The following is a 72,089-nucleotide window of genomic DNA, read 5'->3' as shown; positions in this document are numbered from 1 at the left end:
CTTTGAGTTGTTGTTTGGGCACCCTGTGAGGGGGCCATTGAGCCTGCTAAGAGAGTCTTCAGAGAAGCCTCTTAAAGAAGCAAAGGACAATGTGCTTGACTATGTGCTAGGCCTGAGATCTAGAATGGCAAAGTACATGTACAAGGCAAACAGGAAACTGGGGGCCAGCCAGGAGCTCATGAAGCACTGGTATGATCAGAAGGCTGCTATGCCTGAGCATACTCCAGGACAATTGGTGTGGGTGTTGGAGCGTGTGGCTCCCAGGGCCCTCCATGACAAGTGGAGTGGGCCCTATCCAATCTTAGAAAAGAAGGGTGAGGTTACCTATTTGGTTTACCTTGGCACCCCCAGGAACCCTCATGTTACTGGTCACTGATGAGGGTGCGGAGGAGGAAACTGAGACTGTGCCTGACCTCCTCTCCACTAATGTGCAAGATGGGTCAGTGAAGGGAGTTGTGCTCTCTCCACAATTGACAGACCAGCAGCACAGAGACTGTAAGCAAGTGCTGGAGCAGTTTGTTGGCCTGTTCTCTTTGACCCCATGCATCCCAGAGAGCAGAGGTGGAGTGCCATTGAGAGAGAGGCTTTTGCTGTGGTGTGTCCCTGTAAAAGCTGAGACCATATTTGTTTGGGATTCACTTTTGTGTTCAAACTGACCACAGGCCTCTCATATGGGAGAATCCCAAGCTCTTAATGTGGTCCATTTCCCTCCAGGGGATTGACTTTACAGTGGAACACAGACCTGGGGTTGCCCATGCAAATGCGGATAGACTTTCCAGGTTTTTCAACTTTGCTGATGAGGAATACCAGGTTGTAGGTTAGTAACCCATCACCTGTCGTTTGGGGGGGTTATGTTGCAAAGTCATCCTGTGCCCTGTGCACCCCCCAACCTTTTGCTGAATGGTACTGGAGGTAACTGATTTTGACTGACCCTGGGCTCTGCCTAACCAGGCCCAGGGCCAGTGCTATGCTAAAAGAGACACCTTAGAATACAGTTAAAACACCTACATACACTAGGGGACACAATGGAATGGTGGGGTACCCTGTGATTGGCATGACCTACCCTATAGGCCCCTAGTATATAATAGGGCAGGAGGATTGAAACTACCTAGAAGTCCCCAGTACCCTAGGGCATGGCAGTTCAGAGGCCAGCAGCCTTTTTCTGCACTTGCATGTGTGCACTGCTGAAGCCTGAGGTCAGTTTAAAAACAGCCCTGGGTGCCAGGACTGCTTTTAAAAAGTAAATTGTGCCCACACTCGACTTTGGTGTTTGGGGCACTTAAAATCGGATAGCCTACAATGTTTTGGCCAATTAGGGACCCCCAGGGTTTCCCCTAGGTATCCCAGGGTGGGGGGGTCAGGTATTTAGAAGGTACACCCTTATAAAATGAGTTTTTATATGCCTGGGTAAAGTGAAATTTCACATTTCACTCCCCATCCCACATTGTGGTAAAGTGCTGCTCAAATTCGACTTTGATGCTAGCGGCACTGTGGAGGGAGGATCTGCAATATTTCTACAGATTCAGAACCCCTAAAGTGTCCCCTAGTTGCACATGGGGTGGGGTCCTGTAGATATAAGACAAGCACTTAGAAAATATGTTTTTGTAAGTCCGGGTGCTGGAAAAAATGGCCCAAGTCATTTTTCCCATTGCAAATCCCCTGTTACATAGGTTAACATGGTAGGAAGTTATTAATTAATAACACTTGATAGGAAAGGCTAGAAATGCCATTCAAAGACTTCCCAGAATGGTACTAATAAATCCAACAATATCATATTGTCGAATTTCTCCTAAAGTGTACTTACAACAAGTTATAAGACGTTCTTGTTTGTAAGTCCAAATTCAGCCTTCCAGTGGTCTGTCCTGATTGGTCAGAGTTAAGTGGATTAGCCAGGCTGCCCTGTAGAGGTGATAAAGAGCCCCTGGGGTTAACCAGCTCTGCTGGCAGGGCAGTGTGCTGTTCCGTAGGAATGCCAGGCCCGGGGGAGGAGTCATAAACTATGTTCTTCAAAGAGGAGAGCAGAGAACAGTGTCATTTACAACTCTGAACTTCCCACCTTAGGCAGATGGCAGGATTAAGGAAGGTATGAGCAGATGCAGGGGGAGAGTCTAAGTAAATTAGCCATCCTAGGGGTGTGTTTAGCCAGCTCTTACTTCCTTGCTGGAAAATCAGCCATTATGGATTTGGAAGATTTGATGCACTCTGGGACAAAATAATGCAACACTCTACAGGATGTGGTCATATCTTGGAGGAGTTACCCAGCTCCCATTGGTCAGCAGTAACCTCCTGCTTGACCCAGAGAACTTGGAATAAGTATCTGAGAGGGGCAGAGCCTCTCAGATCTGCTGCTTGAAACTACTGAAGCAAGAAGTGCCCTGCTGAGAATTTTTGCTGTGCCAAGATTTCTAAGGCCTGACCTCTGAAGACTGCACCATATGAAACTACAGCCCTGTGGATTCTTTTGCTGAAAAATAAATAAAGAGTGGACTTCCTGAAAGCTACAGGTCATCTGGAACATCACCAACTAAATCTACACCTTGGAGAACTACCTGTAGATTTGTAAGGGTTTTGTACCAGTGGATTGTGGGAACTGAAGTCCTAAACTTTCAAGGACCATCTTGGAGCTTCCAGACCCTTGGAGTGAGTTTGAGACACTTTGGGACACCTTGAGGAACTTCAGAAAGAAGTTCAAAAAGTTTGGAGAACTTTGGAGCAACTTTGGAAAAAAGCTCCATAGAGGGACCGACTCAACCTGGCCAGCCAAACCGCCTGCCTTCAACCGCGAGCTGGCCAAGCAAACCAGGTTTGTCCCGCTAAAAGCTCCATCGGTCCAACTTCCAGAGTTTGACCGGGACTAGAAGAAATCTGAAGCCGGCGAACCCTCACCGGATCCGGCTACATGAAGAGCATCGAGAGACCCCGCGAGAAAAACCCCTAGAAAAGTTTCCAAGTCCGCTCGTAGAAAAGGTGACCAGGAGCAATCGCCTTCCATTGCGTGTCGGCCTGGATCCCTGGGCTGCCCCGCTGAAGCGATTTTGAAAAATGTTCTACGTCCGCTCCAGGGAAGTTGAAGGGGGCCTCGTCACAAGTCAATCCGGCGAACCCTCACCGAATCTGGAGTGGGTGGGAGCTTCAAGGGGCCTCGAGGAGAAAAGCTCCAGAAAAGTTTCTAAGTGTGAAGGTAGAAACTGAGACAGGGACCTACCGCAAGCTGTAGCCACCCAGGGCTCCATCGCGGTCGGCCTGAAACTTTGGCTTTGCCCCGGTCTATCACGAGCTGGTATCACAATATGGTGATATAATCTTCTAGGTGCTATATTTTATTAAATCTTTGAAAATTCATATCTCCAGTTCCCTAAATTGGATTTTTGTCATTGTGGTGTCATTTTAAAGATAAATATATTTCCTAATTTTATAAATTGGTATTGGATTTTTATTATGTGTTGTGTCTTAATTATTTACTGAATTGGTGTTTTTAAATGCTTTACTTGCCTGTCTTTGAAGTTAAGCCTGCCTGCTCGCAGCCAAGCTACCAAAGGTTGAGCATAGGAATAATTTTCTAAGACCTATGCTGACTCCTACCATGTGTTAGTGGCCTTATTGCCAGTGGCGGACCTACATTTGCCCCTACCAATAACCCACTTTCCAACATGGGTATAATAATCTTCAAAGTGGCAAGCAATCAGTTAGTTCATGCACCTCACTCACTTTCATAATGGGAACTATATGGAGCCCCTGCTCTCTGTTCACGAGCCAAAATAACAATTTGCCTTCCTTTTTCCCCCATCTCGTATATCCTATATTGAGTCGCCGCATGGGAGAGGTATGCTAAATCTACCAGTCACTGTCTAAGCGCCATTGCAGTGTTTCTAGTTTATGCTGCACTTGCTCCTCCGGCTCTTTCCCTCCCTCCTCCTCAGTCCTGTGGATGGCCTGCTCCAACTCTGCTATTTCACTGTACTTGCGCCTTTTGTCTCCCGTTTGATAGGAGATGACCTGCCCTCTTATGACTGACTTAAGTGCTTCCCGTAGCACCATCTGAGATTGCACAGTGCCATTGTTCGACATAGCCATCAATCTGTTGCCCAAAGAAGTCATCAAAGGCGGCATCTCGTAGCCACCAAGTGCTCAGTCACCACAGTCCAGTGGGCAGAGTGCTGTGTAGTTTTAACAAAATCGTTATTGAGGCATGGTCGGTCAGGGCGCAAGGGTGGATATGTGCATCTGTCCTCGCCTGCCTCAGCGGAAGGGAAGCAGAGGTAGTCTCTCCTGGAACAGGAGCTTTGTGAATGAGAGTAGAATGTGTATGCTCTAGTAGTAATTTAAAGGTTACAAGTTTATAGCCAATATATACAAACTCTGCTTTCCATCCTTCAAGCTCTGTAAAAAGAGTATCATTAATCTGGGTACTGGGAACTATTAGACCTGGCCTCCTTGTTGTGGGTTTCCGCTGTCTTTTTGCCTTTGCCTCCTGTGTTTTTACTGTGTGTTGGACTTTGTTTTTGCTGGTCTAGGTGCTTTGGGCACTTTGCCACTGCTGTTCAGTGCCAAAGTGAAAGCGCTCCCTATGTAAATTGTTGTCATGGATTAGTGTGTCCATAATTGGCTTATTTGGTTTACTGTTAAGTCCCTAGTACAGTGCACTGTGTGTGTTCCTCAGAGCCTGTGAACCAAATGCTGCTAGTGGGCTTGCAGCACTGATTGTGTCACCGACACAAGCGGCCTTGTAAAAGGGTCTCAGGCCTGCCATTACAGCGTCTTTGTGCAGTCTGGTACTGCCATGTCGACCTGGCAAGTGACTTGCCAGGCCCTAACTGTCCCTTTCCTTACATGTGAGTTACCCCTAAGGTAAACCCATGGTACCGCTGTGGGCAGGGTGAAGTGAATGTGAAAGGTTGGACATGCCCTGATGTGTGTGACATGTCCTTATAGTGAAATACTGCCAATTTCGTTTTTACTATTGAAAGGCAATCTATCCTATAGGATAGAATAGGGAGTTTACTTATAACATCTTAGAAGTGTAACTGCCCATGGGAACAAGATGGGAAAATAGAGTTTAGTATGCCTGAACTCAGACTCTAAAGATGCATCATTTAGTAAGGATGATTTTTACATTCTGGGTTTGAAAATAACCACTTTTAGAAAGGAGGTATTTTCTTGCTTAGCCATCCAGTATGCGTCTGCTAGGTTTGTGTATTGACTGTCTGGCTTTGGAATGATAGGGGCTGGGGATGTGCATTCTGTCCAGACAGCTACTTGGGGGGGAATCCTTCCTTTGCAGGGTGAGTCAGGGCTGGGCTGAATAGACTTGGGCTGCATTCAGAGTAGGGAAAGGAGATTTCTTCCACACCTGAATGGGCCTGGTCTGCCTGGGACAATGCTGTCTCCACCTACTTCCAGGAAGCTGCACCAGAGAGGACAGAACTGATTTTGGCTGGGCAAAGAGTTTCTCTGCCACCAGAGAACACAAGAATGTATGCAATAAAAAGTCACTTTTGGACTTCAAGAGGAACCTCTACCAAGGAGAAGAGCTGGAAGAAGCTGGAGGAGGAGTATTGCCCCTTTGCTGTGTGCTGTCTGGGGTTGGCCTGCAGTAACTGTTTCTGCCAAGGAGAGGAACTGTGTGTATATCCTGCTTGACAAACTATCTCCAAGGCATTGAGGTAGATCCTGCCCCCTGTTCAAGAAGTCTCAGGATCAGCAAAGACTTCGCCATCCTTCTGGGCACTGTCTCTGGAACTGCTGGTTTCAGTCGCTGCAGAAGGAAAGAGCAGCCAACTCTGTCACCGAGTCCGTACCTGGTTCCGTGTCCTGAAGGCACTGCAGAGGGCACCGCTGCACTTCGCACCGCATCCCTGGTCTCACAGACGCCACTGGGTGACTGTCACTGAGCTACTGCGTGCACCGCATCCTGTGAATACCGCACTCTGCACCGCCTCGCATCACTCTGCTCAGACATCACCAACGCTACCCAACCCAAACATCGACCGGCTTCGTCACCTGCACATGACTTGCCAGCACTGCATCGAGCACCGCCTCGCTCCGCATCGTAAGCCTTGGCCTCACCAACGCCGTTGGATGACCGTCACCGAGCCACTGCCTGCACCGCACCGTGAGGGCACCCCACACTGCACCACTTCCACTTCACATTGCAACTGCGACGGTTGCCCCGTACGACTCGTACCAAAGGGATCGGCCGCAATGAGAAAGGTACTGTCTATGAGTCTGTTGAAGCTTTAGCTAGCCTCTACCGATGCGGTCAGCTGGAACTGTTAGACTGTCGTTTTCAGCATCACGGTAGCCCCGGATGGAGATACCGACTCGGAAGAACTGTGTTTTTGAGAAATTTCTGCAATGTAAAGGTTATCTTGCAAAGGAACTATTTTTACAGTATTCTATGTTGGATTTTTTTGTATTTGGTCTTGTTGGTTTAGATAAAGTTTTGCTTATTTTTATAAACTAGTGTGGTGTCCATTTGTAGTGCTTTCACCGTGTTACTGTATGCATGCACAAATGCTTTAAACACTGCCTCTGAAATAAGCCTGTCTGTTCGTGCCAAGCTACCAAGGGGGTGAGCTGGGGTTATTTTAGAAGAGTATCCCCCCCTACCCCAACCAGGAAGAAGGGTTCCTACTTGGACAAAGGTGCAAACCATTGCCAACTAAAGACTCCCATTTCTAACAGGAACATATATTAAAGAGCTTATGAAAGGCAAAAGTTCCGCATGAAGTGCTACATTAAAAAAATTGCAATTAAACTGACGTTTTTAATGTATTATATCAAATTCAGTTTGGGGCTAATAAAAGAGTTGTGTGTGTTTTTCAGCGAATAACAGACTGTTGCCTACGAAGTCATGAGTTATTTCACTTTTGGTCAGAAACTTTAGTAAATACCTCGCTCAGGTGTAGCTTAGAGCAGACTTAAACATAATTTATGTCAGCCATGAGTATCACTGCTCAAGGCACACCTCTTTGTTTTAAGCAACTGCATGCCCTCTACAGATCAGACATGATTTGCCACAGAACCCACAGCCTTGCCAAGTACCACGCATCAGGAGTTAGACTAACGCAATTTAGTGCATGTGCTTGCATCACCACAATAAAATGCATGAGTCACATATTTATAGCGCCCCTTAACCATCCAAAGTGCGGTACAAGGAGCTGCAGAGAGTGCGCCGGCAGTAAGCGCAAGATCAGCATCCAAAAAAGAAAAACAGCCAGGCCTCTCAGTACAACCTACAGCACTGCCTGCAGCTCCCAATGTGTCCCCCTTGCAACCCAAGAACCCACACCAAAGGCACCCTCTGACTCAGCCTAGCACTGCAGTGAGGATGAAAACTAGCGGATTAGGTGAGTCCTGCAGAGCACTGAAGAATTGCAATTGGGGCAATGGCTTTCAGCGCGTGGACGCAGGGTCAAAGACATTATGGCGTTGACTAAAGGGCAAATATTTTTGTCTTTTATCTTATGGTACACCTTAAATGAACAATACATCATCCAAGTTAAAGAAATTGACTGGAAAATGCACTCTTTTTCTTTTTACATTTACCTTATGAAAACTCACGTATTTAATGCAACCACAGCAGACATGTTGTGTGTGTGTGTCCTCTGTATAGTGCTCCAAGGTCCAAGCCAGCAACTGCAAGCACTGTGAATATGCAAATCATTATTTTAAAATTGTATTACTCAGAATTACACAGGATAGACTGCCACAAAATGTGTAGTGATTTAAGGTTTATTAAAAAACAAGCGTTTTCAAAATGTATATATTTTGTAATTCACAGTCGCACTGTAGTTCAAACCTTTTCTAAGTTCAGTAAAAGGATATGCTCTAGAACTAAGCTTGCAATAATTTTAGATTATCTACTAAAAAGAATAAAAATGTGTCACCATGAAGCTTCACACAACACTAAAGACAAGCTCAGCTTATTCATGTGTGGTAGCAAGGCGTGTCGTATTTCTTAAGCAAGCACACAAGCCAGCTATTCATGTTTTGAAATTCTAGAAGGGGTAGTAAAGTTAGCGACCTTCCATTTTAGGTGTTTTGCAGCAAGATCTTTTTTAGAGCTTCTCATTGCTCCAAAGGGAAGTTTTTGATATGTATCTCTTCCATTGTATTTCATTGTTTGGTTTTACTCAAGAGAAAGTGTCACGCTGTGTCACACATCTGCTCATTGAGTGTCACTCATAAGTGCACTGAAACCATGGAAATGTCACACATTGCAGCTATGATCCCATGTTTGACACAAAGTTGTGTGACATAGCAGCGATGCAAATATGTGCAGTGCAGTTATCATCCAACAGTGCAGTGATGTTTACATCCAACCTCGTCTTCTGGTGGCCACAGAGAGGCCCAGAATTTTCGAATTCCGCCACTTTCTCACCTTTGAGAACTTTCAGGGATGTCTTGAAGAGCGCCCGTGGAGCCGCGCGGCATTGTGGGAAGAATCTTTCCATCTCCGAGGGTCTATGGAAAAAAAGAGGGCAGGTTGGGGTGGTGTAATTATCACATCGGCTGCTTGGGGCCTGCAAGTGCATTGGGTAATAATGAGGGGCCTATCTCAATAAACAGCAAATTAGGAGCCGCGGCAGAGATGAGCCGGCGCCGTCTTCTCACCTCTGATGGAGAGGAAATAATGCCGACAGCTGGCGTCCCACATCTGCTGCAGGAAAACGGCGTCTCCTGTGCTTGGGGGGCGGCACGCGGGGGCGTCACGCACGCGCAAGGTTCATCTAAATAATGTGCATTTCGTGCAACAGCCACCAAAAGACACCGTCGACAGAGATCCGCATTTTGAGGGGTTTTCACTGGAGGGTGATAAAACAGGCTTTTCGGTCATAATGTTTTCACCGTTTTTGTCTTCGGTCGGTTGACACTCTATCGGAATGGAACGTGTGACGTCGTTTTTATTTTTTACGCTCAATTTATTGCATGGTGTAGCGCGAACCTCGACCCGAAGGTATTGGAGGGTTTACACGAACACTAGTGACATTACACAAAAGTACACCTTCATTTTAGGCACGGGGCACGTGCAGATTAAGTGATTTGTCCAAAGTCATAGAATGATGTTGAGCCGACGCAGAAGAGACTCGAACCTGGTTGTATAGTTCCAGAAGTCGACAGCTCTGATCGTTACGCCACACCCTCTCGTTAATTCTCTTTTGCTTCTGTTTGTTGAACTGGTTGATCCTGTGCAAAGCGCAACGGGGAAATATCACAGGCTGGCTCGTTATGTATCAAAACTCTTTTAACAGGGTTGGCCATGAAAGCATGGACCTGCTTCTGCAAATGCACTGGAAAATATCAGCTGTTTTTGAACAACAATCCGATTCATCACAGTTGCAGAGACCCTTAATCCGGCAAGGTCACAAGTGGTGGCCACTTGGCCATCACCCCCATCCTTCTGCTCTAAATGAGATGCCTATGTTTTTTTACACTTTTATGCATGAGGCAGCCCTTGACTAGTTACTTGCAACTGATGCCCTAGGTGAACCAGGCAGCGAGCGTCCCCATTTCTTTCCATTTATTTATTTTTTGTTTTTTTGTCCTAAATTTGGCACCCTAGTAAACAGTTTAATTTGTGTATGTTTTAACATATCCTCTAAGCGTTGCATCCCACTCAAAATTTAAGTTGAGCACAACTCGCTATTTCAGGGTTCATCGCTAATGCATTTGTGCGCATGACTTTTCCATTCGCTGAAAAAGCTTCAGTGTGAAAGGCCTGTGAAATGAGGATGAACTGTGCGAGCATCGCAATAACTCCGAATGCACTAATCTCATAACAGTGGTAAACCAGAGCAGTCGTAAGTGCATGTACTCCATCCAGTCTGGAGCACCCACGGACTCCTGCCCCCACCACTTCTTCAACCTCAGGAGCAAGGAATCAGCTGCAAACTCGCCTCCATTCTCATCCATCACCACAGCCACCTTTCCCGATGGATGGAAACACGCAGAGGGCAGACCCCTCCTCAAGAAACCTACGCCGAACCCAGTGAACTCAAGAACTACTCCCCCATCTCTCTGCTCACCTTCCCCATCAAAGACCTCGAGAAAGACATCAATCGCCAACTTACCGAACACCTGGAGGGAAACAACCTGCTGGACACCTTCCAATCCGGTTTTCGCACCAACCACAGCATCAATCTGCCATGATTGCTGCCACAGACGACCTCAGAACCCTCCTCGGCCAGGGAGAAACAGCAGCCCTGATCCTCCTCACCCTTCCAACAGCATTCAATACCGTATCCCACCACATCCTCATCAAGAGACTCCACCACATCGGGAGCCAAGGAGACGCCCTCAGATGGATTGCATCCTTCGTCACAGGATGAACCCAGAGAATCTGCCTACCATCCTTCATCTCAGAACCCAAGAGCATCATCTGCGGTGCCCCTTAAGGCTCCTCCCTCAGCCCCACCCTGTTCAACACCTATATGACGCCCCTGGACAGCATCATCAGAACCTATGGCCTCAACATCATATCCTACGCAGACGACACCCAGGTCATCTTATCGCTCTCAGAAGACCCTCCACCACTAGGACAAACTTCCACAACTGCATGACGAGTGTCTCCAATTGGATGTAGACCAACTGCCTGAAACTCAACGCGGACAATACGGAAGTGGTGATTTTTGTCCTCAACACCTTCCTGTGGAACGACACCTGATGGCCCTCTGAACTTGGGCCCACACCTACATCCCCACCCGCAACCTTTGCATCATTGTGGACAGCGAACTCACTGTGAAATGCCAGATCAACGCAGTCTCCTCTGACTGCTTCCACACCCTCTGCATGCTCTGAAAGATCTTTAGGTGGCTCCCCGTCAACACCAGGAAAACCGTCACTCAAGCCCTAGTCAGCAGCCGGCAGGACTACGGCAATGCTCTCTACTCTGGAATCACCACCCAACTCCTGACGAAACTCTAGACGATACATAACTTTGCTGCCAGATTCGTCCTCGACCTCCCCAAATGAACCCACATCACCCCCACCTCAGGAACCTCAACGGCTCCCCAACCAGAAAAGATGCCAATTCAAGATGCTGATACACACCTACAAGGCTCTCCAAGACCAAGGACCATCATATATCAACCACCGCCTGAACTTCCAACAACCCTCCAGACACCTGCGCTCGGCCTCCCGTGCCCTCGCCCACACTCCCCGCATCCGCCAAACCTGCAGTGGAGGATGCTCCTTCTCCTACCTCGCTGCCAAGTCCTGGAACGATCTTCCCCTCCACCTTAGAACCCTCTCTCCCGGGATTCAGAAAGGGACTCAAGACCTGGCTGTTCGACTGATCCCAGCAAGAACCCAGTGCCTGGATACCCTCATGGGTGATTAGCCGCGCTTTACAAATCCCAATCGATTTATTGATTGATACGGTACCCTTTGATGTAAACTGGCAGAACCTGGGGTTGCACAGCAGCCAATGTATGTCTTCGAAACATTGAAAAGCAAAACTGATGAGTGAAATGCTTGAATTAATCTCCGCTACTGGTAAATACTCTGGATCGTATTCCAGTCATTGTGTATTTTTTTCTCATTGTCCCAGTACAGTCAGATACCATACATATGCAAATCAGCTTGGTCCTGCTCCAATAGGAATTGTCCACGCTGAACCGCTAGGCCACGTCGGTTACACAAGCAACTGAAGCTCAGATTCAGTTGTTTGTCAGAACATTGGGTATAACTAAATTGTCTGACATTAATAGCTTGTCTTAAATACGGTTTAAAAAAACACCCATTCCGATGGATGTAGATATTCTATTATTAACTCCAATCAGGTGATACTTTTGTAAACATTAGTTAGGACACAATATGTAAGTCAATCGACATACCAACTATGAGCTTTTGTTAGCAGCGACTGAAGGTGAGCAAAACGAGGAGGCCCATTGCAATTTAAAGTTATTGAAATATTTCCAAGGATACAGATCTAATGTTATTGAAGCTTGCAAGGCCATTTTAGACAGACTATACTAAGCTTAAAATACGTTATTTAATCCATTACATACAGCAAAACAAATATAAAATAATCTAGTAATAATGAATCACCAATGGACATGCTGTATTAAAAACCTAGAGAATAACCATTAAAGTCTTTGTAATTTCATGAAAGACAGACTATACTGAAGCTTGCACAATCCCAGTAGACGTTACCATGAGGATAAAGGTTATTGTATAATTGTGGGTAACAATAAGGATTAGTTTTATCCTCGAGTTTGGGGTTGGAGGTAGAGGCTGGGTTCGGATTGTGTTTAGATTTATGTGTAAGGTAAGGTTTAAAGCCTGTCGTTAGAGCTGGGTTTATGATTAGGACTTTAGGGTTTGAGTAAGGGAAGGATAAAATAGGAGTAGGGTAACTTTCATTACGCCTGGGAGGATTTTTTTTATACAGGGAAAATTTCTCAAAATGTTCAAAATTCATGCTGCACACAATTCACAAATGTTTTACATCTTTGAGTTACACAATGTTGCATACTTTAAAACATGAGGGAGACAGGATAAAGGTACATGATGCTAACACACCCATATCTACTACACATAAACCTAGGTTGCCGCTTATTTTATTTCACCATCTTTCCACCTTTCCTTGTCATCGGTTTCCCTTCCATGGGTTCTTTAAAGCCTGTCGTGCTGAAGAAAACGGTCTCCCACTGCAGGCAGCCCAAAGGGTTGGATTTGGGCTCCCTCCAGGTGACACCAACACCAGACTTTTAATCAGCCATGAACAGTCTATAGTGGAATTGTGTTACTTGAACTCCGGTAAACTTAGCTTCTCTACCATGTAGGCATCCTTACTTCCTTGTACAGAGTGCAAGCAAACAGTATTTCTTTTATTTTCATTTTGATCTATGGAAATAGAAGGTGGTTTGCTAATACACTGACTGTTGAGTGGAGCACTGTGTTGACATTCTTTCTGTTTCTTCCTCTATGGACAATTGTAAAAAAGAGAGGATTGTCCCTGCCACCTCTGCTCCTTTGGGGTGGAAATGAAGCCTATTACCATGTGGCTTCCTACAATCCTGCCATGCTGCACCCAATGGTACAACTGGCATCCAAGAGGCCCTCTTTGGAATTGGGAAACATTACACCAGTCCTCCTGCAGCGGGATCTCTTTTAGTTTTGGGAACGAGTTGGTGACAGAGCAACTGCATTTCCATGCCCACATTCAGCAGGAACTGCTGGTGCTCAACCCTGTTTCCCATGAAACCCTGGAGCTGAGCACGAGCATGAGAGAACCCCAAAACACTGCCACCCTTTGGCCTGCAGGCACCATGTCCTTCATCACCATCTCTGTACTCTTCCCTTTTATCTCCATCTTTGCACAGCACCTGAGAGACCGTCACTGGCTCCCTATCGACAAAAGAATCACCTTCAAGCTCCTCACGCACGCCTACAAGGCCCTGCACAACACCGGGTATGCATGTCTCAACCACCGACTGTCCTTCTACACACCCACTAGACATCTCCACTCCGTCCAACTGGCCCTGGCAACTATCCCACGAGTCTGCAAGAACTCGGCTGGAGGAAAATCCTTCTACCTCGCTGCGAAGACCTGGAACACTTTGCCTCTACATCTCAGGTAATCACCATCACTGCCTCAATTCAGGAAGGACCTCAAGACCTGGATCTTTGACAGAAGCTGCAGAACCACCACCCCCAGCGCCTTGAGACCCTAACGAGTGAGTAGCCACGCTGTATCACAGGATAGACTGATTGATTGAAAGTGAAGGTCAAAAGGTATGTGATGTCACTTCGGCAAACACTGGCTTTTTGGTGAATTGACATCCATGAATAAAGTAAGTCCTTTCCCCTTAATTTCACCCACAAAGTCTTGGTTAGAGTACGGTAGTTATTTCACGAGATATCCATTTACCGTACACTCGTATTTACATTATGTCAATACTTCCTCCCAACGAGACAGAGCGAGGGGTAGGTTCCCGGCACTTGTTTTCCAGGAAAACTCATGATGTTAACTTTTGTAACGATCGTTGCTATGCCTAACTATTGATGAGGCGTGACTTGAACCCCAATTGGGTTGGTCCCATGATTTGTATTATTAAGGTACCTCATTGAAAGGTCATCAGCGTGATTGGTTAATTTTCCATAACCAGCCATCCATGTAGATAGTGCATCAAGAACGGTCCTGAAGAATTGCGGAGTGATTTACACAAATAAGGCAAGAAACATGTTGAGCGTCACTACACACATATAGACACCTCGACCATTATAATCGGCGGTGTCCCTATTCTGGTTTTAATTGAGACGAGTGGGCTCGCAGATTAAAATTCATTTTGGAGCACCACCTCGCCTCATTTTATTTATCCTCACATCACCTCACATCTACACCACTAGGCCCCTCACACGCACCTCACCTATATGCAGTGCTTGAAATGGAAAAATAGAAGTGCAGGTACTCTGTACCAGAGTACCTGCTTGCTTCTGAGAAGTGCCGGTACTCTCCAATTAAAAGTGGGTACTCTCCCTCTCAAAATAAAAAAGTGCCGGCACTCAATACCGGACAGTACCGGACCATTTAAAGCACTGCCTATACGGCTTGGGAAAAAGATCTCCGACAGAGTGTCCTTCATAGGGTGCCCGTCAGGCATTGCAGCGCTGGCCTGATGAGTAGCAAGCCCTATGATGAAGCATGACACCCAAACGGGTGTGTGAGGGCCCCTCTTCCCAAATTGGGAGACACCCACACTCCACTACTGAGTAAGGGTGTTTACGAACCTAGCCTCCTTTACTTCTTTCCCCACCCTACAGAAACTACATACTCCTTCTGTGCTACATTGTATTTATTGGGGCCTGTATGGTGGACCTATATGAGCCCTCGTTTGTATTGAATACTTTGGAGTTGTCACCAAATATCATTGGCTGCAACTACAGCTCCTCCGCGCTTTAAGGCAGAAGTGTCTTGATGTAGGTGAGGCACCTGTGCTTGTAACAGATTTTAATAGTTACAAATATTGTTTAGAGTTAAAAAAACAGATCCAATTTTGAGATAATATTGTGTGAGGCCTTCTATTTATAATTCTTCATTATGTTTTTGCTATGCTAAGTTACATTTCTGTATATCTATATTTTGGAAATTACCTGAAAGTCAATACCTAATTATACTGTGTGGACAGGGACTTCTCTACTGAATGGCCAATAATGTCTGTCATTATGAATGCAAAATACAATGAATATAAACAACATGTATTATCAAGTTCATTCTTACTCACTGGACATTGCAATGACAGACTTACTCACCATTGCCCCATTAGATTCCTGAAATCTTCCCACATGTGTCCACTGAAAATATCTGAGCTGCCAGGGGGCTGCAAAGGAGGCTGCAAGGGGGCTGCAAGGGAGGCTGCCAGGGGGCTGCCAGGGGGCTGCCAGGGGGCTGCAAGGGAGGCTGCCAGGGGGCTGCCAGGGGGCTGCAAAGGAGGCTGCCAGGGGGCTGCAAGGGGGCTGCAAGGGAGGCTGCCAGGGGGCTGCCAGGGGGCTCCAAGGGAGGCTGCCAGGGGGCTGCCAGGGGGCTGCAAAGGAGGCTGCCAGGGGGCTGCCAGGGGGCTGCAAAGGAGGCTGCCAGGGGGCTGCCAGGGGGCTGCAAGGGGGCTGCAAGGGAGGCTGCCAGGGGGCTCCAAGGGAGGATGCCGGGGGCTGCCAGGGGGCTGCAAAGGAGGCTCTTCTTATGCTTTTCTTCCAGCAAAGATGTGAAACCTCCACGTGGCATTGCATCAGAAACCTGTTTTAAGAAATAGTTGGAAACTTGGTTACTTCAAGCCTTTTAATTATGAGTATATTTTAGTGGAAATCTACCCTACTAGCATAGCGCCAGAATGCCCTCACTTGGTCAGTGTTGGACAGGCCACACGAAGGGCTTGCTCCCTCCCCGCACGACAGGGCCCGAGCTCCGGCCCACCAGGCATAACCCACGAAAAGCACCTGTACCCCGTCTCCCGACGGATCTTCTGCCCTCGGACCTCTACTCATCACGGGGCCCAGCCCCACCGGCTCCCCCGGCCGGTTCAAGCCGCCATCTTGGGCCCTGCACCACGAGGCCGCGTGGCCTCGCCCCGACCCTAACCCCGGGCCTGGCCGGCCCCGACATCCCGGCACCACCATCCACCCAGGAGGTGAGCGGACCACTTGGCAGGTCAATGGGAGAACGAAGTGTCAAGAGCTCTTCCCCCGCCAGGTGCCGATCGCCTCCAGCTCCCCCAGGCGCTGGCTCCACCACCTGCTGGGTGTCTGGACACCTTCATCCCGGGCCCTCCGACCTCCAAGTGCGAGGGTCCGGACATCAAAGGGCGCCTGCCCTATAACTGGGGCAACTCCGGAGCAGGAAGGCAGTTGTATCCTGGAGTCGAGAGACACCGAGAGAACTCAGCCTTGACGGACTACTGGCGCTGCCGTAGCCCGCTCTTGTGAACCATCGTCCTGCCTGCTGGCGCTGCCGCGGCCTTCTGCAACATCCATCCTCGTCGGGACCTGCTGGCGCTGCCGCGGCCCGTTGTAACGACCATCCTCACCGGGACCTGCTGGCGCTGCCGCGGACCGTACATCGACCATCTTTCCGGGACCTGCTGGCGCTGCCGCGGACCGTGTACCGACCGTCTCGACCGGGACCTGCTGGCGCTGCCGCGGCCCGTACCAACTAAACCACCAAGCTCGAGGATTGTGAGCTAGTCATCATCTCATCCGAACTACCTGACTGGTAAACAGACTGTCCCGCTACCCCTTACCCTGCTTTGAGAGACTTGAATCGAGGGGACCCCTGAGTCCAGACCTCCTTGTACCGTTCAACCGTACCTTAAGAAGTGCTTATAAAGAACACTGAACCTTATCCGTGTGTGGTATCTGTCTGTGGGGGGGGGGAAGTTACTTGTCTGTACGATCGCTGGAGACGGCTCTCCCCGGAGACCTCTCCTCCTGACCCCGGCCGACCCTCCCGGTCCGTCTACCCTTTCTAACATTGGTGGCCAGCGGCGCGATCCGAATCAACGCGTAATCGTACAGAGAGTAGCTCACCCCACGACAAAAACGCGATGTCAGCCAAAGATAGCAGCTCCACCGAGAAATTCCAAATGGATAAGTTAGAAGAATACAACCACCGCGAACTGAGACAATTCTGCATAGAACTTGGCATTGCTACCACCGGCCTGAGTACCAAGGATGATCTAAAGCACGCCCTAGAGTCGTGGACAGAAACTGGGGTCGCCGGACCCTCCGACCAAAGCAGCATCACACCAGAGGGGAACGCCACGGCTCCCGAGGAGCGGGGAACGGGCCTCTCGCAGGAGGAGATCCGAGAAAGAGAAAGAACCAGATTGCACGAGTTGGAAATGGCACGACTCAAGATGGATGGGGAACTCAAGTTAGCTGAACAGAAACTCAACCTCGAGCATATGCGGCTCCGAGAAGAACGAGAAGAGAAGCAGAGACAGAGAGAGCTGGAGGAGAAAAAAATAACGCTCGAGCACGAGCGCCAACTAGCGGAAATAGAACTTCGGAAACAGAATAAAGAACTGGGGGTGCCTGAGCGACCACACACCCCGGGGCCAATCGAGAAAAAAGTCCACATCCCCAAGGATGTTGTCCGCGAGTATGTCCGAGAAGACGACATACAACAGTGGTTTAAAGCCTACGAGATCGCCATGACCTCCCACCGGATCGACCGGAGTGATTGGGGAGCCGGACTTTGGGGGAGGTTTATCAACGAGGGTCGCGATGCCCTACTGCAGCTCCCAGATCACCAAATGTCGTCCTACGACCACATGAAGGCTGCCCTCCTCACCCGCTACGGCCTCACACCCGAGATGTACCGCCAGAGGTTCAGAGATTGCACCCGGATCCCAGGTACAACTTGGGTAGAATACGTGAACTATTTCAGCCGTGCCTTCGAGGGTTGGATCAAGGGGAGCCATGTCACCACCTACGAACAACTCTTTAACCTTATGGTATGGGAGCACCTGTCGAACAACTGTTTCGTCGAGCTCAGGCAGCACCTCCTCGACAGTAAGCTGACTGACCCCCGGCAGCTCGCCGCCGAAGCTGACCGATGGGAAAGCACCCGAGTGGGCCGGAGGGGGCCACACGAACAGAACAGAAGCAACCAAGGCCAGCACCGTCCTCGGGGAGGAGGAGGGGGCCAGGGGCGAGGGAGAGACGCCGTGCCAGCAACACCCGTGGCCAGCACCCCGCCTCCGGCCGGCCGGGGCAACCCCCCGTGGCGTCCTGGGTTCCGAGCCAACGTCACGTGCCACCGATGCCAGCGAGTCGGCCACTACGCCAATGACCCGAGCTGCCCGCAGAACCAAACACCCAAGCCCCGCCAGGTAGCTGCCGCCGCCCTGGGGGAAGAGCGATTATCGGAGGAACCAGAAGAGTATGAGCCGGCCCAGCAAGAGTGGGAACCGGCCGCCATGGTCCTGGCGTGCTTAGGGGGAAGAGACATGGTCCCGCGGGCTCCCTTACCCGCTAACACCAGGAAATACGGTCAGTGGGTGACCATTAATGGACAGCGAGCCGAGGCCTTGCGTGACACAGGCGCCAGTGTGACGGCCGTCCGCTGTCACCTGGTGAAGCCCGAGCAGATCCTGCCGAACATTCTCTGCCCCGTCCGCTCGGCAGACAACTCTGAGAGTATGTGTCAAATGGCCTGCGTCCCATTCGAATGGGGAGGGGTCTCCGGCCTGTTGAAGGTGACGGTCCGGGACGATGCCCCCGTGGACTGCCTCCTGGGGAATGACCTTGAGAGTTCCCCGTGGGCCACCGTTGAGAGAAGAGAGCACCTGGGGATGCTGGGCCTCCCGGACTGGGCCTGCATAACCACCAGGTCCATGGCCGCCCGTGCCGTCCCCCGATCAGAAGAACCGGAAAGGCCAGCACCTCCGCCCCCGGTCGCCCCAGTAGAAGACAACGACGAGGCCAGCCTCCCAGACCCGACGACCGAAGGGGACGCGCAACCCCAGGACCTTCCTGACCTGGCTCAGTGGCGTCAAGAAGGGGGGCCCACCCAAGAACAGTTCCGCCAGGAACAAAGGACCTGTCCCTCCCTCGAGGGACTCCGCCAACAAGCCAGCGCCCAGAACGCAGGGGACTCCACCGGAACTCACTGGGTCTACTGGGATAACGACCTGCTATACAGCGAGCAAAGAATCGCCGAGCTGGGGGCCGGTCGAGTACTGGTGGTACCTCTCCGCTTCAGAGACTTTCTGCTCAACCTGGCCCATGATGTCCCCCTGGCTGGACACCTGGGCCAGGACAAAACATACAGCCGCCTAGTGACCCACTTTTTCTGGCCGAAAATGAGGAACGACGTCCTGAACCACTGCCGATCTTGCCCCACATGCCAAGCCAGCGGGAAGAGTGGTCGGAAGCTGAAAGCCCCTCTGCAACCCTTCCCTGTGGTCACCACCCCGTTCGAGAGGGTGGGGATAGACATTGTGGGGCCTCTGGACCCCCGCACGGCACAAGGACACAGGTTCATCTTAGTACTGGTGGACCATGCCACCCGCTACCCCGAGGCGGTGCCCCTACGGACCGTGACAGCTCCGGTGGTTGGCCGGGCCCTAATGGGGATCTTCTCCCGGGTAGGCTTCCCCCGAGAAGTCGTCAGCGACCGAGGCACGAACTTTATATCCAAATACATGAAGTCCCTCTGGCAACAATGCGGGGTCACCTACAGATTCACGACCCCCTATCACCCCCAAGGGAACGGACTAGTGGAGCGTTTTAACCGCACTCTCAAGGGGATGATTGGGGGATTGGAAGAGCCCCTCCGTCGCCAGTGGGATGTACTACTCCCGTGCCTCCTCTTCGCCTACCGAGAAGTTCCCCAGAAGTCCCTCGGTTTTAGCCCTTTCGAACTCCTGTACGGGCACCCTGTGCGAGGGCCCCTCAGCCTAGTAAAAGAAGGTTGGGAGATGGCCCCCCTAAAGACCCCTCCAGACGTCTTCAAATACATCCTGGCCCTACGCAATCAGACCCGGCGCTTCAGAGAGATGGCCAAGGCGAACCTCGAGGCCAGCCAGGAGGACATGAAGAGGTGGTATGATCACAATGCCTCCTCCGTTGAGTTCGAGCCTGGACAACAAGTATGGGTGATGTCCCCCACCGAACCATGTGCCTTGCAGGATAAGTGGACGGGGCCCTTCAAAGTGGTCGAGCGCAAAAGCCCCGTCACTTACCTCATCGACCTGGGGACCTCCCGGAACCCCCTTCGGGTCCTCCACACCAACCGACTCAAACAACACTTTGTGCGCTCAGAACTCAGCCTCCTGATGGCTACGGACAGTGGGGCAGAGGAAGACTCCGAACCCCTCCCGGATCTTCTGAAGACTCAGGAGAATGACGGCTCCGTGGACGGGGTCCGGCTCTCTGACGCCCTCACTTCGGAGCAACGCCAGGGCTGCCGGAACCTCCTGCTGCAGTTCGCTACCCTGTTCTCCCTCACCCCCGGGGTCACCCCTTGGTGTTTGCACGACGTGGACACCGGGGACAGTCCCCCTGTCCGACACCGGGCCTACCGCGTACCAGATCGGGTACGGGCCTGCATACAGGAGGAAGTGGCCAAGATGCTCACAATCGGGGTCATCGAGCCCTCGGACAGTCCCTGGGCCAGTCCGGTTGTATTGGTTCCCAAAGCCGCTGCCCCCGGCACCGCACCTGAACTGAGATTCTGCGTCGACTACCGGGGCTTGAACGCTGTCACCCGGACCGACGCTCATCCGATCCCCCGAGCAGACGAGCTGATCGACCGGCTGGGGGCCGCCCGCTACCTTAGTATCTTCGACCTAACAGCGGGCTACTGGCAGATCGGCCTCACACCCAGGGCTCAGGAACGGTCAGCCTTCTCTACCCCCGATGGCCACTACCAATTCAAGGTCATGCCCTTCGGCATGAAGAATGCCCCCGCCACGTTTCAGCGCCTTGTGAACCAGGTCTTGGCGGGGCTCGAAGAGTTCAGCGCTGCCTACCTGGACGATATCGCTGTATACAGCCGCCACTGGCCCGACCACCTCCGTCACCTCCAAGAGGTCCTACAGGCCCTCCAGCGGGCCGGCCTCACAATTAAGGCCGGCAAGTGCCAAATTGGCCAAGGGTCTGTGACATACCTTGGGCACCAAGTGGGAAGCGGGCTGGTGGCCCCGCTACAACTTAAGATTGCTGCCATCCAGTCCTGGCAGCCCCCCGTCACCCAGACCGAGGTCCGAGCCTTCTTGGGGCTCACCGGCTACTACCGGCGGTTCGTGAAGGACTACGGCAGCATCGTGGGGCCCCTCACGGGTCTCACGTCCAAGAACCAACCGAAGCGGATTAACTGGACCTCCGATTGTCAAGCGGCCTTCGAGAAGCTGAAGGCCGCCCTGTGCACCGCCCCTGTGCTCCAGGCCCCCGATTACAGTCGGGAATTCGTGGTACAGACCGACGCCTCCGACCACGGCATCGGAGCCGTCCTTTCTCAGCTAAACCCCGAAGGTCATGACCAGCCGGTGGCCTTCATCAGTCGACGTCTCCTGGCCCGAGAATAGCGCTGGAGCACCATCGAGAGGGAGGCCTTCGCAGTGGTGTGGGCCCTCAAAAAGCTCCGGCCCTATCTCTTCGGTACCCACTTCCGGGTACAAACCGACCATCGACCCCTGCAGTGGCTGATGCAGATGCGGGGGGAGAACCCAAAACTCTTGCGCTGGTCCATTTCCCTGCAGGGAATGGACTTCACTGTGGAGCACCGACCAGGCCAAGGCCACGCCAACGCGGATGGCCTGTCCCGCTTTTTCCGCCTCGACGAAGAGAGTCCCCAAGGAGATGGGTGACTCTCCCCGCCTTCAGCTGGGGGGGATGCATGTTGGACAGGCCACACGAAGGGCTTGCTCCCTCCCCGCACGACAGGGCCCGAGCTCCGGCCCACCAGGCATAACCCACGAAAAGCACCTGTACCCCGTCTCCCGACGGATCTTCTGCCCTCGGACCTCTACTCATCACGGGGCCCAGCCCCCGGCTCCCCCGGCCGGTTCAAGCCGCCATCTTGGGCCCTGCACCACGAGGCCGCGTGGCCTCGCCCCGACCCTAACCCCGGGCCTGGCCGGCCCCGACATCCCGGCACCACCATCCACCCAGGAGGTGAGCGGACCACTTGGCAGGTCAATGGGAGAACGAAGTGTCAAGAGCTCTTCCCCCGCCAGGTGCCGATCGCCTCCAGCTCCCCCAGGCGCTGGCTCCACCCCCTGCTGGGTGTCTGGACACCTTCATCCCGGGCCCTCCGACCTCCAAGTGCGAGGGTCCGGACATCAAAGGGCGCCTGCCCTATAACTGGGGCAACTCCGGAGCAGGAGGGCAGTTGTATCCTGGAGTCGAGAGACACCGAGAGAACTCAGCCTTGACGGACTACTGGCGCTGCCGTAGCCCGCTCTTGTGAACCATCGTCCTGCCTGCTGGCGCTGCCGCGGCCTTCTGCAACATCCATCCTCGTCGGGACCTGCTGGCACTGCCGCGGCCCGTTGTAACGACCATCCTCACCGGGACCTGCTGGCGCTGCCGCGGACCGTACATCGACCATCTTTCCGGGACCTGCTGGCGCTGCCGCGGACCGTGTACCGACCGTCTCGACCGGGACCTGCTGGCGCTGCCGCGGCCCGTACCAACTAAACCACCAAGCTCGAGGATTGTGAGCTAGTCATCATCTCATCCGAACTACCTGACTGGTAAACAGACTGTCCCGCTACCCCTTACCCTGCTTTGAGAGACTTGAATCGAGGGGACCCCTGAGTCCAGACCTCCTTGTACCGTTCAACCGTACCTTAAGAAGTGCTTATAAAGAACACTGAACCTTATCCGTGTGTGGTATCTGTCTGTGGGGGGGGGGAAGTTACTTGTCTGTACGATCGCTGGAGACGGCTCTCCCCGGAGACCTCTCCTCCTGACCCCGGCCGACCCTCCCGGTCCGTCTACCCTTTCTAACAGTCAGCTGTTGCGCTTTAGAAATCTATTGTTTATTTATTCATCCACTAGTTCATTCAATCATTCATTCATTCATATTTGTATATTCTCTACTCTTTCTTTACTAACACTGATAAGAAGACAATTGTTGAGAATCATGAGACGAACGAAATATGAACTCATGTTCGCCTGTGGAAATGAACTCATATTTACCTATGGAAAGATGTGTAATGTTTATTAGACTGTTGGATATTGAGATGTTTGGTGAAGAAGTAATAGGGCGTCTCCCTTTTTTCTGTTTCCCTTTTTGCTTCCTTTTCCTTCTATGTTCATATTATCATTTGTCAAGCTTAATAAAGCTGCCTGGACTCCGCGAAGCACGAGTTGGCAGAGAACTCATTCAAAAAAACTGTGTAATCTTATTTAAGTTATTTAAGGAAAAATTAGGCGTGCAATCAATGTGGCAAATCTCTTTAAGAACACGAAATTGTGTTTTAGGGTGTAATTATTACAATCCACAAATGCATTTTTTATGGGATCCAGGAAAGCTGTAATCATCACAGCTCATACTAAAAAACCGTAGTGTTCACCCAGTGATAACGACATCATTGATAGCATATTTTCTACTTTATTTGTCCAAAAAGTGAGTGCTTCATAACTTCGCCAGGAGGGCACTGGGGTCCCCTTGCATGTAGGTGCAGTGAGTGACTGCTCTGGCCAATAGGAGATGCCCGGGGCGTGACACCACTCTACACTCTCCTACCTCCTACAGGGAGCCTTGGGGGGCACAGTAATCGTGCACCACATCATATGTTGCACACAAGCAGTGCTCCAACTGACGCCTTCTTTGCCTTTACGCCCATGTCTGTAATATGGTGCAGGACCAAGGGCCTGGGACCGTGTCATTAACGAGAAAGCGCTCCCTTAATGTCACGACAGTGCACATTTTGAACCAGTGCAATTCACATTGCATACAGGCTGATACATCTGTGGACCCTTTTATATACCAAAGTATCCTGGGGTGTAGGATCAGACACAAATGCCCACTGTGCCCCTGAAGGCACTTTGCGTAATGCGGTCCCAGGTCTGCAAATGTGCTACCCTTCTTCAGTGCGAGTGTCGTAGACTTAGACAACATAGTGTGTCTGCTTATACCACTGTCCACAACTTAATGCACATAAAAAGTGACATTTATTTGAAATAAACCCATTACATGTATGTTCTGCTCTTCATGCTGTCTGACTACATGTTTTTTCATAAAATGGGCCATGGCCTATGAAGCAAACCATGGATGTTTTCTTTGAAACTCTGCAGAACTGTCCCTAACAAACTAGAAAAAAATCACAACACACGCTGGGCACTTCTAGCTTGACTACAGACTATTGACTGCATTGTGGGGGTAATGTCTCCTGTACCCTCCCTGAGGGGTTGCATTTCCAGTACCACAGCAATTCCACCCAGAGACGTTTTAAGGCATGGGCAAAGTGGACCCTGGCCCAGGGCCCCAGCCTTTCAGAGGGTCCCCTGTAGATAGTCTTGTCCTGATGCTCTTGAATAATTCTCAAACAGATTGTTTTGTAAATGTAATTGTAATTCGCATTCTTAGAGCGCATTATCACCTTCAGGTCTCTAAGCGCTATGAGAGAGATCCATACCCTTGCACGTGAGGAGATGTAATTGATTAGATTGCGCCCCAGGCTTCTGAAAAAAGAACTGTTTTTAACTTCTTCCTGAACGGGAGAAGGGCGTGTTCCTACATTTTTCATTTAATTTTTGTTTAGTGTGAGTGGTGTATGGGAGTCTGTTGCTGACATTTTGCAGAGAAATGTTTGTTTTTCAAAACCATGCAACATCTCTATAAAAAAGTTTGTTTTAGATCAAAAAGGACCTCACATATGAGAAATAGGAGGAGTGGGGTCACAAAGATTAATTACAATAATATGAGTGAACTGTTGCTGCATTATAATGCAGAAAAAACACGTCACTATCCCTGAATATTAGATGTAAACAGATTTACAAGTTGGACCAGTGTGCCTGTGCATTGGGCAAGGACGCTTGACTGGATGAAAAGGAGTTACGATTCATTAAATGTGGATGAAAATAAACAAAACTTTATGAGAAGATTGGATGAATTGGTGGCATTTTTGATGTGCCCATTTGAACGCTGTGCGTCCGAAGTGGGGTGGAGTTCCGCCCCACATATCTTTACTTGTTTCCCACGTGGCTGGGCAGTCCACGATTTCGGGCCAGCACGCATTTAACAATTTAAGGAAATCAATCAAGGAAAAACTTGTGAATACGAGGTGTGCACTCTGTCATTGTCTTTGATATTGCATACGGAACTGCTCGCCGACGAGTTGCACCCATGGATGAAAGATCTGAAAACAAAGGAACGCTGGATCGTTAAAATATTTTTCCTTTAATTTACATTCATTGACTACGCTTTGAAGCCATGAGGAACTTCTGTTTTATATATTGTCTATTTTGTGTAATGTTATCAATTTACAACGCTCATACATACAGTTTAATTCACGTTGAATATGGGATTGGACTAAGGGTAGAATTTCATTGACAAACAAATACTTACGGTGTATCATGGTCTCTGTAGTTTTGTAAACACATGGAAGCAGTTTGATAAAATCATATGAGCCTATTGGATGAACAAAAATAGGTGGGGTTTGTACGCAGGTGTTTTAAATAGCACAACATTGTGAGGCGTTTACAACGTCTTGAAACACGAACGAAAGCGGTAAATGAAATCTTGAAGGTATGGATTTGTGTTAAACAGCTTATGTAGATGTAATGAGGTGGTTTTCCCATTAGTAGTATGTGTTCAGGGGGTTTCAGGATAAAAACGGAAGCTATAGGAGCAAGATTAGGTATTTACAGAATTTTGTGGATATCATGTTAATCACGGGGTGATTCGTTGTCATGAACAATGTATTTTTTACCTTTTGCAAGTATGAAACGTGACAAATTAGAGATGTTTAAAAACAGTGGTTAATCGATTTGTTTTAATTTGTAGACTACCCCTGACGAAGGGCCAGACCAGGCCCGAAATGCATTGGGTAAAGGAAATATGCTTGTTAAGGGGGACCTATGTATTATTCCATGCTGCAGATCAAGGCCTGTATTGGCATGTCAACAAGCATTAAGGATCAAATGTATTACATAGCGTCAGACGCTTGACTGGATGAAAAGGAGTTACGATTCATTAAATGTGGATGAAAATAAACAAAACTTTATGAGAAGATTGGATGAATTGGTGGCATTTTTGATGTGCCCATTTGAACGCTGTGCGTCCGAAGTGGGGTGGAGTTCCGCCCCACATATCTTTACATTGGGCAAAGAAGGCATGAAAGAGCTGAAACTGGATCATCATAAATTCAAAGCTGGTTCGAACAGGTGCCCCACAAATACGTTTGGCCCAGGGTCCCCGAAATCCTTACACACCAACAGGTATAATAGAGCTACGACAGAAGTTTTTCCACTGAAGCAGGTATGGCCATGGAGGAGAAGCCCCACCTCTCTAGCGGGGAGTCATTTATCCGATCATCCTTCCTCAGCCATGCTGAGACAGGAGGACCCCCGGCGTGCCCCCCAATGAAGCAGGTTACTTCTTGCTACGTCGGTGCTAGGATACCTTTCCAAAGTCATAATTGTGAGGTCTGTTGTGTAAATGAACACATCACAGTGAAGTACTTCTGGCACGCAAGCACTAGATCAAAGACACTTCACAGAACAATAAAATAAAACACAGTGCAATTTGGACGTCATTTGGGAGTAGTCAGAGGTTGCAGCTTTGACCTCTAGCTTGCACACCGCTTCTCCTGGCACTTCATGTGCAACCCCTGGCCTAGCTTGCTCCTTGTTTCTCCTGGTGCTTCCTTTGCCACTCCTGGCCAGGGCCGGATTGGCCGTAGCAGGCACCGGGCATTTCCCCGGTGGGCCGCCAGGACGGGGGCCGGTTTTGTTACAGGGTGCTTTTGCGGCATTGCTACAATATCGGCCTCTGTAACAAAATCGGCCGAAAGTGTCCCTGGGAAACAGCTCGGCCGCACCCCCAACCCGGGGGACCGGCCGAGCACTTTGCCAGGGCCGGTTTTGGTTTCCTGTCCGGTCCTGCCCCTGGCCACAGAGGAGGCAAAGATCTTGCCCCCTCAGAGACCAGGGGTTGGAAAGGAAGTGCCAGGAGTAGCAGGGAGCAAGCTACAGGTCACAGCTGCGACCCCTGAGTGAGCGCACTTTGCAATTTGTAGCAAACATCTACTGGAGTGAGACCCCTTCAGATCAGTTTCAGTCATTTAGAAGCCCTGCTCTCACGCACTGCACTCCAGCAGCGCACAGAGCAGAGGACGCGCCATAAATGTCTCTTTATCACCTAATGACTGAATTGTCACGAAATATGACGCGCTAACCATGGCTTAATTACCTTTTTAATTGGCAGCTACGGTTCTGCTGAGGGGGCAGATCGCGGCGCTGCTTGCTTGTGCTGGCGATAGGCATTACTAGCTACTACTCAGGTGTGATAAGTTATTACACTAGCATAGTGTGCAGAGGCGATGGGTGGTCAACCTTGGTTGTCTGGTCTGCTGCAAAGCAGGGTGAGTGCAAAATAAATAAAAAAAAGATAAGGGAGGGGCACAAGGAGGGGGCCTGACAGCAGGGAGGAAGACTGGCAGAGGAGAGGTAGAAATAGTGTCTGTGGGAGGAATAAGAGACAAGCTGACAGGAAGAAGCTGGTAAAGATCATGGCTGCAAATACGAGTGACCCTTTAATGGCTGTGAGGTGCACGTTAGTTGTTTCAGTTAACTATAACTGATGAATGACAGTATTTTTCAAAATGTTACATTAAAACCGACTTTTCACCTAACTATCATCTCACTTACGTCACTTCGTCAAGTTATGTTTTGTATTTTCAGTGAAGACATGTATATACACACACACACATACACACACACATACAAACAGGCTAATATCACCATTGAGAGGGGTGGTGACCTCGTAAACAATATAACATGTTTGTTTTGGGGTGCCTAGTTTGGAAAAGCCATTTTCTTCAAAGTGCAGCTGATTGGAATTTAAATTTTTGGGTTTTATTTATCTTTCATGCATATATTGTTGCTAAAATAAGGACAATGGCGAAGGCAAGTCCATTTTAGTGAGCCTGTGGCTTCCACAGCATACTTAAGCATTTAATGCATTTGCTACACAATTTGCGATGTAGTTTTCGGACTTCACAAAAAATTGTGACGCTTATTTACAAGCGCCTTACACCACTTTTGCGTCGTTTTTAACATGGGAAAAGTGACGTACAGGTGGCTCAAGGGGCTTGGAAATAAGCCTTGGCATTTCTAGCTGAAACTGATGAAAATAATAGTGTCAGTAAAATGTGCATTTTTGTTGCATAGTTTAGATACCCTCACAGCATAATTTGGTCTTCTATGCCGCATAATCGACACCCAAATGGAGCAATATTTTTGTAAACAATAGGACACAATATTTATTTTGCATGATATCCCGACACTGGTTTCATACTTTTGTGATTACTATCAGCGGCGTTACAACAGCCCCCTCTTCCCCCACGAACCAGGGGCCCCCCTCAGGCACTGTGCACTAGTGGCAGCCGAGAGCTCCTGACTGGGTCCGGAGTGGGGAGGGTTCCCTCCATGCACTTTGCAGGGGGCCCCCTCGAGTTTCCTTACGCCACTGGTTACTATACTGTCAACCTGTTTACCATCATCATAATGTTGTAATTTTTGTAATAAAGAGCTCCCCATTTACGTCAAATGGGGGGTGGTGAATGTAGTTGCTTCTGGTGGCGCAGTGGACTTACGCATCCGCTGCATGGATCTGTCTCTGATTTTGATCCCATGGTCGCAGGTTCGAACCTTAGTTCATTGTTCACAAGTCACTTAGGGGCATATTTACAAGGGCTTTATCTCCGCTTTCTTGGCTTACAAAGCCAAAAAAGCGGAGATAAAACCAGCGCCCTATTTACAAGAGGGTACTAACACGCATTATCACATGTTGGACCCTTTTTCCCAACGCCTCACTTTGCATCTCCAATGAGATCCAAAGTGGGCGTTACTGGGCATACCCAAGATAGACTACCTTGCAAATATTGCTGATGTTTACATCGCAATATTTACAATGATTTTAGCACACATTAGATATTAGCAAAAACGGCAGTTTTCACCAAAACCTAACATCTTCTAAAATCCTGATTTAGCCATCCCTAACATAGGGGGTGGATTATGCTGATACGACCCTGTGGGTCGTATCAGCAAGGTTATCGCTGTTTTGCAGGGAACATTGCTGGAAAACCAGCGATGTTCCCTGCAAAAGGGCGATAACCTCGCTATCTCAGAAATTTTTATCGCCCTGGAGTAACGCATTGTTAATAACGCGCTACCAGGGCGATAAATACGAGAGATAGCCTGCGATAATATAATTATCGCTAAGCACGGCCAGCGATGATTATCGCTGGCCGTTGTTAATATGCCCCTAAAATGTCTACCATTGACCCAGTTGACAATAAACATAGGTTCTCTACTAGGCTTGGGCAGAATTTAATTTTCGCCAGAGTAATCGGTGTAATTTGGGTAATTCTGCACTTACACTTTGATACAGAATCACCAATTATTACGTGATTGCTTCTGCTCGCAGATTTAAGAGTATTTTGGGGGGAACAATCCAATCGTAAGAGCGCATTTAGCAAGCACGAGTGGCCACTCCCACTCGCTACTCCGCTTCTGTTGCATTTAGCGCCATTTGTTAGAGCAAAATGCATCCGTGCGTCCATTTTGAAATAGCACTGAACCCTGAATTACTCTTCTTGCTCAATCGTGCTGATTAGGCACCATGAAACTACATGAGTTATGCCCATCTCTATTTTCGACCAATAGCTACAGGAAACCCTTTTGGGTGCAGTGAAGCACACATAAGTAGCACTGTACTGTTCACCACACACACTTCCTTAAATTGGCTTGTAGATTATATTTATTAATACCACAAATATTAAATGAAAACAGAAAATATTCATTAACCTAGCAGAAGGAACATGATCATGTCACAGGCCAGATTTCTTTGTACAGTTCCACTCTGACAGCCACAAACCCTATCAGACAATATTATCGTACCATCTGGGCCAGCTCCTCCAGTGGAGTGGAGGGGCGTCACCTCACTTAAAATCCCCCCAAAACCCAGAAAAATAAAAAGGTAATATATTTACCATTTTATTTTTCATCCCTGTCCCGAGGCGAGCGTAAGGACGGGGGTAGGGCCGCTGCTAAGTTACAGCAGCACGGTGGAAGGTGGGCTGTCGAATGCACTTGTCTAAAGTGGGCATGTCTTTTTGGCCGGCCGTCTTCCAACGGCCAGCCACACACGTGCACTTTAAACAAGGACAGCTGGGTTAGAGAAAGCAAAAGCTTCCAGAGCACTGTGGAGCGCAGAGTGAGGCTGCTCCCTCCAATCAGGGCACTACTCTCATGCTGCATGAGAGCAACGCCATGATTGGTCAAGGGAGTTGCTGTATCCAGTTCCGATGGTGAGAAGAGGATGTTCCGCTCAGGTAAGTTTTTATTCATTTATATTTTATTTTGCACCCGGCGCCCCCCCTTCTCTGTAGGTGCCAGCCACCACTGCGTACCATGCAAAAGATAGGAGGACATGTAGTCTTCTGATTAGATATCTTGTTTGCAATGAAACCTTGAGAACTGGGACAAACTTTTGCCTGGCTTGCCAACTGCAAAAAATAAATATTTAGTTTCTGACTTGTACAAAATGACATTTTGCTTCAGTAGGTCCAAATATCGTTGCCAAAATGCACCAGTGTGTTGAGCATGTAATCTGCCAGCCTGGGCTCTAATCCAGACTTACCGCTTAACTGTGCGATCCTGGGCAAATTGCAGTGCTCCATAGTTCCAAGGGCGGAGTTACAGGATAGTATGCGTAGGACCCTGAGGGTTGCCCCAAAAATGAGGAAAGACAGGTGCAATTGATGTCTCCAGTCCTGATTCTCCTGGTTATTATTATTTTCACATGGTATTTCACATGGAGACTCCACAGGCTTCTTCACATAGATTCTCCGGGGAAAAAAAAACACCAGTAGGCAGATTTTCAAAGAAGTCACACAACGCAGCACAGCAGTCAAAAATGCTGCTCTGCGCTGCATGACAGGGAGGGAGCAGGAGAGAGCCATATCTACAGAGATATGGCTCTCTACTCCCCTCTCCCTGGCGACGGTGCTGATTTCAGCTGCCCTGTGCTAGGGCTACGGTGGCTGCCTGAGTTTAGCATAGGTTTTGCACAGGAAGGGTACCCTTCCTGTGCAAAACACTATGCCTAGATAAGTTCAAACACTTTTCCCACTTTGTATGTGTGCTGCACAGTGCAGAACACAGGCAAAGTACAAAAAGAAAGGAGAAATAAAAACACTTCTCCTCCTTTCAGATTAACTTTTGGCATTAGACCCTGTCTTCAATTGCTTGTAAAAATGGTTTTGCGTCAAAAGGCATGGCTGGTTGCATGAGAACACCCATGTACCACCCATGTAACGCCCCTTGGTGGTAAGTAATGCAAAGCAATGCTTCGTTCTGCTTTTGCGTTACTTGTAGGGTACTTTCCAACGCAGAACAAGTTTTGCGCTGGAAAGTAAATTTGTAAAAAAACTTTTTGTGTTGGTTAGCATCACTTTTGTGACTCTAACCCAGCTCAAAATGTTTGGAAATCTTCATCCAGATTTTGTACTTCCATGGAGACCGGCAACTCCTGTTTTCCAGGACCTCGTGATGAGGGCCTTAAATGACAAAAAAGAGCAAGAACACGATTGATTGTCAGTGTAAATCAAAGGAGGCAGAAGATGAGCTTGAGAAAGAAAGCAGGCAGCGAAAGTGACAAGGCAAACCAAAAAACAGATTCAAGTGCACCGAATGTGCTAGAAAGAATCACAGAGAATGTTCATGGATGCATACCTTATTTTTAGGACTCCCCGGGGGTTTGCTTTTTCCCAGATGAAGAGAGCAAGCATGCATACCCAGTAAAGATGCCACAGGGCTGTTTACACAAAGTCTGGGTCCCTGCATGTGTGACTTGCACAGAGGTGCGACATAGCTGAAGGAGATACTAGAAAAAAAATCACCATCTCTAATGTGGGCACGATATCAAGTCATGCTGAAAATAAAATGCCATCTCTCTCTCTCTCTCTCTCTCTCTCTTTGCGACTTGCCCCTGAGTGTTAAAATAATACACAAGGCTCCTGCTTCCGAATACAGCAAGCATTTCCAAATGTTAGGTCACGTTAAAGTATGTAGACAATTTCTGGTGATTGCTGCCAACGGTCCAGTGTTTCTCAGTCCCAATAATGCGTGGACTGTGATGAATCTGTGGGTGAAATTCTGTGGATTAGTGATTACTTACTTATACGGATTGGTTTAAACAAGAGATGCTATATTCAAATTGAGTACTGTCAAATAATGTATTTTATAAATGTAGCTGTTGTTGCACCAACAGCAGCGATTTTAAAGTACATTTCTCATAGGAAAATATCTGTGTTTTTGTTAGATTAAAACAGTATGTTTTAATTTGCATTTTCACCTAACTATAACGTCCAATTAACCTCTGTGTTTTTTCAGTAAATATATATAATACATATATAATATATATACCAACCAGAGTTTCCTGCAAGTGAGGGAGCCCACAGAGGTAAATTCAATTTGCCATCTTTAATGGAGAAATACATGCAGGAACAGCAGACTGCCTCGAGCAATATGAAAGTCCTTTCCGACGCGCTTCATACTTTGCAGCACTTCTTCCAGGGTTGAACTTCACTTCAGAATGATTTCTTCTGGCACCTGAATTAAATCTCCATGCACACCGCCCAGGTGAGCGTGGCCACCGCGTGGCCTGCTGGTTCTCGTAGTGCCGTCATTCTCCTCTAGTAAGTTGCCATGACTTCATCCCTAATGCCGATTAAACACCAAGTGGGCTGCAGTAAGCAGAACTGCTGCCCTGCCTGTCCGTGAATTCCGCACAGGGTCAAGACTGATTTGCATGTGACCATGTCTGAACTGGGGTGGCGCTGTGAGCAAAATAACGATAGATTAAACCCAGATCTGTGACTGGGGGTGAATGCTTTGCCAATCTGCAACATTCCATCCATTATCTTGTGTGTTTAGCTGTCCGTGACTTCCCCCGTCAGCATATCTCTCCTTAAACTGACACGTAGTTTGACGCATCAGCAGGACTGCACACCGTGCAGCGGGGCTCTCCTCGTGTCCCAGGCAGTGCCGCTCACAAACCAACCAGAGTTGCCTGCAAGTGAGGGAGCCCACAGAGGTAAGTTCAATTTGCTATCGAGCTTCCCGTTGGTGGGTGTGCAATATGAATAAAGGCGAAATGGGTTCAGCGTTTGCACACACCGTCTCTGTTCAAGCCTCTGAAGAGAAGCATATGGAGCTTCGAAACAGGTCAGGCAATTCCAATACGGAGCGGCTTCTACAAGCGGATTCTCGTCTCTGCCTATCATAAATAAAGCTGCTGATCGAGTGCTACTCACCAGGTGGACAACCTTTGGAGCAGAATGTAATACGCGGCCATCCTGCCGCGGAGTGTGCACCACCCCACAAAGTTATGGGGGCCACCCGACATGGTACCGATCATGTTGGCAATGTGGGCCAGCAGCGGCAAACAGGATTGAGGACGAGTCTACTTGCAGGGTCCATACAGGACAAGATTTGTGTGCTATCATTCGAGCTTCCCATTGGTGGGTGTGCAATATGAAAATGGCGAAGTGGGTTCAGCGTTTGCACACACCGTCTCTGTTGAAGCCTCTGAAGAGAAGCATATGGAGCTTCGAAACGCGTCAGGCAATTCCAATATGAAGCAGTTTCTACAAGTGGATTCTCGTCCCTGCCTATCATAAATAAAGCTGCTGATCGAGTGCTACTCACCAGGTGGACAACCTTTGGAGCAGAATATATATATATATATATATATATATATATATATATATATATATATATATATATATATATATATATCCAACATCGCAGGTTAGCCCCAAGGAGTGAACCGCCAGAAGATCGTAGTTCACAGCATTTATTGAAAACTTGCAAGCAGGCAGTCAACAGCACACAGGCATCGATAAGATCATAGCGCCAGACGCGTTTCAGGAGTCTCATTATTCCTTTCATCAGTGGCAGCATGACGGAAAAGGAGCAGTCTTTTCTCGCGCACTTTTATTCCTAAATTACCTGTCCCAGTGGGCGTGGCTTAGATCTAAGCCTTCTGGTAACTGTAGTGCGCTGAGGTAATCCCAAGTGGGTGCGCTCTAGTCCCTCATGAATAAAATACAAAAATGTTCCCCAAGTGGGTTCGTGCTCTGGTCCGTCGACATGCCTGCCCCGCTTTGTAGAAAACATGAACATATGCTGACACCTGTCCTGCACAGGCGCCAACTCCTTCATCCCGTATAGTGTAGCACCGGATGGCGCCAACACGGACCTGCTCGGAAGCGGTGGGTTCAACTCCACGGCTGGGCAACAGCCGAAAAATATCCAACATCGCAGGTTAGCCCCAAGGAGTGAACCGCCAGAAGATCGTAGTTCACAGCATTTATTGAAAACTTGCAAGCAGGCAGTCAACAGCACACAGGCATCGATAAGATCATAGCGCCAGACGCGTTTCAGGAGTCTCATTATTCCTTTCATCAGTGGCAGCATGACGGAAAAGGAGCAGTCTTTTCTCGCGCACTTTTATTCCTAAATTACCTGTCCCAGTGGGCGTGGCTTAGATCTAAGCCTTCTGGTAACTGTAGTGCGCTGAGGTAATCCCAAGTGGGTGCGCTCTAGTCCCTCATGAATAAAATACAAAAATGTTCCCCAAGTGGGTTCGTGCTCTGGTCCGTCGACATGCCTGCCCCGCTTTGTAGAAATCAACATGAACATATGCTGACACCTGTCCTGCACAGGCGCCAACTCCTTCATCCCGTATAGTGTAGCACCGGATGGCACCAACACGGACCTGCTCGGAAGCGGTGGGTTCAACTCCACGGCTGGGCAACGGCCGAAAAATATCCAACATCGCAGGTTAGCCCCAAGGAGTGAACCGCCAGAAGATCGTAGTTCACAGCATTTATTGAAAACTTGCAAGCAGGCAGTCAACAGCACACAGGCATCGATAAGATCATAGCGCCAGACGCGTTTCAGGAGTCTCATTATTCCTTTCATCAGTGGCAGCATGACGGAAAAGGAGCAGTCTTTTCTCGCGCACTTTTATTCCTAAATTACCTGTCCCAGTGGGCGTGGCTTAGATCTAAGCCTTCTGGTAACTGTAGTGCGCTGAGGTAATCCCAAGTGGGTGCGCTCTAGTCCCTCATGAATAAAATACAAAAATGTTCCCCAAGTGGGTTCGTGCTCTGGTCCGTCGACATGCCTGCCCCGCTTTGTAGAAATCAACATGATATATATGTATATATATATATATCATTTGAGATGTCATGAGTGATGTCATGAGTGATGTCACTGACCATGCCATGAGTGATGTAATATGTGACGTCATCAACAGTGCATTGCGGGCGCGCGAGTTATAGTTAGCTGAACTAACTATAACGGGGGAATTTCAATGGTTTTGTACGAGTGAAAAGTCCAGCTAACTATAACGCCCTATAAACCTATGGTTTTTTCAGTGAATTTCTAAGGTTTTTTAAATGCTAATTCCTAACTAAAACGTGCCTGAAACCTATGTTTTTTTCAGTGAATTTCAAAGGTTTTTTAAATGCTAATTTCTAACTATGCCTACAGAGATAGGACATGTGAAGAAAGAAGAAAAATCGCACAGAAAGAAAAAAAAGAAATGCAGAAAGAAGCAACAGAAGTCCTCAAAGACGAAGAAAAGTGCCGGAAGAAGGATAACGTGCAGAAACAACAAACAGAAGAGCAGAAAGAAGCCTTGTTGCAAAATCATCCTGTACCCTCAACTTTTTCAGACGGATACTGGTGGTAACTGAGTCTGACTAACCAGTCCTAGAGCCAGTGCTATGTTAAAAGACACTCAGAATACAGTGAAAACACCTACATACACTAGGGAACACTATGCGTTGGGGTCCCCTGTGATTAGCATGACCTCCTCTGTAAGCCCCTAGTATATAATAGGGCAGGGGATTAAAACTACCTCTTAAAACGCGCCACAGGGCGTGTTTGCACACGTCACCTCAGGCCCAATCCCCTCCCTTCCCCACTGTGTAAACACGCCCTGTGGCGGTTTTAAGTTGGGTGATTAAGTCTCCTTGAATCCTGAGGGTCCCTAGGGTCCAACTAGACCACAAGGTACCTCCAGTAAGTGCCACAGAGCTGCGTTGCAGAGAGGTGTAAAAAGTGGCACGGCCTGGACTATCTCTCTACAACACAGCTCAGGGGCGCTTACTGGAAGCACCTGGTGGGCTAGTTAGCCCCCAGGGGCCCTCAGGATTGAAGGGGAATTATTTTCCCAACTTGAAACGCGCCATAGGGCGTGTTTGCACACGTCACCTCAGGCCCCGTCCCCTCCCTTCCCCACTGTGTAAACGCGCCCTGTGGCCATTCTAAGTTGAGAGATTAAGTCCCCTTGAATCCTAAGGATCCCTAGGGGCAAAAAAGCCCACTAAGTACGTCCAGTACGCGCCATTGCATAGAGGTGTAAAAAGGGGCACGGCCTGCACCACCTCTCTGCAACGTAGAGCAGTGGCGCTTGCTGGAAGCACCTGGTGGGCTGGTTGGCCCCCAGGGTCCCTCAGGATTGAAAGGGAATTATTTCCCCAACTGAAAACGCAAGATTAAGTCCCCTTGAATCCTAAGGGTCCCTAGGGTCAAACTAGCGCCACAGAGCTGCGTTGCGTAGAGGTGTAAAAAGGGGCATGGCCTCAGAACACCTGTCTGCAACGCAGCTCCCTGGCGCATACTGGAGATACCTGTTGGGCAAGTTGGCCCTCAGGGACCCTCTGTATTAAAGGAGTATTAATTCCCCAACTTACAACTGGCCAGGGGGCGCGTTTACAGAGTGCTGCAAGGAGGGGGCGTGGCCTCCGGCGCGATGCCTGTCTTTTATTTATTTTATTTTTTTAAGAAGGAGGTCTGTGTGGCCCCCTTCTTTTTCTAATGTATTGGCCCTGGGGACCCCATCCCCCAGAGCCTGCACCCTAATTTTTTTGTTGTTGAAAAAAAATGTATTTGGAAGGGGGCTGCGTGGACCACCTCCCAAGGCCTTAATCGGCCCCGGGGACCCCAACCCCCGGGTCATGGCCTGTTTTATTTTGAATTCTTTAGGAGGGGGGCTGCGTTGCCCCCCTCCTCAGGCCACTGATGGCCCCGGGGACCCCATCCTCCGGGCCGGCCTTTGTTTTTTATTATTTTAAAAAAATATATATTTATAGAAACACCTAGGATATGCTGGACAAACCGTATGTACCTATCACCATGACGATTTGCGTGATATTCATTAAAAGGTGACTATGCATACAATGAATCCACGTGGAATGTATTTACACTGCTAGTGAAGCTCTGACGTGTCTGACGCCCTACCGTGCCTAATCCCGGCGCCCCCACCGGTGGGTACTCTCCAAGTAGACACCCTTGTTGTTTATTTATACAAACATGGGTAGCTATTGACGGGCACATTTAATACACACGCACACCAAGCCCTTCAAAGGGGATTCGACATAAATTCGACCAAACTATGCAAGAAACCCCCCTCACGGTTAATAAAACACACCTCCACCGCCAGATGTGTAATACTTTTTATTTTACTCTCTGGAAAGGAGACGAACATCACTTGAGAGTCACAGCGTGCTCCTGGCTGAGCCCAATGCTGTGTTACACCCACCAGGGCCCGCCGAGTGCCACACACCTCTGTGTTGTATTCCACCAGCTAGTGCGTATGCTGTGACACTCTCTAGCCCATGTGTACTGTAACACCACCCCGTGAATATATCAAGCCACACTTGCCTTCGCACGGGTTATATTGCCCCATCTAACATGCCTTCCTCGATGCCTATGTTATAACGCACAGCGCTATGCCATACATATTACAATCTGGGATCCATATCTTTGTCACAGTGCATATGCAACGTTACACTCCCCAGCACATATTTTATATTACAACTTTAGAGACTAGTTATGTTACACAACACTGCCCTGTGCATATTACACTCCAAGGCGCATATCGCATAGCACGCGCTAGTGCCTGTGCTATCTCGCGCTCTCCAATGAATCTGTCATTGCGCACAATGTATTGCATATTATATTTCACGCCCCGGTTCATCTTATATCACACTTTTTGGTGCATAGTTTATACCATATACTATATCTAGTTTTCATTTTCAATCCTGCTCTCAGGACTATGTTCTATATAACACTGCATCCACCTACCCTTTTCACGGGCATTCCATTTGGCGATGGGGGTGGAGGGTCAGGGGGTGTTTCTGCCAAGTGAGTCCGGAGTCACAGTCACAAACGTCCTCTTCTTCCTGAATAAAAGTGTGATTATGCTGCATACTTGTTCATATTTTTAGTAGTTCGTACAGACACATTTAAAAAACAATAAAGTTCCTAATACCCACCTTCTCTGAACAGTTAGCGTGCTGCCCCATCCACCTCCTCGCTATCCTCTGTTGTCTGAATCCATGGACTAGCCTCCTCCCTCCTGCCATGCATGGTTTGATGTGCTGCCACTGCCCTCCATTTAGCATGATGTACCAGTCCACTCCTCCTGCCCTCCATTGCCCAATTCTATGGCCCATCATTGACCTCCTACTTAGCCTCTGTGCTTAGCTTGCTGCCCCTATTCTCCTTCCCCCTGCCCTCCGATGTCTTTGGGCATGCCCCTGCTCCATCCTTTTTGCCCACCATGTTCCATGGACCTGCCACTCCTATCTACTCTGAGTGTTCTGTTGAGCTGCCACTCCCCTCCCACCTGCCTAGCATTGTCAGATGACTGTAACCTGTCCCTGCCACCTCCACCCTGCCTGTCCACATGCCATGCCCCTATCCCCTTCCTTCTGTCCTCCATGGTCCATTTTACTGCCACACCCTTCTGCTCTCCCTAGTCTGTTGTGCTGCAACTGCTCCTTCTGCCTGCCCCGTGCAGTCTGTTATGAGGCCCCTTCCCCTGAACTCTCTTTGTGCCCAGGTCCTGACCCTCCCTTCTATCCTCCATGGTCCTTTGTGCATGCCCCTGCACCCTTCTTCTTGCCCATCATAGCCATTGTGCTGCCACTAACCCTCCCGCTTGCCATGCATGGTCGTCTGTGCTGCCATGGCCCCTCCCACCTTCCCTGTGTGGTCAGCTAGCTGCCCCTGACCCCCTCCCACCTTCCCTCCATGGTCTGTGTGTATGCCATCATAGTCTCACTGTTGCTCTCCATGGTGTGTCTTGTTTCTAGTGCCCATCCTGCCTGAACTCCATGGTCATCTTGCTGCTCCTGCCCTGCCCCTTGCCCCAGCCCCCTGTTTCCATGTGCAGACCCCTATTCCCTCCCTCCTGGCTTGTCTGTTCCATTGTAATGCCCCTGATCCATCCCTCCTGCCCTTTATGGTCTGTTATGCTGCAGCTTTCTCTCCTGTCTATCCATTATGGTCAGCTAGCTACCATTGCCTCTTTCCCCTCTGTTCTCTGTTGTCCATGTGCATGGTCCTGTCCCCTCCCTATTGCTTTCTATGGATTGTTGTGCTGCACTCCCGTCCCGCATGCCCTGTGTGGTGTATTGTGCTGCTGCAAACCCTGATGCCTGCCCTGTAGGGTCAGTTTGGTGCACCTCTCCATGTCCCTCCTGTCATCTGTTATCCGAGTCCATGTCCCTACCCCAATTCCTCCTGCCTACCATGATCCAATGTACCATAGTTGCGAACATTTTGAACTTGGTAAGAGGGAGATTTTGAAAAAAAAACTGGGGTATTGATTTTCCCCTTTGAGTTACATTGAAAAAGAGGAGATTGTAGACAGGAGAGAGATCAAATAAAGCCCATTTGAGCTAAAAAAAATCATTGGACGTTTCCTGGCTGAATCGGGTTTGTTGGCATGTATGGTTGTACTACCACTGCCTCTTCCTTCTGCCCACAATGGTCTATTATATTGCCACAGCCTCTCTTGCCAGTCCTGTATTGTCGGTTTGTTGCCCCTGCCCCCTTTCCACTGCCCTCCATCATCTGTTGTGCTGTAACTGCCCTTCCTGCCTGCCCAGTGTGGTCAAATTGTTTCCTCTGCACTCTCCTACCTGCCTTCAATTTTCAGAGTCCGTGCCCCTGGCCTCTGCCTCTCAACAGTATCCCAATGAACAACTAGATTGCTAACATTCTATATTTATTACAAAAGTGTGGAACGCCTGACGTCATCTTGATGTAATCAAAACTGTAATTCCTAGAGCATTTCCTTTAGAAATTACATATATGAGAGGGTCTAATTTGCATCAAAATTATGGTTAGTGCTCTAAAAAACTAAAATGAGGACATATTTTCTGAGTTTTCAAATAGCGACAAAGAACTTTTAAATTATTTGTAATCTTTATGTTTTTTTATCCAGTTGACCACTTGATTAAATGTTGCACTAGGGGAGAGGATGTGGTGTTACTTCCAGAGCTGCAGACTTTCCAACTGGGGAACCAGGTTGGAGTTTCTGCTTCAGCTCAACATTCTGTGATTCAGGTCAAATCACTTAATCTCCCCATGTCTACAACCAAAATGAATTTGATCTTGTGTGATGTAACCAATGCTCATGTAAAGCACTTCAATACCTGACAAGTCTGCACTATATACAACTGCAAATACACAAACAATATGTGTTTTGCACACTTCTGTCATTGGGCTACATGTGGGCTACATCTGGGTGATATTTGTGCTGCATTTGGGCTCTTTTGTCTCTGGTGGCCATCTTGGGAGATTTATTTGTTATGAAGTTTCCTAATTTCCTCATTTACTGCAGTCTCCTCAGGAAGAAATGATTTCAGTTTTTTACTTTGATTCCATCAAGAAGGTATTCAGATATGTCACACATTTGCCATAAATTCTGAATGTTAGCACTCTAGTTGCTCATTAGATCACTGTAGTAAACCTACTGCTCACCACTGAAGTCTGCTGCAGGTATTAAAAGTGCATGTTTCAGTCTGCATATCAGAATTTGTTAATGAAATAGAAGAGGATTTGAGAAGTCACTCAAAATGTGCCCTAATTTTTCTTCAGCACTAATCATAATTTCTATGGCAAAATGAACCCCCTCATTGTGTTCCTTTTTACATTTAATGTTTTAAGTGTTACCAGTTTATTCCAATCAAGATGGCTTCAGGTGTGCCATACTTTTGTCATAAGTAAGACAGTAAGCGCTCTAGTTGTTCTTAAGAACACTCTGGGACATTCTGTCATTGGGCTATACTTGGGCTACATCTGGGTGATATTTGGGCTACATTTGGGCTCTTTTGTCTCTGGTGGCCATCTTGGGAGATTTATTTGTTATGAAGTTTCCTAATTTCCTCATTTACTGAAGTCTCCTCAGTAAGAAATACTTTCAGTTTTTTACTTTGGGTCCATCAAGAAGGCATTCAGATGTGTCACACATTTGCCATAAATTCAGAATGTTAGCACTCTAGTTGCTCATCAGATCACTGTAGTAAAGCTACTGCTCACCAGGGAAGTCTGCTGCTGGTATTGAAACTGCATGTTTCAGTCTGCATGTCAGATTTTTTTAATGGAATAGAAGAGGATTTGAGAAGTCACTCAAAATGTGCCCTAATGTTTCTTTCTGCAGCACTAATCATATTTTCTATGGCAAAATGAAGCCCCTCATTTTGTTCCTTTTTAAATTAGATGTTTTAAGAGTTACCACTTTATTCCAATCAAGATGGCTTCAGGTGTGGAATACGTTTGTCATAAGTAGGACAGTGAGCGCTCTAGTTGTTCTTTAGAACACTCTGGGAAGATGCAGTAGAACACAAAGGAATCAACTGACAGTCTCTGCCCTTGTTGGATGTACATGTTTTACTGAGAATGTCAGACTTCATTCTCACATTACTGAGAAAGATAATGTGAATTTACATAAAATATGCTCTCAGTTTAGCTTATAGATCACCTTCCAAACCTCTGTGGGAAAAGCATGAGAAAATAGATTTCTCTCAAACATGATTCATGATATCACAGCAGAAGGCTTTTTCACATGGTAAAATCACCTTAGAACACACCACGATTTCTAAAATGAGTATGGTACCATCAACAAATGATTTATAATGTAACTAAAGTCTTAAAACCTTCTATTAACTGCAATGCTTTTTAGTGAAGTGCTATCATGTATATTGGTTCCAAGATGGCTGCCAACACTTCTTGGATGAAGTACTGACAGCCAATCAGATCTCACGATGAGATGTGTGGTTAGGCTCCGCCCAGATATATCTATCTTTTTAACTCTAATTTTCTCGGGAACTACTGAACGGATTCACACCATTTCAGCAAAAGGCACGAGTCTGAACTGAGGACTACCTCTTTGCCAAATTTGGTGTAATTCCGTTCAGCAGTTCGGGCTGTAGCTGCGTCAACAGGTCCTACGGGAAAATGCATTGGGAAAACGCGTTTTGGGACCCCCTTTTTTCTCAGCCCCCGCTTGACGAATCACTGTGAAATTTTCAGGATAGGAGCGGACCGGAGCTGGCAAAAAGTTTGAAAAATTTCGCAAAGATTCGTCAATTGGCGCCAACGTTATTCCAAATAGAATGTTGCGGATTTCCTATGGAAAATAGGTCCTAACTATAACTACCTACTGGCGACTGCCAGTAGGTAATATATATATATATATATATATATATATATATATATATCACCAGATCCTCCGTTTGTGCACACTTCCCTTCCCACGGGAAAAACAACGAAGAGCAGACAACCAATGAGGTGCTTTAATCCAATTTTATTTGACCTTCTCTAATACCATGACGCGTTTCGGTCTCTCATATATATATATATATATTCATGAATGTAGTAATGCATCCCACTGCATGAGGAAACCCACAAACATTAGCCCGACCACATGTGTACTTTTCTCACTATCTATATTCAACTCTCCATAAGACACCTCTAACCACAAGCTCACATACACCTCCCACTCACCTAAGAAAGAATCTCACCCCATGCATCATCAAAGTGCAAAAACAATACCGTGCAAACACAGGCTCTTGAAATCAGCCACCTCACTGCCGAATTATGGGTGGCCATAAGGTTTCTGAAACTTGAAGGCCTCAAAACAGAGCATCTCTTTTTCAGCGCTAAATTCCCCACAGGCCACCCACCTATCCAAACTCCACTCTCATTGCAATTCAGATAATTACACCCTGCACCGATGAGAAAAGAGCAGATGTCACCCTAGACCAGCGGTTCCCAACCTTCTCTATTCCGCTCACCCCTAGGAAATGTTTGATTCATGTTCGCACCCCCTGCACCTATTCTCGCCGGATTCCTATTATGCATACAGTACATACCTTCCCTCTTTTTTCACACTCCCTGAAATGCCATCTCGCACCCCCTGAGGGTGCGGGCATCGCAGGTTGGGAACCCCTTACCTTAGACTAACAAACTGTGCTCGACACTCGGACCGGACTGATCGTCAGTGCACCCACCACTACATTCCCCCACCACAACCATCGATGTTGCCCCTCTTGAGTCCACCTAGTAGTAGCAGGGACCATGCTCTATAGTTCTTTAGATGAAGACATCAAATGCACAATCTCCAGGTTACCCCAAATGACCAGAAAACTGCAGCAAGTCCTGCAGCTTGCAATGCACCATGCAATTGTCTGGCACTGAAATCAATTCACTGGCTTCCAGTTAACCCAATGCACTTTCACATCCCTCTGCCTCAAACACACAAGCATTCAACCGAGAAACCCAAAATATCTCAGCTGCAACCACAAAACCACATTCCTGGGTGCGTCCTCTAGCCATTGAAACAGCACTCCTGCATGAAACTTTGTAAACAGTAAGCACAACTATACTAAAAAGAACAACAATAACATTATTATTGCTATTATTATTGGTATAATTTATAATGTTGTTGTTTATATTATTTAGTATTGTTTTACTACTACTAATATTGTTTAATATTAGTATTATTTTTATTGTCAGCATCATTTTTATTATCAGCATCATCTTATGATTATATTTTATTTACTGTTATTATATTTATGTGTTATATAATGTCAGAATGTAACTTTACATCCGGTACAGATTGGGTGGTTTGCAGTGTGGTAGATTGGAGTGTGGTAGATTGAAGTGGGGTAGATTGGTGTGGAGTTGGATAGATTGTGGTAAATTGGTCTGGTGTAGATTGGAGTTGAGTGGAGTGGAGTGGAGTAGATTTGAGTTGAGATTGGAGTGGAGTGGGGTAGATTAGAGTCAAGTTGGGCAGAGTGGAGTAGAGTAGATTGGAGTGGGTTAACTAGAGTGGGGTAGATTGGGGTTAAGTGGAGTGGGATAGCTTGAAGGGGACTGGAGAATGGAGTGGAGTATGTTAGTTTAGAGTTGAGTGGGGTAAAGTGGAGTAGAGTAGACTGGAGTGGGTTAATTGGAGAGGGGTAGATTGGGGTTGAGTGGGGTAGATTGGAGTGGAGTGGCCATTGGAGTGGAGTGGGGTAGATTGAAGTGTGGTGGGGTATATTGAAGTAGGGTCGACTGGAGTGGGGTAGAATGGGCTTGAGTAGGGTAGATTGGAGTGGAGTCAGGTAGATTGGAGAGGAGTGGGGTAGAGTGGGTTAGATTGTGGTGGAGTGGGGTAGATAGGGTTAGATTGGAGTGGGGCAATTTGGGTAGATTGAAATAGGGTTAAGTAGATTGTGGGAGGTTCGAGTGGATGAGATTTGAGTGGAGTGGTATAGCTTGGGTTAAAGTCGAGCGGGGTAGATTGAGTCAGATTGAGTGGAGTGGGGTAGATTGGAGTGGATGGGATTGGGGCAGATTAGGGTAGAGTGGAGTGAGGTAGACTGGACTGGAGTTGGGTAGATTGGGATATGTTGTAATGAAGTAGAGGATGTAGATTGGGGTAGATTTGACTGGAGTAGACTGGAGGGGGTTGATTGGAGTGGAGTGGCGTAGAATAGGAAAAGGGTGGAGTGGGGTAGAGTGGATTAGAGTCAAGTAGAAAGGAGTGGGGTAGATTGGAGTGGAGTGGGGTAGATTGGGATAGATTAAAGTAGGTTGGATAAATTGAGGTAAATTAGAGTGGAGTAGGGTAAGTGGTTTGGAGTGGAGGGACGTAGTGTGGAGCGGCTTAGAATAGAGTGGCATAGAATGGAGTGGCATACAGTGGAGTGGAGTGAGGTGGAGTGTCGGAGAATGGAGTGACATGTCACAGAGTGGAGTGGCATGTCATAGAGTTGAGTGTCATGTCATAGAATGGGGTGGTGTAACGGAGAGTGGAGGGGCATGGAGTGAAGTAAAGTGTTGTAGAATGGAATGGTGTAGAGTGAGTAGCGATGTGTGGGGTATGCATGTTATGGTATCGCACTGTCATTACAGACAACACATTTTCAATTGAATTGACTGCTTCATTTGCGCTGACATGTAGTTTTACTGCACACAAACTATAATGGAAGGAAATGTCATCACCAAGGGTATTGATGTGTTTTGAGCGTATTCAAATATTTGTTTCCACCCCACTAACAAATACAAAAAATAGACTTAAATTGTACTTTCATAATTCTGATATATTGTGTTGTGTCTAGAATAAAAGCCTTTCTGTTTTACAGCAAGATTCTCACATAAATTCTCTCAATTTCAAGTCAGAAAAAGCTGGTTTAAAAGGTGGACACTAACGAGCATTCATGATCTAAAGGCATTTGAAAAAGTTTGATTACGAAACGCGTCATGCCCTGAATAGCCGAATAAAGCTGCTGGACCTGCTGTGCGCGTGTGTGGCTCGTTCTTCTTCTTGCTGAAGGGAACTTGGTTTTGGATATTATGTGCGCGGCCACAGCGCACTTGAGCCCCCACCCTACAAGTTGTTCAGTGTCAACAGTGGTAAACATTTGGGAATACCTCGCGGACTGGGGAAACACTGAACCTCCACATTTTGCAGCAGTTACCTACCCGTTGGATGGACCGTGACTGCACGAGGGGGCATCTTGCACTGTTGGGATGTTCCGAGGTCTCGGCTGCGCTTTGCGGAAGGGTGAGCGTCCAGGCCAGCTGCTTTTTCCACAAAGCTAGATCCAGGTACATTGGGAGAAGAGGCAGTCACCGCCCACTTGGGTAGTACTTACGCCGTTTGACTGCCTTTGCGAAAACTCGGAGTGCTGAGTTTTGAGATACTCCCCAGTACCTGCCAGATGACTACAGCCAATTGCAGTGAGACAAGATGGTTTAAAAGGTGGACACTAACGAGCATTCATGATCTAAAGGCATTTGAAAAAGTTTGATTACGAAACGTGTCATGCCCTGAATAGCCGAATAAAGCTGCTGGACCTGCTGTGCGCGTGTGTGGCTCGTTCTTCTTCTTGCTGAAGGGAACTTGGTTTTGGATATTATGTGCGCGGCCACAGCGCACTTAAGCCCCCACCCTACAAGTTGTTCAGTGTCAACAGTGGTAAACATTTGGGAATACCTCGCGGACCGGGGAAACACTGAACCTCCGCATTTCGTAGCAGTTACCTACCCGTTGGATGGACCGTGACTGCACGAGGGGGCATCTTGCACTGTTGGGGTCGTCAGTAGATAGTTATAGTTAGGACCGAGTTTCCATAGGAAATCTGAAAATTCTATTTTGAATAACTTTAGCGCCGGTTGACGAATCCTCGAGAAATTTTCAAAACTAATGGGGCGCTCCGTTCAGCTCCTACCCTGAAAGTCTCGGGGTGATTCGTCAAGCGGGGGCCGAGAAAAAAGGGGGGTCCCAAAACGCGTTTTCCCCATGCATTTTTCCATAGGACCTTTAGTCGAAGGTACAGCCCGAACGGCTGAACAGAATTACTTGAAATTTGGCAGAGAGGTAGTCCTCGGGTCAGGGAAATGCCTTTTGCAGGTCTGGTGTCAATCTGTTCAGTAGTTCCTGAGAAAATAGCATTTAAAAGCATTTAAATATCTATAAGCGTGCACCGTGCGCGCACCGTGCACGCACCGTGCGAGCACCCTAACGTGCGCGAGCGTAATTCTGATTGGTGGTTACATGTTAGTCAACGTTCGAATCGGTCGAAATCAGGAAGTGTCGGCCGCCATTTTGTTTGTTTTCAGTGCGAGAGTGAAAAAGGAAGGTGGCGAACGTAAAAAGGGGGCAGGGTAGAGAGTTCCTGACCCCCTAGCCTTTGTCAGGGGGTCCCTGAAGGACCCTGAAGGCAGAAAAAAAAAAATTTTTTTTTTTTTTTTGTAAATCGCGGGGGTGCGCACACCGTGCGTGCACGGTGAAAAACCAAAAAAAAATATATATATAAAAAAAATAATAATACATAAATAAATTAGCATTTAAAAAAAACGTACAAATTCACTGAAAAAACCATAGGTTTCACACACGTTATGGTTAGGAATTAGCATTTAAAAAACCTTGCAAATTCACTTAAAAAAACATAGGTTTCACACATGTTATAGTTACTTGGATATTTCACTTGTAAAAAACCAATGAAATTCCCCCGTTATAGGTAGTTCAGATAACTATAACTCGCACGACCGCCACTCTATCACAAGGATGATGTCATGAGTGATGTCATGAGTGATGCCACTGACCATGTCATGAGTGATGTAATATGTGACGTGATGAGCAGTGGATTGCGGGCGCGCGAGTTATAGTTATCTGAACTAACTATAACGGGGAATTTCATTGGTTTTTTATGAGTGAAATATTCACCTAACTATAACATGTGTGAAACCTATGGTTTTTTAAGTGAATATATATATATATATATATATATATATATATAATCACCAAATCCTCCGTTTGTGTACACTTCCCTTCCCACGGGAAAAACAACGAAGCGCAGACAACCAATGAGGTGCTTTAATCCAATTTTATTTTGCCTTCTCTAACACCATGACCGCCATGACACGTTTCGGTCTCTCATATATATTCATGGATGTAGTAATGCATCCCACTGCATGAGGAAACCCACAAACATTAGCCCAACCACCTGTGTACTTTCCTCAATATCTATATTTAACTCTCCTTAAGACACCTCTTACCACAAGCTCACATACCCCTCCCACTCATCTGAGAAAGAATCTCACCCCATGCATCATCAAAGTGCAAAAACAATACCGTGCAAACACAGGCCCTTGAAATCAGCCACCTCACTGAGTTATGGGTGGCCACAAGGTTTCTGAAACTTGAAGGCCTCAAAACAGAGCAGCTCTTCAGCGCTAAATTCCCCACAGGTCGCCCACCTATCCAAACCCCACTCTCATTGCAATTCAGACAATTACAGCCTGCACCGATGAGAAAAGTGCAGATGTCACACTAGCCAGCGGTTCCCAACCTTCTCTATTCCGCTCACCCCTAGGAAATGTTTGATTCATGTTCGCACCCCCTGCACCTATTCTTGCCAGATTCCTATTATGCATACAGTACATATCTTCCCTCTTTTTTCGCACTCCCTGAAATGCCATCTCGCACCCTCTGAGGGTGCGGGCATCGCAGGTTGGGAACCCCTACCTTAGACTCAACACTCAGACCGGAATAATTGTCAGTGCACCCCACCACTACATTCCCCCGCCACAACCATCGATTTTGCCCCTCTTGAGTCCGCCTAGTAGTAGCAGGGACCATGCTCTATAGGTCTTTAGATGAAGACATCAAATGCACAATTTCCAGGTCACCCCAAATGACCAGAAAACTGCAGCAAGTCCTGCAGCTTGCAATGCACCATGCAATTGTCTGGCACTGAAATCAATTCACTGGCTTCCACTTAACCCAATGCACTTTCACATCCCTCTGCCTCAAACACACAAGCATTCAACCGAGAAACCCAAAATATCTCAGCTGCAACCACAAAACCACACTCCTGGGTGTGTCCTCTACTCATTGAAACAGCACTCCTGCATGAAACTTTATAAACAGTAAGCACAACTATACTAATAAGAACAACAATAACATTATTATTGCTATTATTATTAGTATAATATATAATGTTGTTGTTTATATTTTTTAGTATTGTTTTACTACTACTAATATTGTTTTATTATTAGTATTATTATTATCAGCATAATTTTATGATTATATTTTATTTACTGTTATTACATGTATGTGTTATATATTGTCAGAATGTCACTTTACATCCACTACAGATTGCAGTGGAGTAGATTGAAGTGGGGTAGATTGGAGTGGAGTGGGGTAGATTGTGGTAAATTGGGCTGGTATAGATTGGAGTTGAGTGAGGTGGAGTGGGGTAGATTTGAGTGGAGATTGGAGTGGAATGGGGTAGATTAGAGTCAAGTTGGGCAGAGTGGAGTAGAGTAGATTGGAGTGGGTTAATTAGAGTGGGGTAGATTGGGTTTGAGTGGAGTGGGATAGTTTGAAGGGGAGGGGAGAATGGAGTGGGGTAGGGTAGATTAGAGTAGAGTCGGGTAGAGTGTAGTAGAGTAGACTGGAGTGGGTTCATTGGAGTGGGGTAGATTGGGGTTGAGTGGGATATATTGAAGTAGGGTAGACTGGAGTGGGGTAGAATGGGGTTGAGTAGGTTAGATTGGAGTGGAATCAGGTAGATTGGAGTGGAGTGGGTTAGAGTGGATTAGATTGTGGTGGAGTGGGGTAGATAGGGTTAGATTGGAGTGGGGTGAATTTGGGTAGATGGGAATGGGGTTAGGTAGATTGTGGGCGATTGGAGTGGATTAGATTTGAGTGGAGTGGTATAGCTTGGGTTAAAGTCGAGCGGGGTAGATTGAGTCAGATTGAGTGGAGTGGGGTAGATTGGAGTGGATGGGAGAGGGGCAGATTAGGGTAGAGTGGAGTGAGGTAGACTGGGGTGGAGAGAGATAGATTGGCATATATTGTAATGAATGTAAAGGATGTTTTTTGGGGTAGATTTGACTGGAGTAGACTGGAGTGGGGTTTATTGGAGTGGAGTGGCGTAGAATAGGGTGGAGTGGGGAAAAGTGGATTAGAGTAGAGAAGAGTGGGGTAGATTGGAATGGAGTGGGGTAGATTAAAATAGGTTGGCTCAATTGGGGTAAATTAGAGTGGAGTAGGGTAAGTGATGTGGAGTGGAGGGACGTAGTGTGGAGCGGCTTAGACTAGAATAGCATAGAATGGAGTGGCATACAGTGGAGTGGAGTGAGGTGGAGTGTCGGAGAATGAAGTGACATGTCATAGAGTGGAGTGGCATGTCATAGAGTGGAGTGGCATGTCATAGAGTGGAGTGTCATGTCAAAGAATAGGGTGGTGTAACGAAGAGTGGAGGGGCATGGAGTGAAGTAAAATGTTGTAGAATGGAATGGTGTAGGGTGAGTAGCGACGTGTGGGGTATGCATGTTATGGTATCGCACTGTTATTACAGACAACACATTTTCAATTGGAATGACCACTATATTTGCGCTGACATGCAGTTTTACTGCACACAAACAATAATGTACGGAAATGTCAACACCAAGGGTATTGATGTGTTTTGAGCGTATTCAAATATTTGTTTCAACCCCATTCACAATAAAAAAAAATAGACTTCATTTGTACCTTCATAATTCTGATATATTGTGTTGTGTTCTAGAAAAAACGCCTTTCTGTTTTACAGCAAGATTGTCACATAAATTCTCTCAATTTCAAGTCAGAAAAAGAAAAGTAAACACCAGGCTCCTTGGGTGACAGAGCCTGGCATTTGACCTCTGTCTTTAAATGTACAGCAAATGAAACAAGATAAGAACACGATTTAGAGGCCTATTTACAAAAAAATGAGCACCGGGAAGTATACAGTGAACAAGTGTTGCTCTACCAGAGGAGGAACACAAGCAGGACAGACGACAGCAAATAAAGGCAGCAATTAGAAACCAAGCAGATGTGCCTTACAAACCAGAAAGCCAATGGTCAGCAATTCCCAGGGAAGCTTTCAGAATGCCCACAAGAAGTCACTAGCAAACCAGACAGAGGCTTCGACCTAAAAACAGCACAAAATAGTCATATTTTGTATTGAAAAGTAAAATGTTAGAAGCATGTGGAGCTCAGCTGTCTTGGAAAATTCCGGGGCACTGGAGTGATATTCAGTGACAACGTGAGCCGACCCCAGGGGGTTAAAATAAAACACTCATTATAATCTCAGTTTTTTCTTGAGCAAAGAAATTAAAAGTCCATGAAAATGCATTTCGTCAGCGGGGGAAAGATGCTCGTCTCTAAATATGCACAGACGCTATATTAAGGATCACGATTCTGTGCGCTGGTGAGGCAACCAACAACACTTCATTATCGACTCTGCAAGCAAATTAGGTGAGAAAATTACTTTTCTTTTTATATATATATTTTTTTTTCAAAAGAACTCAGAAAATACACTCCTTCCCACAGCTGCATAATGAACTAGGGTAAATTGGATGAACCTCTGAGTGTGTGCTGTTACCTTGTACCACTAATATAGCGATTAATGACAAGGTCTTGAACATAGAAGCACTGTCATTAACTATCCCAAGTCAGTGCTATGCTTTTTATCGATTTTGGCAGGGTGAAAGACTGAACTGGGGCTGCTGGAATCCAGCCCAGCAGCTTTGATGTTGCACTCACCCCAAGTGGTGGCTCCTCGGCTAAGGCGAGGAGCGTCACCCCACCGCTTATCAGCAGTGTAAACAAGATAAAAATAAAATGATAAGAACTCGATGTTTCCCCGCTGGGGCAGTTTTGCGGTGTGGGGCAGGGCTGGTTTGCTCACAGAGGACAAGGGTGAGGCGCGGTGGGCACTCTGTAGGTGCGCATAACAGTTTGACCGGCCGTCTTGGGCCGCCACACAGTCATGCGCACTTAGCATGTTCTCCACCAGGCTTTATTACGGCCTGAGTGGAGGACATGCCCAGGCCCATAGTCCCCGTCTGAGTGCCGAATGGCGGCATTCAAACCAACCACGGCGCTGCTATCAGCAGCATTGTGATTGCTAGGGGAGCCTGTGTGCTTCACTGCTTCCTGCTTCCGTTCCGGCCGTGGAGAGACAACAGAGGAGAGATGTGAGGGTGAGGTAAGTTTATTTTTATACACACCCAGCCCCCCGCCCTGCCACCCCTGATCTGTGCCTGCCACCACTGCTCAACCATCAGAAGGAAGCGCATTATCAACCTGAGTTCTCTTTGAGCACATTAACTCACAGGCACACCGGTTCTTTCTTATTTACACATGCAACGTTCTATTACCACCTGAACCTAAAAATCGCAAATCCGTCATAAAAGCATTTCTTGAAAATTCTCTACGTTTTAGTGTCTGGAAATTCTTTTGGAGTTTTTTTTCCTCTTTTTTTTGTCCTCATCTCACCAATACGCATCTGCAGATCTTGCATAATGCCATCATACCAAACTGTGTACCCTACGACGACTGCACTCGCTTAGGTCTTGCCAGACCAGCCCCTTTGATGTAGGCTTGGTGTAATCATTGGACCAGAATATATCAGGGGGGTTTTATATCAATCTTAAGTCCAGGCCCCAGATCACTAGCGCCTGCCAAATATTTACTTCGCTCTCCCCCGTTTCTCCCTGGTCCAAACGGGCCATAGTGAATGCGGCTTTAAGCCAGTCCTCACATCTCGGGGGTCGCGGCTCTTTCCATTTCAGGCAAATCTCTCTCCGGGCCAAAAGCACCAGATACAACAACAATCCTCTATGTAGCTGCGGTAGGTTTCTCCCAGACACGCCATCATCTCCAAATATTACCAGAGAGATGTTCACCCCATATTGACTTTAAAAATACAGCGCAATATACCCTCCACTTGCTTCCAAAACGCTCCTAGGACAGGGCATTCATAGAAAATGTGTATGTCGTTGGCGTTAAGGAGGTTACATCTTGGATATTTGGGGGAGGAGAGGGTGGCGAACTTGGCAATTTTTGCTGGTGTGCAATAGAGTCTATTGGTGACAAAAAAATGGTTCTTCTTTAAACTGACCGGTTTTAACATATTTATTAAGAAGTTTCAGAGAAGGTTCATAAAAGTATGCGATATTAGACTCTAGTGGTGACTGGTTCCAGACCTCATGTTGCGGGGGGTTTCCGTGTCATCAGCTTCCATGAGCTTCCCATACCAAATAGAAACTTCTTTCTTTCTGCCCAGCACCGCTTGCAATAACTGTTCCATTTCCCAATCTCCCCTTATATCTTCCTTTTCTGCTGTAACCCAGGAGGCGAATTGCAGATATTTAAACCTAGAAAGACTACCCCCCACCTTGGCCCTTAATACCTCCCATGGATGAAGTCCTTCTTCAGACACAAGCTCTGACCAGATGGTAATACCTGCTCTCTTTATTGGAATTGCAAGACTGTCCTTCAAACAGGGCGGGGTGCCCGGTGAAATCCCAGATAGGGGCAAGCTCTGAGTAATATCCAATCCCCCATCTGCATCTGACCATAAACCAAATATCCAAGGCAGACCTAAGAACCTTCAAACGCACCCGTTTAAAGAACCTTGGTGCCCCAAACTTGTATAGGAAACCTTCTTCTCCATGACCCCCCTCCATCGTAACCATCTAAACCCGTAACCTCCCCCATGATGACTCCTCAGGTTTTACAAACAGCATCCAGATGTTTTTAAACTGGAAGGTGATGGCATACCGACGAATATCTGGAAGGGCAAGCCCTCCCCTTATGAGCCTGCGTCTCAACTTTTTCCAAGACAGTCTAGCTCCCTTTTCAGCCCAAATAAAACTTCCAATTTTACTTTGGATTTTACTGATATCCTTACTGGGAAACCCTAAGGGAATCGTATTAAATAGGTATGTCAACTTGGGAAGGATGACCATCTTCACCAGGTGAACCCTACCAAATATTGTCAGTGGGAAGTTCTTCCATCTGGAAAATAGACGATCTATCTCTTTACTAATCCTATTTAAATTAATCTGGGGGATTTTATCCAACTCTTTAACAATAATTATACCCAGATATTTTAGCTCTTTACTCATGGGGCCCTCCCAGTCATTGATGTTCCAGCACATCACCTCAGTTTTGGATATATTGGCCAAATATCCAGAAAGGGAGCCCAATTCCTCCAACAGTGCTTCAACCCTTGGCACAACCACCCCGGGATTACTGGTACATAACAGCAAGTCGTCTGCGTAGAGAGCCAATTTACTACTATATTGCTGCGATTTAAAGGGGAGAATTAGATTGTCTAGCCTTATTGCTTGTGCCAATGGCTCAATATAGATGTCAAACAACAGGGGAGAGATGGGACAACCCTGCCTTGTTCCTCTTTGGATGTTAAAGAAGCTAGAGGTCACTAAGCCATTTAACAGGATCTTCACAGATGCTCCCTGACAACAATTTATCATAGTCTGAATAAAAATAGGGCCAAAGCCCATTGACCTTAAAACCTCCCAGAGATATGCCCAACATACTCTGTCAAAGGCCTTGGCCGCGTCAAGGGCTACCACGGCCAAGGGATCTAATCTCGCCATAGCCAAATCGATGTTACCTATCAGCTGTTGCGTCTGCTCCTGAATATGTCTCCTGGGTATAAACCCTTTTTGATCCACATTGATCAATTTGGGGATCAACTTGACCAAAATCCCTGCCAGAATACCCATAAAGATCTTATAATCAGCATTCAGCAGGGAGATCGGTCGGTAGGAGTCTGCCTTAAGAGGGTCCTTCCCGGGCTTCAATAAGAGGACTATGGTTGCTTCCTTCCAGGACTTAGGAACCTGTCTGGACAAGCTATATATTGAATTAAATAAGACACCCAGTATCGGAACCAACTCATCCGAAAGAAGTCTGTAGACCTCACTTGGTAGCGCATCTGTACCCGCAGCTTTATTATTTTTACATTTATTTATCTGCTCTTTGATCTCTCTTTCCGTGATTGTGGCATCTAAACATTCTCGGCTATCAACCGTCAAGGTCGGCAGAGATTTATCTCTCAACCAAGTTTGTATGGCTTCGGAACTAGGCACCGTTTCTTCTTTATAAAGCTCCGAAAAAAGGTAAAGAAGGCAGGTTTGCATATTCTTTTGGAGTTTTAACGGGTCACCTTTATTATTTTTATGAATCCTGTTTTACAGGCTCTGTAATCCTGTTGCAAAACTTTGAAAAGGTACTGTCTTCGAAGTTGGGGTGGTAATGGGAGAGTCCCCTTTGCAAATCTTGCAAAAAATTTGAGGAGTGTAGACTGTGGACCACGGAACATGGTGGTCTACCGCCTTTGCAGGTCGCCATCCTGTGGCCAATCACACAAGGCTGTAAATTGTGACCTGCCTAATGAATATTAATTAGTCAGGTCATACTGCAACCACTTGCAATTCAGTATTTGTACATAGGTCGGGTTCGCAAAATACTATTCTAGACACAAAACTTCAGTGCACAATTTGCTGCCACTTTTTGTGTATGGAAAAATAGTACATGAGACCCTTGGTCTGGAACAGGAAGCTGGCCGTCCACGTCTCATTGAGTCTTGTGGTAGCTTCGTCTAGTGGCCAAGCGTGGCTCTAGGCAGATAGCTGTGAAGGTTGAGAGTAGATAAAGTACAATTTAGGCTCTCGGTTTTCTGCTTATACAGATTTTTACATATAAACACAGATGGACTATAATATGTTTCCTTTCCTGCATTTACATTTAGAAACTGTAATATATGGAAAAATACAGAGCTGATCTCCTTAACATTTTCACAGTCTCTTAATGCCCAAAACCTGTTTGAGAAAACCCAGGAGGCAGCAGAGGAGATCCAGGGGTCTGTGCTGCTGATCCCAGGGGTAAGTCACTACAGATCCTGATACCAAATGACTTTGTGTCATCAGGACACAACTTTCAAACCCACTTGGGCTTGCCATAGAAACATGTTAATGATGTAACTGGATTCAGTACCAGAGAAAAACCTCAGGAGGTTAAGTCTCTTCTGCTACAATCTGTGTGGAAGGTGCATGGCAAAGGTTCCAATGACATGAAGATAGCTTGGTGGGTAAAGTCACACACTGTGTAAGTGTGTGTGTGTGTGCAAGCTCAATGTTGATTTTTTAAGTAGGACATTTGATACAGTATGATCTTAACTACAATGTGAAAATGTGTGTAGCACTCATCACCACACAAAAGATATTTTAGTATTGTTTGCCTGGGAGCCTGCTGGTCTCCAAGTAACACATCAAACATATACCAGTGAAAGCTGAGCTTATGGGGAGTGTGCAAATTCTGTCCAAATAAATGTGGAAACATATAATGTGTGGCTACCCCTTTTCCACTGAAAAAATACATGGCATAAATCAGTGAATGTTGGTGGCATACAAAAATGGTCGGGGTGATACGAGCATACATTACAAATAAACATTAAATAAAGAAAAATAAGCTCCACTTACCTTTTCCTACTGCACGTTATGTTATGTTATGTTATGTTGTGTTATGTTAGCCTCCATTTATAGCGCGCACGGCTACGCGGAAGTGTCCTGGCGCGAATGCCAAATGGTGGAGAAGGAAAAGGGTTTGTCTGACATAAGATTACTTAAATAGCAGGGTTTTTAACTGTTTTTTGTAGTTCAAAGGGCAGAGCATTCCAAGCCATAGCCGCTTTAACAGAAAGAGAGCTGCCGCCTAATCTAGTCAGGCGATACCTAGGAACAACAGCAAGGCATTGACCTGTAGATCAAAGATGACGAGGCGGCACATAGAACGAAAAACATCTCCAAAGATATTGAGGCCCTGTCTTATAAAGGGCACCATGAACTAGTGTGAGAGCCTTAAACAGTACCCGCTGTTCAACTGGGAGCCAATGTAGATCTCAAAGGTTCTACTAGCGCTGGATCTACTTGGCATACCCAAAAGAGCTCTCGCCGTCCCGTTCTGAACAATCTGCAGCTTTGTTAGCTGGTATGCCGGGGGACCAATGTACAAGGCGTAGGCTTAATCTAGCCTTGACAGGATGAGCACGCGGGTCACCATTTCCTTAGCCAGTTTGGGCAAGAGGGGCAGAGATTTCTTTAAGCGTTTAGTGTGCCAAAGCACACACCCACCAACTTATTAATCTGGGGGAGAAATTTCAAATCCTATCCAAACCAAACCCCCAGATTTTTCGCCGGACACCCGAAGGAGCTGGGCATGTGATAGCCCACAGGCCAAATGTCCTCTCTGAAATGCGGGGGGAAGGAACCATAGAGGAGCACCTCCGATTTCTCCTCACTGCATTTCAGTTGGGTCTTTGCTAGCCACTTAAAGACCTCAGCGAGACAATTTTTAGCAATGGTCGGAGAGGAGTCAGTTTTGTTTCACGTGAAGAGGAGCTGGGTATCGTCAGCATAAGCTATGATTTTAGCGCCCAGCTCCTCTGCCAAGTAGACCAGGGGTGTCATATAGACATTAAACAAAAGAGGGCTCAATGTAGAGCCCTGAGGGACTCCCGTATTCAGGTTTCTAGGAGTAGAAGAGAAAGGAGGCAGCTAAACTTGCTGTGATCTGTTGGCTAGAAAGGATTCGATCCACTTCCATACCTGCCCTGAGATGCCGATCTGAGACAGCTGTGCGAAAAGTTGTTGATGACTTGTTACAAAATTATGTGCCTGTGACTCGCATTATTTTGAAAGCTAAATTCTAAAGTCTTTGCTAAATAGCCAAACCCATACATACATAAAAATTTAGAAGCCCCACGGGAAGATCCATAGTTTCTGGGTGTGACTCTATCATAGAGCCAATTTTTAAATATATAGATCACTTCTTGAAGCCTTTTATCAAAGATGTCCCGTCATATTTGCGTGACACTACAGATTTTATAACTAAGATTGAGGGCACCCCATTCGATGACCAGATACAAATACTGCCGACATTCGATGACACATCACTCTACACGCTGATACCTCAGGATAAGGCGTTGCAAGTGATGGAGGTATATTTGGATAACAGAGAGCGCCCACATAGGCTTTCCACCTCGTTCATATTACAACTGTCAGAGGTCACCCTTAAAAAGAACTACTTCAGAATTGACGATCAGTTTTTTATGCAGGTAAAGGGCACCGCCATGGGATGTCCATACATACCGGAGATGGCGGTGGTCTTTATGGCCCAATATGAAAAAAGGTACATAGAACAAAATAATCCCTTTCAAGGAAACATACTGCAGTGGCAACGATACATCGACGACATCTGGGTCCTGTGGCAGGGGAGCCAGATGGAATTGAATTTGTTCCATGAATGGTTGAATGCCCGACATCAAGACACCTGGGGGCATATGTATCAAACGATTTTGTATTCGCAAACGCTGCGATTCGCATAAAAACAGCGTTTGCGAATTCAAAATCGCAAAATGAGATGTATGAGCCATTTTCCCATCGTATTATTAAGGAATCGCTAATTTTGCGATTCCTTAATTTTGCGAGAGCATTTAAGGAATCGCAAATTGCGATTCCTTAAATGCTATGTAACACGCACCAAAGTTGTGCGATTTCTCCTTAAGAAATCGCAAATTACCACCAACTTCAAGTTGGTGGTAATTTGCGATTTCTTTGAAAAATTCACTTTTTGGCATTTTTCAAAGTGCCATGTGGCGCACATACATGCCCTCAGGGCATGTATGTGCACCATATGCGCACACATGCGCACACATGCTAATTTCAGGGGTGCATCAGGGTGTCATCATGACACCCTTGCACCTTTGAAATTATTCTCAATTTGCGATTAGCAAATTGCGATTCACAATTTGGGAATGACTTCCCATTCATTGTTATGGGCCTCCTGCATCTCTAACAATCACCAACAATAGGCATTCTGGAATGTTCCTTTGTTTGATGATATTTGCTTGGGATGTGAGGCATATTGTGACATCATTCACTGGCGGCCCCTTTAAATTCTTTCGCTTGGTCCTGTCCACCAGCCGAGGCCAGCAACGCGCAAAGATCACTGCAGGGAACTGTGTGAAGTGATTCTTTCTGACTTCAGTCCTATCTGGGTACAGCTGTGAAGTCCACCCAACAGACTGTCCTCGCGGGCCGCGCGGAATTTGTCCGATTATATATCTCATGCCCTGGGAAGACAACGAACGCCTGCCTTAGATTTTTGTATCTTGGTAGATCAGTTTAAATGTCAGTAGGCTTGTCCCTTCTCGCTGTCTGACCCAGTGAACTTTAATGTTGCGGTGTCTGGAGTCCATGCCCGCCATCGCCTTGCTGATATGATAGTCACCAGGGAGCGCGCGGCCGCTGCCGGATCCAGGGTATAGGTGCCCGCCGCTGCAGGGGCTCTGTAATTTCACTGTCACATCTGGTCTGAGCGGAGGCGTGTGATGTGACAGTCAAGGTTTCAGCTGGAGTTGGCACCCTTTGCACTTTTAAGCCATGCTAGGCCCCCTGCACAAACTTCCCATAAATGCCCCTTGCACTTCCATGGCCATTAGCATCTCTTTCTGATTGAAAACCATTGTATTGAGTCCAGGGTTGATGCAGCCTGCATATTAATGAAGCTTTTAGATCTATGAGTATGTGTGCAAGATCCTAAAGAATATTTATGTTATTCCTTTTTGCAATTGTTTTTGATTCCCTTCCTTCTCTTGATCATTTTATGCTTCTTATTTATTTTGATTGCGTGCATCCTCTCCCTCAGCCTTCCTTCTTTTAAATCCTTCCATTTTGTTTCCTTCTCTCTTCAATTCATTTTTATTTTTAATTTCTTTCCTTTATTAGGAGCATCGGTTATTTAAGCACCCAGCTGCAATTTAGTTTGTGGTGCGTTCTGTATAAATAGCTGTTATTGTTGTTGTTCTTCTTTTAATTCCTTTTAATGTCAATAATGTCTTATGCAATAGCCTCAGGGATACCATTTAAGCTATTATGAGGGCCACTGGAATTATGTGATTGTGCAGCAGTGGGGTTTTTTGCATTATAGATTTGCCGCATTTGCCACATAATCCATCATCTGCCACATAATCTGCAAATTTTAACAACAACAAAAATGTTTTTAGCTCAAACTGTATAAACGTTCCTAAAAATTGAGTGAAAAGTGTGGCCGCACAGTTGAAGGTCTTTTGCAAAGCTGGATTTGTCACCTTTCTGTTGCTTATTGCTCTATTTGGGTATTAAAATGAGACTAATGAGGTCCAACCAATACCCACACAGGGTTACCAAGTTTAAAAATGACGAAATAATGAAGTAATATTATTATAAAATGTGCCGCATTATGTTGCATAATTTGGCTTTTCTTGCTTTATAATTACTCAAACCTGCCGCATAATTTGGCTGTCTCATGTCTCATAATTCCAGTGGCCCTGGCTATTATGTATGAGAAAAGAGAAAACCACTAGAGGAAAAGAAGGGGGAGTCAAGACCACGAAGCACAGTCCCCACAATTTCCACCAAACACAATAAATTCTAGTGGTTTTTAGTCAATGTCACGTTGCAGAATGTCGAGGCAAACAAATGTTTTGTGTGCCTATTGCCAGGTTATCCCATTAAAAGGAAAAAAAGTGTGCACGCACTCTAAGGTGGCATGCTTCATCTTAGGGCCCATCTTCGCACCACTATCAACGGAGACAGTGGCGTGGGCTACAACCCTCTGTAAGAAGGCGGAGAGCATTTAGAATGATGGTGTCATCAGGAGGGGATCAGAGAAGATCCTAGTTGTGGGTTTGCATAGGAAAGGAAGAAGAGAGACAAGAGTTGAGCTACCTCTTGCTGGACCTTAATCAGTATTTACTCTTGTCCCCAGAGGACAGGGGTTAAAAAAGAGGAGTGTTATTCAACCTAATTGTAAGAGATCAAACTGTTTCTGCCTTTGGTAACCCCCCATTTGTAAGGACCATGAGAAAATCACACTGACAATAAGGTTTCACAGTTGAAAATATAGAGATAAAGGAAAGATTGTCATTAATCGCGATCCCGCATTTTCTTGCCAACTAGATAGGTTGTGGACAAATACTCAAGATTTCTGGAAGAAATTTGGAGTCCATTAAACAATATTGCAAATAATCCCATTTAGTATTGGAAGGTTATGGTGCAACCACGAGGTGAAAGGCATCCTTCAATCTCGTTACTGCTGTGTTTGATCTTCACATAGAAAGATCTGAGCATCACAAGTATATGTACAAAAAAGCATTGGCAAAGCCAATAGGTTTGGCTTTCACAAGCTAGTGCAGTAACAATTTTTTATTGGAGGCATAAGTCACAAAAAGGGAAGATAAAAAACAAATGATGCCACTACCTAAACATGATGGTCAGAAATTTTCAATAAAAAATGTTTATTAACTGTTCCACATAATTTGAATATAATTACATATGTGCTTTCTTGCAGTCAGGTGTAATTAGAGTAGGAATAGAAACCCTTTTTAGTTTTAAGACGCAACAGAGAATAATAGGATTCTTATTGGAACAGTGCAAAAGATACTATTAACTTTGAAAAAATTGTTTCAAAAGAAAATCATGACTAAAAAAACGTTTTTAGAAAGATGTGTGCCACATAGCCAATGGCTACGGTGGACTGACTCATTGTCCTATGCTGTATTCTGTGGTGAGTAGAAGGAAAATGTAAATAACAGATGAACTGAAAATGGATGAAGGGGTTAACCAAAAACACCTCTGTGTATGCATCTATGTACGGATTTCTTATTTATTTCAATTATGTGAGCCTGGTAGACCAGCAAATACTGTTTCTCAGCCAGACTTAAAAATGAAATCTAGAGGTAGAGTGACAAGCATTCTGGTATAACCATTAAACAAGAGGAAGCTCAGAGCAAACCAATGATGTGCTAATACTTTCCAATGTCTGATTCATCTATGAATATTAGGCTGATTTACAAAGGTGTGCTCCGTGGTGTTAGACTTGTCAGCTTTAGGGTGGTCTTCCCACCAAACATTTTGCCTTACTCCTCCATTTTTGCTGATTTTATTTTTGTTGGCCTTAGGACACTGAGCACTTTACCACTTTGACCAGTGCTAAAACTATGTGCCCAATCTGTAATACATGGTGCCATTGGCTCCCACTCAATTGGTACATTTAATTTACTTGTAAGTCCTTAGTAAAGTGACACTGCCTGTACCCAGGGCCTGTAAATTAAACTTTCAATTGGGAGCAGGTAGGAATGTCGAGTTTGGTGCCTACAGAATGTAAAACCCCCTTTAATGGTAAAGTTGGATTTTAAGTCACAATTCTGAAAATGGCACTTTTTGAAAGGTGGCATTTTCTTCTCAAACCATGTGGTACCTGCTGCCTATATCCTGGGACACATGACTAGGTGTGGCTGGCAGTTGGCCTTTGTGTATTGCTCCCAGACAGTGAGACAAACGGGGAATAGGTGTTAGCAGGAGGGCCATCTCTGACTTGATAGGGTGAGAAGCTGTCACCTACCCCACTTTCATATCACAAAGACGCTGCCTCAGCACACTCACCAAGGGTTTCACACCAGTCTTTTGTGTCCCCAGACAAGCTGGGGCCAGGTCTAGTTGGCAGGACATTCCAAACACGTCTGTGGAGGAAACCTTCAGAACATTTTCCAGTTTCAAAGCTGGCACCAAGTATAAATATTGGACCATTAGACCCAACTCTAAAGCACACCTCTGGACATGTGGAAGACTCAGAAGGACTGCTGCTCTGCTGCCCTGCTGCTTGCTGACCTGCTGCCTGAATAAAAAGAACTGGACCGACATCTTGAACCCAGGACCTCCAAAGTGAATCCAAGGGCTAGTTGGCTGGCATCCTTATCAGAGCCTCAGGGACAGAAAAAGCTCCAACCATCTTAAACCCTGTACTTTGCTGCTGTGAGTCTTGCCCCCCCCCCCCACCCAGTGGTGCCAACCCAGTCATGGACTGTGGTAAGGGGGTCTGAAGGTGCTCTGCTACCCCAGCTGTAGTCTTTTGGACAGAACTGGCACAGCATGACTCATCTTCTAACAGCTCCGCATCAGAACCGCCACGGTGCAACGCATCCCCAAAGCAGGATCTCACATCGCAGCTTGCAGCTCCTCGGAACTGCACTACACGACGCATCCCTGACGCAGGACTTTTCATTGCAAGTCTCCCTCAACGGCCTCCTCAACAATGACACAGGACCTTGCATTGCAAGCCCCGTCAACTGCATCCTCGGAACTGCTGCTTCGCAATGCCTCCTTGACACGGAATCTCATAATGCTCCGTAAGCAGGATTTAAGGTATTTTCTTCAGCGGGGCTAGCCTGGTCCCTATATATGGCCAGTGATACGTTAACATGTGACTTTTTTCTGGTCCGGTGCGACCGGATAACCACAGTCGGCGCTTTTGTACTTCTAAGCACTATTTTCATCTAAATCTTTAAAATTGCATACCTCTGTTTCTACTGATTGAACTTTAGTCGTTTTGGTCTGAAAAGCTGTATAAATACTTTACACGTTGCCTCTAAGTTAAGCCTAGAAGCTTTCATGCAAGGTTGCCTGAAGGTTAAGCACAGGTTAATTTGGAGTTACTTGTGACTTCACCCTGACAGGAATTGTGGTATGCTGCTTGAGTAGGGCTTCACCCCCCTCAACCAGTAACTTTGTTTCCCACACAAGGTTTAAGAGTCTTAAAGAAGGAAACAGGGACTTTTTTTTTTTTTTTTAGAGTTTTATATAGTGGGAGCTAGACCCAAGACATTGGGTGTCAGAGCGCTTTACATGAGCACCAGTTTCGTTACAGATGGACACATTCATTTTTGTTAGGCACAGGGAGATTAAGTGATTTGCCCAGAATCACAGGATGTTGAGTGTCGTTACCGAGACTCTAACCCGGTTCCCCAGCTTCGAGGACGACCGCTCTAGTTGTAAGGCTACACCCTAAATTTTCAAATGTTTTGTGCTGGTTTAAGGTCATTTTAAGGAGATCTTTCCTGGCTGAATGCAAGTTGTGGAGGAAAGTCCCTGCAACCTTTCACACACTGCTCACCACTACACCTATGTTGAGACAAAATGACAAGTAGATTAGTAAGCCATTGTTGGTGGGCACGTGCCTCTGCCTCTAGTCCACATCTTTACTGAACTTGAGTTACGTCTTTCTCCTCTAGAGGTATCCAGTGTACATACAGCATGCCCAGATTACCAGGATATCCCAAAAGAAATACTGAGAAGAAATGGATCTAAATGAAATTAATTAATTCCTTTTCATAGCTGGGTCTGGTGACTTAGTAGTCTAATGCGCCCACTGTAGGGGCCTGTGTTTGACCTCATGGTCACAGGTTCAAATCATGGCAGGTTCAATCACCCTTACAACCTTCTGAGGTCGATAAAAGGAGTACCATTGAGTTGGGCAATAATTAACATCTGTTATTAAGAGCCAAGATGCCCACAGTTGAATGAGCGCTTCACAAATACACTTTGGGGCATATTCTCAAGCCTCTATCGCCACCACAACGTCACTTTCAGTGACGCTGTGATGGCGATAGGTGTTTAGCCCTATTCACAAGGCAGTGTTAAGCCACGTTAAGTCGCTTAACGCGGCTTAACGCTGCCTTGTGAATATGGCCCCCTTCTCACTGTTTTTAGCATGAAAGAGGCGTACAGTGGGTGTTGCGGTGGGTGGTCCACCGCAACACCCATTGAGTTTGACGCTGCCTCCTATTCTCAAGGGCAGCGCAAATAGGAGGCATAAATCTGGTCTTAAGGTGGCGAAATGAGGAGAAATGCTTTATTTCTCCTCGTTTTTGCTTTTCCCATGTGTGCTGCCTTGTGCAGCACACATGGAAAAAGCAACATGCCATGGTTTGTTTATGTACAAGGAAGGTGTTCCTTCCTGTACAAAAACAAACCTTTTAAAAAGTGCTGTTTTGTAACTTACATGTGTGCTGCATGAAGCAGCACACATGTAAGTTACAAACTAGCATTTTTGGTTTGTTTATGTGCAGGAAGGGACACCTTCCTGTACATAAACAAACCTCCCTGCACACAGACACCCTTGCACTCTGGTGCAAGGGTGCCTGTGTTGGCGCTAAGTTGTGAAACTTAGCGCCATCGCAGGGGGAAAAGGCTGCACCGTATCCTTGAGAATAGGGTGCAGCCTCGCGTTTCCGAAGTGGCGGAGAGAGGCGTTAAGCCAAGAAGGCTAATGCCTCTCTCCACCACTTCATTGAGAATATGGCCCTTTATGTTATCATGGAAATCTGGCATAGACCTGGACCTATAGTCAACCACTGGTCTACTCACAGCAGTTTAACTGCAGGGGACAGAGGGGCCCATCGAAGCTTAAAGAGTTTTCCCTGCCCCTTCTTGCCACATTATTCACTGGAAGGGTACAACACCCCTGCCCCCAAACACACACACACACACACAGTTTACACATAGTTAGGTGAGATGGCCTGACTTTCTTTTTGGATTGTTATGACAGGCCACTTCCAGCTCCATACCACCTTCCTGGTAACACATGACCATGGCTGGACCAGTCTGAGTGCAATTAGGTAGAGGGCAGAAACTACCCAGAACTGGTATTTGCACTGACTATTGGAATGAACAAACTCTGCCTGCTCTTTGCATAACGGTGGGACAAAAACATCCAGCTGGTGTGGTAAGAGTTCTCTCCCAGAAACTCGGTTGTGACAGAGAAACTGTCTGTGCTCCAGAGTTGGGGTGACCTTTGCATTTCTACTAAACCTGCCAGGAAAGGCTGTCTTGACCTTGCTTCGCCGACAGGTCCCAGAAGATCCCTGTCACCTGCAGAGTCCCATGAGGGTTCCATCTGTCCTCAGCATCTTTATCCTCCACATAGAGCCCCTTGGGGCTATACTCACTGATAACAGCATCAAAATGCACCAGGATGGCTGCAGTCCACAGCAATACTTGAAAGTCTGCTCCACTGTAGACATCCAACGCCTCAAAGACTTCCTACACCTCATCCAGACTTGGATGTCCCGAAACTACGGGAAGCTCAAACCAACCAAGACAGACGCACTGCTATTTGCTAAGAACAACAAGAGAGAAATAGGCTCGATCAAATCAAAAATCAAATCAGGGACATTTGTATGGCGCACATATCACTCGGAAGTCTCATGGCGCTTGCAGACGGCTCTGATAAGATACTTGCTTAGTTGTCAAATAGCCAAGATAAAAAAAAATTAGAAAACAGATATGATCTGAAATGGTGCGTAGGTTAAAAGGGAGTTTATTCCAGGACGCAGGGGCAAGATAGGAAAAAGACCTTCCTCCATATCTTGCCGTGGGTATTCTGAGGGGCGTTAGGAGGGACTCATTACTTGATCTGAGCAACCTGCCAGGCTGGTACCATCTTTGGGGCATATTAGCAAGGCGAGGCGATAGAATCATCGCCGCTTTTGCGGCCGTTTTCGGCCGAAAAGGGCGGCGATAATTTTATCACCTAATTAGCAAGCTCACGCTAACGTGTGATAACTTGCGTTAGCGTAGGAATTCCTAACGCCCACCTTTGCATCTCTAATGAGATGCATAGTGGGCGTTCCTGACTTGACCTGACATGACAGGAGAAATGTCGCTTAGCGACATTTCACCTATCATCAAGCCCCACACTATGAAGCATAGCGGCAAAAAAAGTAGCAATAACCCCTGTTATCGCTACTTTCCTTACGCCTGCTTCAGGACTGACTTAGCCATGATATCCTATGGAAGGTGGATATCATGGCTAAGTTTGTGGGGCCCTATCAGCAAGCTAAACCCACATTGTGTGAGATTATCGCTGGGTTTCCAGCAATAATCTCACGTTAGGCAGTTAGCGTGAGGATTTTTATCGCTTTTGAGATAAGCGTTGCTAATAGCACGCTATCTCAGCGATAAAAATCCACCCTAGCCGGCGATAATTATCCTAGCGCTAAGTGCGCTTAGCGATAATTATCGCCGGTTGTTGCTGATATGCCCCATAGTTTTTTGGACCAATAACCAGGGCCTTTTCCGTACATGTTTTTATGAGTCAGACAGAGGGTCTTAAACTGGACTCTCTGTCTAACAGGAAGCCAATGTAGAGACCTCAGGCGCCACCAGTCATGAGACCAATGCTCGCTGGCTTTTCCAATGAGCATGATCTCAGACTTACCTCCATTTAGTTGGAGATGATGTGTGCTCAACCTTGGCCCAGATCCATCAGAAACTAAACAGCGTTTTACAAAATGTATGTCCCACATTGACAGATGGATGAGCACACCATGACCTCAGGCCAAGGTTGACCAAGATCAGCGTGTCGTCAGCGTATGACACGACATCAAAACCATATGATCTGATCACCCCGGCCAGTGGAGTCATGTACAGATTAAAAAGAGTCGGACTCAGGATGGAGCCCTGTGGCACTCCCATCTTGACCGGCCTGCTACATGAGACAGTGTTTCCCACCTGGACCGTTGTAACACGGTCAGTTAGATAGCTTTGAAACCATTTTAAGGCGTTCCCCCTGACACCAATCTCCCAGAGATTACCCTAAAGTACTGTGGGAGAGGGTGTCAAAGGCCGCGGAGAGGTCAAGCAAAACAAGAATTGTTCACTTACCCCTATCCAGAGCTAATCTAATGTTGTCAGTTACCTCCACCAATGCTGTCTCTGTGCTACGGGCCGCCCTGAAACCCGACTGTGAGGGATCCAGTAGCGCATGGTTTTCTAAATAGGTGACAAGCTGTTGGTTTACTAATGATTCCAAAATGTTCATGAAATAGGAAAGCAGTGAGATAGGCCGATAATTCAGACAAGGTTTAGGATCAGCTGTGGGTTTTTTTAGGATAGGCCTAACCCTGGCAGCGTTCCATAAATTCGGAAATTCTGCTTCAGATAGTGATTTATTAAATAGGTTAGTTAAAATTTCCGTTTCTACCGGTGCGATGTTTGGAAACATTTGGGAGGCACAGTGTCGGTGGAAGAGCCAGATTTTATTTTCTGCATAGCTGTTTCCACTGACTCAACGCTGCAACTGGCAAGTTTGTCCAGGATGTGCGGGGGATCTCGAAGTGGGTTGGACACATGTTCTAATAGATCATCATTTGTATTTTGGAGCGGAAAAGAGAGTGGTGGATGAGGGAAATTGTTTCTTCAAAGAATTTAGAGAGAGAATCAGTCCAATATTGAGAGTTTGGGGTTTGTGATTGGGTGGGAGGGGATGTGAATTCTTTTAGGATTCTATAGAGCTCCTTACAGGAGTTTTCTGCCTTGTCTATTCGGTTTAAAAGAAATCGTTTTTTTGCTTGCTTGATGAGTTGGGACCCCAATTATCAATCAATGAAAAGTCACTTGACATCAAACTCTGCTGAGGGTGAGGGCCAGGAACCCTAAGGCCTCCCTGCAGCACGGGCTAAAACCTGTGACCAGAACCCAAGGTTGCCATGGAACTCGACACAGTATGGGTCCTGCGGAAGTGAGCGAGCGCCAAGCCGTTTCAAGGCACTATACACTTTGGTGCCTATTTACAAGCCCCTTGCGCCGCCAGTACGTCACTTTTCCCCATATTAAAAGTGACGCACTGGCGTCGCAAGGGGCTTGTAAATAAGCCCCTTTGAGTTCCCTGCTTATTGAGTCACACCAAGTGCAGCCTCACCAGTCCAATCACTGCGCAGGCGCAGACTGTGCGAATAAGACTTCACCATTAGGAAAAGGCTCCGATCATGTAGTCGGAGCCCAGTGAGTCCTTTACGACCTGGAAATCGTGAGAAAAGTTCTCAGAGAGGCCGTAGACTGGGGAAAGGGTTTGAAGGAGGCAGGTGAGGGCACATATGTGGAGGCATGATGAACCAGAAAACGTGTGAATGTGTGCGCATGTGTCTGTGTGTGTGTGTGTGTGGTGCCAGTGCATGTGTGTGTGTGTGTGGTGCGTGTGTGTGTGGTGCATGTGTGTGCAGCGTGTGTGTGTGTCTGTGTGGTGCATGAGTGTGTGTGTGTGTGTGGTGCATGTGTGTGTGTGCGAGTGTTAGAAGCAACTAAGTAATCAGTCATCTTTAATGTATAAAATGTTTCCTACAATCTTTCATAGTTTGCATAATTAAAAAAGTTGTTATTGAGAAGCCAACACATTCGGTTAATTTCTTTGGCATTTTAAGGAAGATAATTGCACCCATAATTTTGTTATTAACACCTCTTGACAAAAACTGCACCTCATCCTGAGACCCACCAAACTTCCAAAAATACAGATGTGGGATCATAGATTTCGCTCGAAACCGAGGTATGAGTTTTATTTCAAATAGAATATTTAACCGGCTTCTAGGGATAAATTCCTTTTCTCCTTGGCGAGTCCCATTCATTCCTTCTGGGTCGCCAGAGAGAGACTAGTTGTCTTAGTCACCTGCCCACAAACTCCCTGCAGAAATATTCAGGGAGAGGATTCAGATGAGAATGAAACTGGCCAAGCGAGCTGGGAACCAGGTATCAGAAACATGTTTGCTTTTCAGAGACTTTAGAAGGTCTGAATTTGAGGCTGGGATGGTAGTCCTCCCGGTGCATCTACCTCGAGTAGGGCGCACATGCAGTGGAGAGAATAGACACAGGCCCGGACTGAGGGTCAGATTTGCAAAAAAATTCAAATCTGTAGAGATGCGTCAGCTTCTCTGCGCCAGCCTGCAATACCCTGTGCCACCATGACGCAACTTGGCCGCATTTTTTACACCGTCACAAAAGTGGTTCAACAGTGGCGCAAAAGTGGCGCAAGGGGCTTGTAAATCTGCCCCTGGGAACTTAAAACAGCCCTGGCAAAAATGATAAATTCAGCCCCAATGTGCAGATGTGCTAATGCACGTTAGAATCTGAGCAGCTCTTTCAAGTTGTCACCGGGATCGCGTAACGTGCACCACCACTCCTGGAGGTCAAAACCGGCCTCCGAGTGTCAAAACCGGCCTCCAACCTCCCGTGGGATTGCCCCCTTGCCTGTCTCACCAGTCCGCCATGAATAGACAGGTGTCTCACTGGCCGACCTGGAAGCTCTTGCGCAGGAAGACTGGAGGCTACAGGGACCTGCTTGAGGTCCTACCACTGTTATATAATGGGGGCCGCCACTTAGGTCCTGCGAACTCAAGTACACAACAATATGGTATCTTCTGTAGCTGAGTGCAGATGCGATTTGTTCACAGTGGGTGTTATTTGCCCTTCATTGTAAAGAACACAGTGTGGTTCCGTGAATTCTGAACCCATTCAATGAAGGTTGTCGTATCGTGATGATTTTGATATCAGCGAACCGCGACTGACAAGTGCGGTATGCGTAAGCGTTTTCGTCATGCTACACCGATGGATTCACTGTATATTTGACGATCTAGTCTGCACCCTTGGGTTTCATTTTGTGCATAACCGCCATTTTGTGGTTGCCCTCACATAGGCTAATGACTACAGGATGACTGTGGCCAAGCGAGCCTCTAAGGACGCGTACACTTTAGCTTGAGTTCGTGTTGACTCCTGCTTGACCTGAGTCAACTGACCCTGTTGCCCGAGGCTAAACTTGTTGAGCCAGTACCTTGTTAAGCAGCTGGTCAGATAGAGATCAAAGAGCAGGACATTATTGATTCTATGGCACACGCACACACCCCTCTATTTTGCTTCTCATCTGTTTCTGCTCCTTCCTTTTATGGCCCTATGGCCTAATTATTGATTTGGGTTGAGGTCTTTTATGATGGGCCCGTCCGGCCTGTTCGAGCAAGAATGCTGGATTTTTGCCTTGTCATTGGCGATGGGTGGGATAACTGAAAGTGGGTTTGTCGTTATGTGATGTCTCTGTAAATATCATCCTCTGATTGGTCAGATTTGTGAGGAATTGATGCTAGCCAGGAACGTAGTTTTTGGCATAAAAGACGATGCTCCGCTCTATTATGTTGAGCAGACTCCTGAGAACATACACCGTGTTGTACTTCTAGGATCTCTGTTACTGGCTGCAGCTAATAAATTTGATCTTTGATGTCACCAGAAGAATCCCGTGTCTCTGTACTCTAAGACAGATGAACCCGAAGACTTCGGGCGTGTCCCCTGCGCCGCTGGGTTTAAATCCCGGTTCTTCAGTTGGCGCCCAACTCTGGGGCGACTTCAGCGGTACTGGTCCAAGCCTGAAGATCGTGAGGAGCTTCGTGTGAAAATTCTGGAGGGAGGCCTACCACTTCATCGAACCCTGTATGTCGTTGTGGTCCGAAAGTCTTTGCTGCGAAGTTCCCCGCATTCCGACGGCTACGAAGGACTGCTGCCCTGACTGTCGCCCTGTCTTGGAGCCCTTTGATGACTTGTAAAGCGAGACGATAGACGGGTCTTCTGGCGACGTCATCGATATTTCAGTTAAGTATGAGTGGAGCGTCTCCCAGTCCTTAGTTTGTTTTGGTATCCTTCGGGATCGCTTTGATTTGGTACCTGCAGGCCCCAAAGCCGAGGCTATCATTTTGATATTCCCTTGAAGTTTGAAGCTAGACTAGTGAGCAAAGATGCCTGGTCTTAGCAGACTTGGAAAGATATTTTGTTATGGTTGTAATAGGGATTCCCGATTGGAGGACTCGTGTCCGGTGCCTCCGATTGGAACTCCGACCTATGAGCTCTATTTAAAACACGGCGTGGGCCCCATCACGTATAATGACGTATGGATTAAGTATAATAGGAAGGATGGTGTCCTAAAATGGCCCCAATACGGTAGTTATGACACGGAGATTTTAGATAATTTAGAGGTTAGACTCTTCAAAAAGAAAGCCCGGCTGGCAATGTTTGACTCTTTCCGCCTTTGGCGAAAGGAAGCCAAACAAAAGGAAATTAAGTTAGCGAAACGAAATAAGGGTGCACGAGGTATGTCGATGGTGCAGGCTGCTATACAGTTTAAGGATAATGAGGAAGAGCAAGAATGCAAACAGATGTTTAGGCAACGTCAATTAGCGGTAGACAAATGTTATCCAGCTTTGCCGCCTCAACAGCAAGAAGAAAAGAAAGATCTTGCGAAAGATCCTTTAATGTTGCATCTATTAAGTTCGCCACCCCCTTATGCTCAGAGTGCTACCGCACCTCCGCCACTTGTAGTTGCGCAACCCCTGGTTGTTTTACCTGCAGTGGTTCCTCAACAGCCAGCTCTCCCTCTACTGGCTACTACTGCCTCGGCGCAGCCTTCTCAAGGGCCGCCGTCTTTGCTAACTCCTTCATCTGCTACTCCTATACCTGTGTTGTCTGTTCCCTCTGTCACTGTTCCGACTTTGGTTCCTTCTCATTCTGCTTTG

The sequence above is a fragment of the Triturus cristatus genome, chromosome 10 (assembly GCF_964204655.1).
Source record: "Triturus cristatus chromosome 10, aTriCri1.1, whole genome shotgun sequence".
NCBI classification, from domain to species: domain Eukaryota; kingdom Metazoa; phylum Chordata; class Amphibia; order Caudata; family Salamandridae; genus Triturus; species Triturus cristatus.
This window is presented reverse-complemented; position numbering follows the sequence as displayed.